Source organism: Papaver somniferum, unplaced genomic scaffold (assembly GCF_003573695.1).
Source record: "Papaver somniferum cultivar HN1 unplaced genomic scaffold, ASM357369v1 unplaced-scaffold_29, whole genome shotgun sequence".
NCBI lineage: Eukaryota > Viridiplantae > Streptophyta > Magnoliopsida > Ranunculales > Papaveraceae > Papaver > Papaver somniferum.
This window is the reverse complement of record NW_020639929.1, coordinates 1,443,766-1,504,713: the sequence shown is the minus strand read 5'-3', so window position 1 is coordinate 1,504,713 and position 60,948 is coordinate 1,443,766. Positions and strand designations below refer to the sequence as shown.

The 60,948-nt window shown below is 38.3% G+C and overlaps 4 protein-coding genes and 2 long non-coding RNA genes across 7 annotated transcripts in view; 2 read left to right on the top strand and 4 right to left on the bottom strand.

The window, feature by feature from the left end:
* Positions 1 to 4,025: 4,025 nt before the first annotated feature.
* Positions 4,026 to 7,103, top strand: LOC113341477. The gene is made up of 3 exons (XR_003355947.1): positions 4,026 to 4,209; positions 6,034 to 6,146; positions 6,721 to 7,103. It is a non-coding gene; the product is annotated as an uncharacterized LOC113341477 (long non-coding RNA).
* A 1-nt stretch (position 7,104) lies between these two features.
* On the bottom strand, positions 7,105 to 8,322 carry LOC113341367 (G-type lectin S-receptor-like serine/threonine-protein kinase At2g19130; the record flags this gene model as incomplete). Its single annotated transcript, XM_026586273.1, has 3 exons — positions 8,076 to 8,322; positions 7,876 to 7,980; positions 7,105 to 7,805 (listed from the first exon to the last, which is right to left on the bottom strand). Coding segments are annotated over exons 1-3 (1,053 nt in total), but the record flags the coding sequence as incomplete, so codon positions are not given.
* LOC113341476 (protein trichome birefringence-like 1) lies at positions 8,085 to 10,247 on the bottom strand. The gene is made up of 3 exons (XM_026586350.1): positions 9,982 to 10,247; positions 9,735 to 9,893; positions 8,085 to 9,646 (listed from the first exon to the last, which is right to left on the bottom strand). Exons 1-3 carry the CDS (start codon positions 10,188 to 10,190, stop codon positions 9,298 to 9,300), a joined length of 717 nt encoding a protein of 238 aa, XP_026442135.1. The 5' UTR covers positions 10,191 to 10,247; the 3' UTR covers positions 8,085 to 9,297.
* Positions 10,248 to 10,302: 55 nt separating this feature from the next.
* LOC113341366 (protein trichome birefringence-like 2) lies at positions 10,303 to 11,246 on the bottom strand. Its single transcript, XM_026586272.1, has 2 exons — positions 10,561 to 11,246; positions 10,303 to 10,489 (listed from the first exon to the last, which is right to left on the bottom strand). The coding sequence occupies exons 1-2, from the start codon at positions 11,244 to 11,246 to the stop codon at positions 10,303 to 10,305; spliced, it is 873 nt and encodes a 290-aa protein (XP_026442057.1).
* A 9,222-nt stretch (positions 11,247 to 20,468) lies between these two features.
* On the top strand, positions 20,469 to 24,305 carry LOC113341482. 2 transcript variants are annotated; one of them, XR_003355950.1, is made up of 7 exons: positions 20,469 to 20,607; positions 21,014 to 21,165; positions 21,649 to 21,712; positions 23,060 to 23,190; positions 23,276 to 23,329; positions 23,578 to 23,812; positions 24,046 to 24,305. It is a non-coding gene; the product is annotated as an uncharacterized LOC113341482 (long non-coding RNA). The 2 variants fall into 2 exon arrangements; XR_003355949.1 differs by having other exon boundaries at positions 23,578 to 23,834.
* Positions 24,306 to 60,466: 36,161 nt separating this feature from the next.
* The window catches only part of LOC113341365, a 6,055-nt gene continuing 5,573 nt past the window's right edge, over positions 60,467 to 60,948 (bottom strand). Inside the window, exons 6-7 of the mRNA XM_026586271.1 lie at positions 60,530 to 60,948; positions 60,467 to 60,470 (exon numbers count right to left, since the gene is read on the bottom strand). The exon at positions 60,530 to 60,948 is cut by the window's right edge and continues 581 nt beyond it. Coding sequence (XP_026442056.1) covers positions 60,467 to 60,470; positions 60,530 to 60,948 — 423 coding nt within the window. The remainder of the gene's footprint in view (positions 60,471 to 60,529) is intronic.

The window sequence follows — 60,948 nt, the reverse complement described above, 5'->3', positions numbered from 1 at the left end:
GCGGGTAATCCTCTTTCTGGGTAAACCTTGGGCCTTAAGTCTTCATCTTCATGGTTAGTCAATTAATTCTTATTATGTTGGGTTTCCTGAATTACCATGTTATGCATAATGATGCAAGTCAGCATAGTCTCATGCATTTCACGAGCACTTACACCACGATAAGGCCCGCAAATGATGGAGAACTTCCTCTTCAGAATTCCAAAAGCCCGTTCCACATCCTTTCTCAGAGCCATTTTTCTACTATTGAAATATGAATATGAACGACCCATTCACCGGAAGGCGGCTGACGGTAACATTGAACTAAAGTTGACCATTTTGGATAACTTGCATCTTCAAGATATAACCATGAGTGTAGAGATTCCCGTTGATAGTGAAATTTACCTGAGATGAAATTTCATACTTTAAATCTTCAAACAAAGACGATTTGTGTAAAACATTTATATAGTTCTGAGATCCCAAGAGACCAAAAAAAGCATGTCATATCCAACAATCATAAGAAGCAGCATCCTCAAGGATAACCATTGGTTTTGCATAATTACCCTTATACTGACCGTCCCAATAGGTAGGGCATCCGATCCATACCCAATGCATGCAGTCAAGACTACCCAGCATTTCAGGAAATCCCCTTTCCTAATTATGCTTTAATATTTCTCTAACATTCGTGTCAGTTAGTTTTCATAACTAGGTTGGAAAAAAATGATTAATCATTGTTTCACAAAACAATAAAAGATACTTTTATGCGGTTGTTTTGGCAATGCGAAGGTACTCATCATTAGAATCTGGAGGTCTTACATATCCTAGAATCCTTAAGGACGAAGTCACCTGACAAAGCTCACCAATAATCTTTAGCAACAAATTTCTGGGCATGCGGAATCGGCCTTGGAAATTTTCATCAGAGAACACACAATCGGGAAGAAAATAATCGTGCATCAGCTTCCCGTGCCATTCATCAAGACCCCGGTACGTATATCTTCTTGTGAACACTTCTCTTGGCTCTGGATTGCCTCGATGAATATAGTTGTAGAAAATTGTTGGTTAGTTCTTCATCTGACTCACCATCAATTTGTTGAAGCGCCTGAAAGAATATTCGTTGTTGTTCTTCAAATCGATCCATATGAATACACACTTCTCCGTCAGAAGAATCCATTGAGTTGAAAATAAAAATTAAACAGGGGATTTAAAGGTAGAAAAGAGTAAGATGATAGAGTTAATGAGAAAATGATGTGTGATTAAATTGAATTGAATGGGGTGAATTTATAGGGAGACGTGGGGGCAAATAGTCGTTACTTCATTATTTGATAATCGACAGTTACAAGACCGACCGGTTTTATGAAGACTGCCAGTGGTGGAAACTCGACCGTTAGAGGTCTAGTCTCAACCGTTCGGTGGGGACTCAATCGCTTAATATTTTTTCAGATAGTGGCGTGGCCAGTTTCCCAGGCCAGCTGGCATGGCAAATGAGGCGTTTAGCCACCCCCCATAGGAACCAGCTTAAGACTTGAGCTTTCATGAACAATTCCAAATGCTGAGATGACATGAAAGATGGAAGATGTAATTCCTCCACCATAAGACTTGCTCTAATTACATTACTCCATAGTGAGTATAATTATTACTCCATAGTGAGTCAAATCATTACTCCACAGGTGAGTTCTCAGGCCCATTCCTATGCACATGTTAAACATTACATTTTTCCATATATGCATCCACTATGGGTATGCTAAAGAGCCAAACATATATGCCTATATGTCAAATATAACATATAGACATACACGACAGACCTTCCAGCGAGCGATAGACTGTCCATTGCTAGATTGTCAAAATATCGCTCGTTGGTTTTTCCAGCAGCGCTGGTCAATATGTTGCTCGCTGACTTGATCATCGCTTATCATTTCCTCATCCAACGACTATAATTTTCCCCGTCTATATATACCCAATTTCAAACTCATTTCAACTTACACAAGAATTTCTAAATATTTCTAGATTTTCTCAATCTCCAATTCTTTTCGGATCTTCTAATTCTTCAAAGAGCATGGCTGATAATATGAACATGCATGACTGAGTTCGTAGAAAACCAACATGCTGCCGAAAATCAAAGAATTGTTAATCGTGCCAACGTGCGAGTTCGAATTAGGATGCGAGTACCGAAATTTACTACTGCGGAAGATAAATGAATTTGCAGGAATTATTTTTCTTGTACTGAGACTTTATTCGCAGATGAATTCTGTCCTCGGACATTTTGGCAAAAGATTTTGGGGAAATTTGAAGAACAAGCAATGAACCTCAACAATCGTGATGCTTCAGGGTTGACTCACTGCTTTATCATAATCAATAAGGAAGTTACTAGGTATGTTTTTTTACTTCAGCAAGAAGGTCCAAACATGAAGAATGGTGAAACCATAATGGAACTTCAACAAAAGTGTCGTGCGGAATATCAGTCGCAACGAAAAAGACTTCAAATTTAGGAGTCGTTTCGAGATTTTAAGATGCTTTCCCAAATATTATCTAATATTTATGTTTTAATTTCTTAATTGTCCACTTAGTCTAAGTCCTAAGTTTTAATATTTGTTTAAATATATCTCTAATTTATGTTTTAGTTAAATGTGTCTCTAATTAAAATATAAGATTGAATTAAGAGTGAAATTAAGCTTAATTTTCATCAATACTCATCAAATTTTCAAATTCAAATTTCGAATTGATCATTAATAGTCATTTTACAAGACATAAAACTAGACAATAATAATTTGAAAAATAAAAATAACACAAAATTGGTTTAAAAGACCAAAATCAACAATTCCTGGGTGAAAAGGACATTTAGATTTTGATACTGTTTAAATGGACAAAAATGTAAAAATAGCCAGGATGTAAACAGTTTCATCCTACCCATTTTTAAATACTTTTTCTTATTTTTAATTTACATCAGGATGCATCCAGTTTCATCCTTGCTATTTTTTAAGTTTAAGTCAGAATGAATCCAGTTTCATCCTCACTATTTTTTTGGTGTTCATTTCACCCATAATAATTTTTACTCGTCCATTTGAACCATGTTTTAAAAATATTTGGACAAATGACCCATTTTCCGTAAAAATAACTAGACTTTAATTTAAAAATAAATATTTGGGACAATGTTCTTCATCTTGTTTATCTTCTTCATTTCATTAAACTTCCAATCAATGCGCTCATGAACGGAGTTTCCTTTGTTTATCTTCTTTTTTGGCCTCAAATTTTGTTTTCCTTAATTTTTCTTGCCTTGAGCTTTTCTTTGCCTTTTCCTTAGTTGCGGTTTTGACTTGGTTAATATCAAAAACTTGAAGACTTCTTTGCTTCTTACATATTTCTTTATAACTATCACATATCTTCTTAACGGCACCTTCAAGCACTATTCCAGAAAAATCAAGTTGCGCTGCCGAATCAAGTTGGGTTAATTGTGCCATTTCGGGAAAATAGAAAAAATAAATTAGGCTGAGAAAGAGAAAAATAGAAAAATTAGATTGAGAAACTGAGAAATTTTTGTGTAAAAGATTTGGAGTAAATTTTGAGTTTGAAAATTACCTATTTATAGCGATAAAAAACTAGACGTCGGCGCTAGAGTCGATACCGAGCGATATTCATGGCAGCGCTGGCTATAAAGTCTTTATCACCGGGAATATAATGAATATCATTCGATAGAAACTCTATCGCTCGGTGATTTTTCCATAGTGGCGCAATTCGTTTGCCATTCCACTTGGTATACCAAACAGGTTTTTTTTTTTTAGCATGTGCATAGGAATAGGCCTGATACTGGGAACCGGAATCAGAATCGTTGTAACTGGTTTCTGGTTCCGGTTCCATTGTCAACCCCTCGACTAATGTCACCCGGAAGTCCCAACTTTTCCTTGTTGTTTGGACAAGTATCCTTCTCTGCAGTGTCTGCACATGATTATTCTATTTCTAGTGGTTCAACCTCAACCTTATCTTTTTCTCTGCCTTAAAAACAAAAGCTGATCCTCATCAGATCAGAAAAGGTAATTTCTCCGTGCAATCCTCAAACTATAACTTTTACTTAGAGATGCAACCGTAGATACTCTGTGTAAAATAGGGTCTGATTTATTTGAAGAAAAAATAAAAACTGCCCCGCTTTTGCAAAGAGTATCTATGATCTGAAATCACTCGAAAATTGTTCCAAAATGAGGCTTTGAAATGATCTCTTGAATCACTAGAAGAAGCAGCCAGGTCAGGTCTTTATATATGTATTCGTTTACTTCTTTATAAATTGATTCAATTTAATTACTTCAAATTGAGAAAACCCACTATCATTCCATGCTTTATTAAGATTTGATCTTTTTCTAACTTTGAGATAATTTTGTTGGAAACTTTTCTTACAATGATAGCGATTAAGGTCTCAAGTATACGTGTTTATATTGGTTCCTATGTGCTCGACAAAGACATTGTCACTAGGATAGGAAATGAAGAATAGGCAATTGATTTAGAGTAACTAATTTCCCATTTTTAATCTGTCAGTGAAATATGAAGTATTCAAAGGTTTGAGCTTTAAGATCTGAGAATGAGAATAAATTGTTGAATGTAGCAGTCCTGTGGATTGGGTTTCTGTAATTTTAAAAGCCTATTTGGGTGTTTATGGTGCTTCTCTAAGTCTGTTTTGCGTTTATTTCAGTTTTCGTAGTTGTTGGCCTACGTTGATTGTGTTGTTCCTTATCTTTTGGAGTCACATAATGTGATCTGTTTTCCCAGGCAGATCATGGTTTTCTTGTGTTTTGTGAAATTTGAAAGAAAGGTCATACACTTTAAATGTTTGATAAAATGTTTGCAAGTTTGTAGGATTCAACCGACTTTTGTTGCATTTGGTAGGGAAGATGTCCAAGTGGAACTAACAAGCCTTGTATGTTTTCACTAGGTGTGTAATCAATAATCATAGATACTCTATGCAAAAGTGGGTCAATTTTTTTTCAAGCGAATGAACTGTCCTTCTTTTGCATAGAGTGTCTATGATTTTAAATGATCCAAATATTGTTCCAAGCTAGTGAGGATTTCCCTTGGTGTCTTTTCTCACATGATTCACAAATTGTCCCGTATGCTGTTCTTTGCAGTCCTTTAACTAGTGGACTTCACAAATTGGGAACTGTTAAGTGAGGTTATGTGAGTCAATTAGGAATTTCTGCTGATGCCATCATTATTTATGGATTTCTTGAGGAGAATCTGTTAAGAAAGCTTCAGAACTGCTTCAAAAAAGGTGCAAAAGAAATTTTTACCGAAAAAGGGCTCTGCTAACTCATGATCTTTCTGTAGGTCAACTCAAACCACGGAATTCTTGTACCTAGATGTTGGAATTAAGCAGTAACTGAATGTTGACAGTGTTTCAAGTATTAGAAGAGTACAAATTCACTATTGTATCTTGATCCTACTTTTGTTATATGGGTGTTAGACTGTTGGTCTTGTCGCTGTTCTTGTAGAACTGATGCATAGAATTGTTTTCGAAGTCTTAATCTGTCAATAGAGGGACACATCTCTCTGGTGGTGAGTAATACAAAATTTGCGAGAGCTTAACTCAATTCCTTTCCTGCTTTCAAATCCTTCTTATGTGCTGTTCATCTGTGCATCATTCCGCACCTAGATAAGTCAATTCTTGCTTTCTGGCGTTATTCTGCTTAATTATGAGCCTCGTGTTTGCTGTAAAGAGATGTCATCTGATGTGCTTGCCTTTTTGTCAGCTGAATAAATTGCTAGTGAGTGGGTTTGAGTCCTGATGGTGCTGGTTCTAGTGAAGCAGTACTATCTTCTTCATCCCCTCAATTTAACTTTCTCCAACTCTCCGCATATCGAGTTTTGCATATTTCTTACATCTACCAGATTTACGATTATGGACTACTCTCAATTTGACAGGTGTTTGTTGGCACACTTGATATTGATTGACCTCGACCTAGGCTCATCTAATTAGACAAAGTTGTGAACCAAATTTGTGTTATATCGACAGGCAATGTTTAGATAACGTTTGTGACTCGTTACGATCCTCTTTTGATGAAACTGTTATTTTTGCAGTCTCTTTCTCTAACTATAAACTGAATCAAAACCAAGGTTTCGGAAGAGTCAGAAGAAAAGAATGCTACGCGAGTCAATATTAATACTCTGTCCCTGATCCCCCTCTTGCACATGTAAGCTCTCTGAAACTATTTATTTGATTATGGCTAATGTTAACAGTTATGAACTCTGTCCCTAATTTTTCGCCTAATAACCTGATGGGAGATAGCATAAGTTTCGTCCGATAGGACATAGGTATTGTTTCTAGCTGTGGATCCTGTGCTAATGTAATTAGGCAAATTGTAAGAAATCTGTGTCTTATATCAACCTAAGTATATCCCATAGAGCCTGTCTCACTAAGTTGGTAGAGCTCGACGCACTTACAGTGGTCATGAATTGAGACTTGAGCTCAATTTTTTTTCTCCTTTTCCGTTAACGTTATTTTACCTTATTTGCCCACTGATTACATGAACAATAATTTCCTTATCTGGTACTTCTCCGATAATAAAATTGAGTGATTAAGTTTTCGTATAGTCTAAACAGAATGATGCATAGATTGCAGAAAGAAGGATAGCTCATCAATACTAAAAAACTCTTGATTAAAGAAGAAACCATTAAGAAACACATAGCCGACTACTTGGTCGTTTGATTTGCAAGAACTAGCTAGGCCATCCATATCGCTCAAGGTTTCCTCTATACTTTATGCAGAGGTCTTGCAGTAACCCCTGATCAGCAGCTTAAGAATCTTCCAATCTCATGGACGATGTGGTGCTCTGGGACTGAGCCAAAAGATGTGATTGATGTAATGTTGATCCCTGCTTGTGAATTTCGGTTTGAGGACTCTATGACCAAAAACACATTATCCTGGTTTTCCACAAGAAAGTGGAGTGACCTGGGAATAGGAGGGCAGTTCACATCTGAAAGCCCTTCAAGTATATGAACTACCTGACTCATAGAAGGCCTATGAGCTTCGTCATCTTGAATGCACCAACAGGCAACCCTACAGGCCCTAGTTAGCTCTAGAATATCAGTATTACCTTCCAACCTGACATCTACCAGGCTAATCATATCATCACCTTCGTTCATTTTTGTCGCAGTCCAAGCAGGAATATAACTAATCTTCTCATCATTACTGAAATGCTCGAAGTTCCTCTTCCCTGAGATAATTTCAAACGACATCTTACCATGGCTGTAGACATCGGCTTTTGGAGTGATGGCCACTCCTGAAATCCATTCTGGCGCAAGGTATCCTCTAGTTCCTCTCATGGTGGTTAGGACTCGACTGACGAGCTTGGCTAGACCAAAATCTGCTATTTTTGGATTGAATTCAGCATCCAAAAGGATGTTTTCAGGCTTGATATCACAATGTATGATGCTGTCTCTGCATTTCTCATGGAGATAAGTCAATCCTCTTGCTGTTCCTAGTGCTATTTGATACCTGGTCTTCCAATCTAAAACCTCGGTATTCTTTTGATTGAAAAGGTGAGAATCCAAAGATCCATTTGGCATGAATTCGTAAACTAGTAATCGTTTAACACCTTCTGAGCAAAACCCACGTAAGCGAACGAGATTTACATGCTGAATCATACCGATAGTGCTCACTTCTGACCAGAACTGCTTCTCACCTTGCCTGAGGCCTTCAAGTTTCCTTACAGCAATGGAAGTTGAGTCAGGTAATACCCCTTTAAAGACGGAACCAAAACCTCCACTACCCAACTTCTGTGAGAAGTTTTTCGTAACAGTCTGTAATTCTCTATATGTAAATGCCACTAAAGTACCATCCCTCGTCTTTGCTGTATTAGATTAATTGTAAATCTTAGCAGCTCAATAAACTAATTTGCAGTAGAGATCTTATATACTTACAATTGAGTTTCTCCTTTGCTCTCAGTACCAGCAGTTTGCATAAGCAGATGATGGCGAAAATGAATATAACCGCAGCTAGTGATACCCCTGTACAGATTGAGAACCCTTCCTCTTAGCTTCATTGAGGTTGTTAAAAACAGAATTTGAGTTTATTGAATACTTTAATAAGAAAGAAAACATAAAACATAAAATGTACTTACACAGGGCTGTTGATTTTCGTGGTCGGGCGGGAGGCGAGAGAGACGATGCATTTGCTGCTGTTATATTGTAAAAAGGGTAAAACTGAACCTTCATATAACAACTTGGTCTAATAGTTGTCATATCTCCTCCCTGATCACTGCCGGGAGGGTACAATCTGAACATTTTGTCTACACCTAAAAGTAAGCATCTTTCACAGTCACTTGTTGATATATCTGGAGTACATTGAACTAACCCATATGTTGACATCGTCCCGTATATTGTTGTATTTGTATAAGACATACTTCTGGATGCAAAATTTATTATAGAAGAAGAATTGCTAACATTAGAAGAAGCATTAGATACAAGGCGAGTCATCAGTTGTTTTACCAAGCGAGGACTGTGTATCTACTAGAAAATTGGAGGTATGCTCTGAAACTTCTGGTTCGGTTTCCATGACAGAGAAGATTGATCTGTTGGAGTATCTTAACATGCATCCATCATCCCATACCAAAAATTCTTTACCATTCGGACAATTTCGTTTGGCTCTTTGAGTTACATAATGAGCACAATACCTGCAATCTGTAAATGGAATACATAATAACGTACCATAAACTCTGTCTAAGCCCTCAGCTACACTCACGTTATAGAATGTTTTATTGGGTTTAATGCTTGATGAAAGAGAAGCTAGAGTTTCATTGAGATTTTTCTCAAATAGGCTGTTGTTTGTGTAATTGCCTCCTTGACAATAGTGAAGTTGGCGGTGCCATTTTGTAACTTGAACAGAATTTGTGAAAACCAAAAGAGAAACGAAGTAGTGAAAATTCACAGGAAGGAATCCCATTAATTAGTTAATTTTTTTTGTAAGTAAATTGGTGATTAGTGCTGAAGACGATGAACCATTTTGTAAGGTAACATCCCTTTGATTCTTTGAAGATTCAACATTCGCAAAAGATAAAAGTCAAGTCAAGCTCACATACCTCTTTTTCTTTTTCTCGTTTGTGGTGGAGTCGGATGGTGAATGTCAGCATTAATAATCGAGATAAGAATTATAAGAAGCCAGCCAGACATTCATGTACCACTACTCTTTTGACAATTTGACCCTTTCGTAAGACTTGCAACAATGGCAAGGATTTCTGCTGGTGATTAACCTTGTTAATATATAAATGTAGATACTACCTTAATGTTTCTTGCTATATTTCTATCTCTTAGATTCAATATAATGGATTACAATTTTCAGGTTTCTTACAATTTACCAAAATTTCCTTTGCCATCTCTCAGAAGAGCAGCATACAACAGCTCATTCCATGTATCAGGTACGCCTGGTAAGCACCAATGACTGCAATCCTGAGGAGCTTTATTTCTCTCTTGAACAGTGTAGTTTTTGTAGATATTACGATATATGGAAGGATGTGCGTCAGCTCGATAATATGAAAGCTTACTGACGTTCAGATACAGAACAGGAGTCTTCATTTTCTGAAGAGTGCTTTCTAGCATTTTCAATTGTATAGGTGCCGGTTTTATGTATGTTTCATTGCTTGGGATTGGCTTTGTTGGTAAGTTGCATCCTCCACCTGTGTTCCATGTCCCTCCTCTGCATATTACACCACAAGAAGGTTAAGATGAAACAACTAGTCCGGTTTAAGGAAAGCATACTAGCGAAGCAATTCTGCATTACTTACATGAAATGGGTGGGTGAAAATCCTCTGAAAACAACTTGGGTTTTGTTAGAATCAATGTGCTTGTCAACCCATCTCCTCCAAGTAGTAAGGGCTTTTCTGTATGCTTTATCTATGTCCAGCTTTGGATACAAGTTATCGCCTTCTCGAAAAAAGTTAATTCTGCAAATCAAAACTAGTGTTTTTGAGGCATATGTTCATCATCAACCAGGAATGCAAGTTCATATAAAAAGATTTCCATGGTACATACCCATTATTGGTTTTCCCAGGAACCCACCAGTGCCATGAGTCAAAAACAAGAACATCAGCATCACGGTATGCGGATGCTGCTTGCTCATCAATCAAGTCCAATCTTAGAGTCTCCTGTTTTGATTTAGATACCGCGCCATAGCGAACTAGAAATGCAGACCACACAAATGCTATTGTACAACTGTAGTCCTGGATTGAAAATAAAATCATATACGTTCCATCAATTTCAGTTCTCACACAAGTTGATCATACATAGCAACGACTAAAGTGCTTATTTTGGTGGGTGTGCAGATTCAAAACAAGCAAAGAAAGTTAAACCAAATTATACAAAGCTTGCCTTGTATATTGTAGTGAAATCTCCAGATGGCCTAACAACTCTGCTCTTGTCCGGAATTGCGCTCCAGAGTATGCACACCATAGACATGTACATATTCCTATTCAAAGAATCTCCTGCAAAAACCAATTTCTTTCCTCTCATTCTCTCTAGGAAATCGGTTGCATTGAGGAAGCTGCAAAGGTAAAGTATAGATTCACTAATGAAAATCATGCACCCTTGATGCTTAAGGTTCAGATACATTACCTGGGTATAATATTGTTCTTGCAACCTGCATTTCTTGGGTGAGACTGCCACTGCCATTGCCAATTAATGTACTCATCGTCAAGTCTTTCATTACCATGACAATCAAAAGCTTGTCCTTCAAGGTAAGGACAAGAACCCGGAGCATAATACTGTTTCCGATCTTTCACCATTACCCATTCCCCCTCAAAAATATCACAATCACTAGAAAAATTAGTTGAGTTCGGAGGAACAGACTCCTCCACGGTATCTACCAATTTTCCCGCAACATCAATATTTGAGTTTTCAGAAACATTTCCTGCACTGGAGTTCCCTGCCGGAGCAGTTGTAGTTGAAACGAAATTCTCCCCGGTATCAGCACTTGAATTTTCAGTACTGTTTCTCGTAGGAGACGTTTCGGTTTGATTATTCAAGGTAGAGGGATCTTTTGCCGGAGTATTAGAAGTTGTACTACTCGGGAAGTGATGCCAATGGGGAGATCCAAATTTGAGATAGTATCTATCGAGATTGTCTTTAAGCAAAGGATTACTTGGTGAAGGAAAAATAGATGGGAACATGAAGCTACTAACTGTAAGAACAAGTACGGCAGTTCCAAGAAAAAAACCGAAGCCAAGAAGTACTGATGCAGCTTTCTTTTTCCCACCATGGTGCGGCCATGTAGATAACATGTCCCAAATACTAAGCTTCATTATGACAGATTTTGCTTAATGATCTTGCATTCTAACTTCACATTTTAGAGAAGATTGACTAAACCATTGGAATTAACTAGTGTTTTGACACATAAAAATGCGTACATTTTTTAGTAGAGTGGCTTTGAATAAGCTCTCTGACAGACTCGACCAAAAATAATAAAAAGAAAAAGCCAGAGAAGCTACCGAAACAGACAGCTCAAACAAACCAAAAAAATAACATGCAATTTTAAGAAGCTCTTGATTTGATTCTCTTCTTCTACATACCCAATGCATCTCCAGTACATTGATTACATGAAGAAAAAAAAGGATTTTAATTATATCAAGATGCAATCTAAATTATCTTATTAATTAGTTAATATCGACTGACAGATTCTCTGTTAACAACATATTTAATTAATCTCTCCAGCTAGTCAAATAATGGAGTTTTTAGACTTATATGAAGCTAACCTAGTAAGTTAGCTAGAGGTAACTATCAGAAGAAATTTCGATTAAGGAAAACGAAAATTATCCAACAAATTTGTAAAACTGCTATTTGAAGTAAATTTTTCCCTTTTTCAACGACAAACCATGCCACATAAGGCCACTTTTTTTTTTCAACGACAAGCCATGGCACATAAGGCCACTTTGTTATGTGATCTAGTCATGATCTAATTCTAATCTACTATTCTGTCCCAAAATTTTCCTCAAAATGGAAATGTATCGTAACCCAACATTTGTCTTCCCCCTCATGAAGGCAAGCAAGCCAAATGAAAACCTTACCCGTAGGATCCGTTGACATGGTTATAATGACATAATCTTGATATTTGGCGCCATTTTTTTTACCAAGCCCAACAGACAATGAATTTGAAGCTAATTATTTGATGACATGTTCTTCTTATAAGTCTCTACACTCCCACCAAAAACGAGAGCATTCCGAGATATATAAGACCATCATCTAGCATTTTGAATATCAACCGTTGAAGATTAACGATTGAAATTAAAATTTGTAGATAGTGAAGTTTCGTATTTCAGAATACTCTCATTTTTGGTAGGAATGTAGAGATTTATAAGAAGAACATGTCACCAAAATCTTAGCTTCAAATTCATTGCCGGTTGGGCTTAGTAGAAAAAATGACGCTAAAATATCAAGACTATGTCATTATAATCATGTCAACGGATCCTACCCCTTGTTTTAGTTCACCAAATGGAAGTTGGTTAACCAAACGAAACAAGAACTAAAATGTTTAATAGAATAGGGACCATTTGGTTAACTAAACCGAATAGGGACTGAAATGCTTAATGGAATAGAGATTGAAACACTTAAACAAAAGGATGTCTGTAATACTAGTAAATAATATTATTAGGGTTTAAATAAATATATGTTAGAATTATTTATTTATGAAAATTCCATTTAACCAAAAGTTTTGTAAGAACCTCTAGGATTGATTCTTATTTTAATATAAATTAAAATAAATATTTTGAAACTTCCTAATTGGGGTCTGTAATATCAATTAAATTTAATACATTTGTAATATCAATTTCACCTACTCTTTTACTTCTTCATCTTCAAATCTAAGGATCAATACCTCTTTCCTTGTTTATATTTCAAATGAAAAAAATCCACTGATCAGATTATTTTTTATTCTCGATTAATTCTTTCAAACTCTATCTAGTACTTTATTTGTTGTTTGAATGGCATATTTGGTACGATTGTAGAAATGCAGTTATATGGTCGTCATGGTATCTCTTCACCTACGATGACGACTTTTCATATATATTTTCAGTCGTTAAGATTACATGATGAATAACGTGGCAAATTTTCAAGGAGTTTTCATTGGAAGGGTCGCCGTATCCCTAAATCTTGAACGCGCGATTGGGGGATATGGAAACTAAATGGGGGATATAGCTACATGACAAAATAGGGATCCTAATATCAAATCTGGATCACTCCTGATGTAATTACTTTTTTAATTCCTAATCTAGTCTTCACTAATCACGTTTAGTGGTTAATCATAATTAATAAAATCTTAAGTATTTGGGGGATAGATTAGTGTGTATTTTTATTTGAATTTGTGTGAGGGAGGTGAGAGTAGAAGGAGGAAAAAATAATTTTGTGTGGAAATTTTTGTGTGAAAATGGAAGATGATTGTGAGGAGAGAATTGCAGCTGCTGAATCTTTAGCTCAACTACAACAACAATCATATCTTCAATCTTCGCTTAATGATAACAACTCACAATTGGAGTTATATGATGAACCAACACCCTTGGATCATGATTTTCGTGAGCATGAAGTGCTTTAAGAACCAACCCAAGAAAGTAAACATGTTTAACATACAAGCAACCCCAACACACATGTAACGCTTCAAAGAGGTCGAAAATTTGATTTTTTTTTTTTTTGAAACCGTCATCTTTTTCTCTGAAAAAATCTTGGTGCCGGCATACACGTAGTATGAATACCACGCCGGAACACCCATACCCGGCATGGTATTCATACTATTTACATGTCGGCACCAAATATCCCCCATTTTGAATCAACTGCCGGCATGGTCTTCAACCAAAAAATACATGCCGTCACGTAGTAAACTTTTTACCTACCACCGAATATTCCCTGGAATAATAAACCGGCATGGTTCTCTCCTAACTTTCCATGCCGGTACCACAAGAAAAATATCCAGGAGTTAAAGATTTTTGAACTTAAGTACCGGCGTGGTATAAAAGTTATCGAGAATGCCGGCATAAAATCTTGACATGGTTTGAAAATTAAGTACCATGACGGAAACGTCTACCGGCTTGGGACCTTACTTATTCAAGAACGCCGGTACCACTATAAAAAAACATCCAGAAATTAGTCACTTTGGTAGTAGTTTTCCATCTTGATGTTAAATTTATCGACCATGCCGGTGCCATGTTCTGGCTTCAATCCTTGTGGATCGTGCATGCCGGTATTATCTTTTCCGACATTAATATTCATTAAAATACAATGCCGGTAGTTTTTAAAATTAGGTCCTATTTTTCAAGTTTTTTTACGAAATGCCGGAACATTATTCTTGAAGGCCGGCACTTGTTTCCGGCTTTGTTTATTTTGGCGGAAGTGTCGTCGAGCATGCCGGAACTAGTATAGTAATTTAATTTTTTTGTGAACTAATTCATTTTTCTTTTCATTCATTCCTTAGATTATTCCCTACATTGATCCAACAAATTACAAATCGCTTGGTCCGGATACGTCCAAATACTATAAAATACCTCTGGTATGTTACCAAACAATACTTTTCACCTAGTCTTTAAAAATTTATGTGAGTATTGCTTGTAATGAACCTTATAATCTTCCATTGTTGTCCTCATGTAGGGAATAAAATCTCCAGAGGAAGCGATTGCTTGGGCAAAAGAGACGACACTTAAAAACATGTGTGTGTTGGTGAGGAATACCCAACGTTCAGATTATTGTTTTGAGTTGGTTTGCGATAGAAGTGGGAAATACAATAAGAAGGATAGCCATAAGAGAAAGGGTTATGTATATCCAAAGAAGACTAATACAATATACAAGACTCGTACGAGGAAGGATGATTGCCCCTTTAAGCTTGTATTCTATTTAAGAGACAAAGAAACCAATGAAAAGGAATGGGATTGTACGGTGTAGTTTGGACGTCATAACCACCGGGATCCGAAAGATTTTGTTGGTCACTCCCTAGTTGCGAAGCTAAAACCTCATGAATTCGATGATGTAAAGAGAATGACCAAAGCATATATGAAACCACGAATGATTCTCAGAGGCTTCAAGGAAAAGGATAAGATGAACGTTTCTTCTCTAAATACAATCTATAGCGCGCAATCAACCATTATAAGGGTGGAATGGGAAGGGAGGACCGTTATGCAAGAATTTGAGAAGATAGCTTGGGATCACAACTACACGCGTATCATTAAAAGAGGACCGGAAAAAAAGCTACTTCAAATATTCATTGCACATCCTTTGCTTTCACAATTGGCTCATACATGTTGTGGTGTTCTTATGATGGATTGCACCTACAAGACAAACAAATACAACATGTCGTTGTTCAACATCGTGGGGAAAACATCGGACAAGGTATCATTCACATTGTCTTGGTGTTTAATGGAAAATGAGAGGGATTACAATTATCATTCGGCATTACGACAATTGAAATTATTGTTCCCGGAAAATCAATTTCCGAGGGTCATCATAACCGATCAAGATGACACACTAATCAATGTTATATCCGACGTATTTCCGGATGCACAAAATTTTCTATGTACGTATCATATACGTCAAAATGTGACAAAACATTGTCATGCTTTGTTTGATCCCTCTAAGGCGGATATTAAGAAGAGAACGGTTGCTCAACTAGAGGAAGATGTTCGCAATAAGAAACTATTACCCGAAGAAGAAGAAGATGAAAGAGGAAAGATTAAAGATCGAGTGGACAAAGAACACGATGAAAATAATAAAAAGTGGTTGGAATTTCTAAATGATTGGGAGAAAGTTTATTGGTCTCTTACCGAGGATATATATGAAAATAGATTGAACATGTTTACTGCAAAATATAACGAAGTGTATCCAAGTACCGTTTCATATTGTCGGGATAAATTGTTGGATAAGTTCAAGGAAAAATTTGTGCGTGCATGGAAAATTCGGTATAGACACCACGGGAATGAAAAAACTAGTATAGCGGAGTACGCTCATGGGAGATTTAAAGATCTCCTCCAGTCCGACCAAGGAAACGTGGTTATGGTCACCGAGGCATTTGAACAATACTTTAAGTCTGATATCGATAGGATCAAGAAGGCTTTTGAGAAAAGCTCGATGGAAAGGATGACATCACATTTTCGATATGGTAACTTGCTCCAAGGAATATAATTCAACGTCTCGCAATGGGAAATAAAACATATGATTAAAAAAATGGATACGCATGAACCTCCTCCAAGGGATCCAAGTATTGTAAGTGGTTCATATGCACCCTATTACCATTAGAGTCAGGGAATATTGCGATGCCTAAGAGGAACAACAGATAAGCAGCGATAGTGTGCTGAATTTGTTCGGTACCTCGGGGTCATCAACGGGATTAAACTTCAAGAAGGGGTTGTCCTTGAACAATGTTAGGAAATGTTCATAAGCCCACACCTATACAAATGTGAAATGATACGTATAAAAATCAGTAAATTTTGTTTCTAAGTTCATGATAAGGGTACATGTGAACAATATAAATAAGAACATAAGTTTAAAAACAAAATTACCTGCAGTAGAGTGAAATTCCCGAAAAATTGGTTTGTAACCGTCTTAGAGGCCCCTCTCATCTCCGTCATCAAATGTGCCATTACCACGGTGCCCCAAGAATAGCTAAATACATCTTCCAACGGATCCACCTGTTGCCACTAGTGTCAGAGAATACCCTAGTGCCCAAGATGAATAACAGGTACGCAACAGCTGTATAACGAATCTGTGCGGGGTCCCATCCATCCTTTAAACTTCTTTCCTTTGAGTTTTGAAACTTCTCCTACAACAGGGTCAACTTGATGGTCTTTGTCCTACTAATCTTAGATACATAGAAGCTTTCCACAGAAGTTTTGTAGTCCCAACCAAGAAACTTTTTAGTAAGCTTGTACAACTTTGTGCATTCTAGCTCAAACGAATGATTATCTCATTCTACAATTGATTTTCCGGTAGCACTCAATCCTAGAATGTTCTGTGCATCATCAGGGATCAAGGTCATATCGCCAAACGGGAAGTGCATGGTATCTGATTCACCATGATACCTTTCGCCGAAGCAATTGAATGTTACAATATATGGCTTCACATAATTTTCAACCAAAGGATATAGACCAGAATCCTTAACTATTTCTTGAACCTCTTCATGCTCCTTAGACAAATCCCAATGAGCTGCGGCTTGGTTTCGGCAAACACGCACAACCTTCGCATGATCCTATAATTAGGAGATAATACGATTAAGAGATTTTGTATAAATACAAAACAATACATATGCACGAGATATAAATTCTTACATAGGTTTGATATATAGTACAAGCCCACGAGTCCTTATAGCCAAATAGATACCCCGTATCAAGAGAAGCTGCGCCCCAAATTTTACCACGATCAAGGTTGGGTATCATGTCATCAACATGAGGAAGGTGCGAACCTTTAACTTTTACTTTTCCTTTGCCTTTCCCTTGCCTTGTGTGGTTTTTTTACTTGGACCACCTTCTTCCACTACTCCTTGGCTTTGGTTTGCTAATTGAGTTGGATCAATCTCATTATCTTCCTCCTCACTTTCCTCTTCATCTTGCTCACATTTCTCATCTTCCTCCTCAACTCCTCCATTAGATTCACGGATTACGAGTTTACTACGGTCCTGACCACTCTCCCAAACTTCACCTCTTGTATCAGCCCCTAATCGGATTTTCCGACCTTGGTCTTTCCCCCGAGGAGGCAGAGACTGAGGAGTATCAAGACCATCCTTCCTTCTTTTCTTAGTGAAAGCATCTTTAGCTTTTCCTTTGTTAGCCTCCTTTGCTTTAGCTACCTTTTCTTTAGATATATTTCAAAAGAAGCACGAAATAAATATAAGACAACTAGCTTTCATTATAATACCGGCATAGATACACCACCTTACGACATAAAATCATCATTACCGGCATCCTGAAAAAAATATCGAACATGCCGGGAGCTAATACCGGCATTGTAAATTCAAACGATTACTACCGGCATTGACAAATAAATTTTTAGAATTCCGGTACACCATAAGAAATTCCTGGATAAGAAAACACCAGTGCCGGCAGCTACGTAAAATAAAAACAAATACCAGAACACAGTACCGGCATTGAAAAAAATTTGTCGAGGACGCCGGTAGTAGTTCTAAAGTTTTTGGATACCAAAACTCAAGTACCGACATGGAATCCAACCTAAAATGTACGCCGGTACAAATAACAAAATCCTAGGGTTTTCTGTTCATTAAAAGCTTACTACCGGCGTACTCGTAAAAGTTAAAATCAATGTCGGTACTAGGTTCAGAAGTGGTGTTCATCCTAAATACAGTGCTGAAACTAAGTTCTGGTGCGGTCTTCAACGTAAATTAGATGCCGGAACTGACTACCTGTGTGGTCTTCATCCTAGATTGAATGCCGGTACTGATTTCCGGTGTGGTATTCATATGAAATTGAGTGCCGGAACTACTGAAGCTCAACTATTTCAGTTAGGGTTTCGCGATTTTGACCTAAACCCATAGCTACAAATCGATTGAAACACTAATTAAACAGTTTAGAATGACTTACGTTCTCACAGAAGCCATATTTCTGAGTAGTTGATCGTCCGATAACTCTTCTTCTTCGTGTTCTTGCTCTTGAGCAATCAAAGCAAGCCTTTTCTTTAATTTCTGTTGAGCAATCGATTTTGATTTCGATTGGGAATCTGATTTCTTTCTTGGAGGCATTCTTATAGGTTGGTTTTAATCGACGAAGAAATTTTGAATTAACGTTTAACCGACGATGAAGAACGATGAAGAAGATGAAGAATTTTTTTTTCCGAAACCTAACCCTAACTGAGAATGCCGGAACTGATAGAGAAATGGGGGATATTTGATTTAGTTTTTGATTTTAAGTTTTAGTTGAAAGGGTATAACAGTCTTTTCATAATGTTTTTTAATTAATCTAAGGGTGTTTTAGTATTTTTCGGCCCAAAAAATACCCCTTAGCAGACACCTTTGGTTGGAGAAGTAATTCATATCCCCCAATTAGTTTCCATATCCCCCAAATGGGCGTTCTAAATCTTAACGATTAATGATGTATTGTGAATGGTCATCATGTTTTGAAAAGCTAAATCATGATGATTAATAACTCCCAGAAAATAAGTTTTCATGCGTCCAATTTTTTTGTTGGTCGTCATAGTTTTGTGAAAATAACATGACGACTAATAGACAGTCGTCCGTGTTTTGCATTTTCTAGCATGACGACTGTAAATGCGGAAAACCAATGTTTGGTCAGCATGTATTATTTCAGTTGAGCATGCTGACTAATTTTGGTTTGCATGCTTTATTTCAAAGGAGCATGCCGACTTTTCATGGAATCAGCTATGAAAGTACTTAAACGTCATGCTTTTTTTCAGCTTAACAATACGATTTTTCATATACTTTTTTTTTAATATTGCGGTCATTTGACGAATTAAACCAATATTTTGAAAAGTATTTGACTAGAATAATTCGTTTTTTGTTATTTTTGACGATAAAAAGAAAATTTGATTAAAAGATAGGCTTCACAAAGTGTGAAAGCTATCAAAAGAAAATACAAAACATGGCTAATAATAGCTCATGCCAATACATCATTCCAGTTACAAATTATGGTTCCCAAGAAGATGCCATCAAAGATTTTTGTGTGTCTAACCCAATTAAATAGAGTACACTTCACTGCAATCACAAGCAGATTCCAGTTTCTTCTCCTAGTACCATATAAATGATTGTTTCTTTCACCTCAGATTGTCCACCAAATGGCAAAAGGAAGCAAACCCCACAGTTTGTGCTTCATCTTCTTACCTTTCTTATTTGGCCATTCCCATAAAGTTTCCTTCACAGAATCTGCAAAACCCCAATCAACTCCAAAGCTACTGATGAAGTAGTTCCACAATTTATAAGTCTCCTTACAATGCAGAAAGAGATGCATGTTAGTTTGCTTTTCAGTGTTGCAGAAGAAGCAGTTACTATGATCTGATTTCTCAGCTTTCTGCAGATAGTCAAGCGTAGGAGCACCATTATAGCATACAGTCCACACTAAGAAAGATTTTTTTTATGGAATTTTTTAGAGTTCCATAACTGCTCATGAGGAAAAACAAGACAGCCATCAACATCCAGAGATTTGTAGCAACTTGCAGACACTACACCAAATTCCCCGATTCGTAACAGGAATTCGTAACGGCTTACTGCGCTTTACGAGTTTTCCGTTACAAATTGCCGTTACGAAAATTTTGTTACAGGAAACAGCCGTTACGAATGTTCCAAAAATTATAACAGATATTAGCCGTTCGAATCTTTTTTAGGCGTGCCAGTCACACGCTTGGTCACACTTTGGGCGTAACACTTGGAGTTAGTGTGTTTGCCAGTCACATGCGTGCTATTATGTTTCCACCCAAGATGAGTTATACTAGGGATATTTCCTCCCATGAGTGTGCCATTCACACGCGTGATTCTGAGAGTATAACCCTAGTGAAATCGAGATCGAGCTTCATTTCCTATTTCTTTCTATTATCTGTCCTGCCTGTCTTCTCTTCTCTTCCTCCCAGCAAGTGAAAGCCTAGTGAAATTTCTTAAATCTGTTCAATCATCGAACCTTAGGAAGTGTTTTTCAATCTTCAATCATCGGACCCTAATGAATCGATGAAACCCTAGTAAGTGTTTTTGTAATCTGTTTTTCGATTTTTAATTAGGGTTTCATTTGTTTTCAATTTTCAGGTCAGAGTGGTGGATCTTTCATTTTTCTGCAAAATTTCTTCAGGAGAAAGCTATGGTTTCAAAAATCAAATCAATACTTAGATTAGCTCAAGATTTAGAATCGGCCATATGTAATGAGTTTGATTTAGGGTTCATCCTTGACTCGGTGAAGAAAACCATTATGGGTTTTTTTCTTTAGGTGTTTTCGTGTTAAAGATGAAAATCAAAATCATCATAGGAGAGGAAAATTTTTTAATTCTCCGTGTTCATCCAATACACATATCCAATTAGGGTTTATATTTGATTTGATTGATTTTTTCTGGGTTTTAATTTTCCGTTCATGTGCTTATTTTTCTTTTGTAGAGTTTCTCTGAAGGTATTTGAAGGAAGTAGAAGATTGGTGATAATAATGAGGCCAGTATTTTGTGGGAGTTTTGATTATGAGACACGTCAATCTGATCTTAAACGCCTCTTCTCTAAGTATGGGACTGTTTTTAGAGTTGACATGAAATCTGGTAGCCTTAAAACATCTCTCTTGAATCAACTTAGCTCTTTTGTTTTAATATTGATTGTTTTTTAGCTCTTAATCTTCTGTTGATTTACTTTAGGGCCCTTAACTTGTTAAATCTGATGTATGAAGTACGGATTTTTTATGGGTTTCTCTTTCAGTGTTTTCTTATTTGAGTAAAGATGTGTTCTAGTCTCATTGGGGTTTTCTTTTTGGGGTTTATCTTATATTGTTAATTTTGTTGCATTAAAATTACGAGTTCTGTGATTTTGCATAATAGTAATGGGTTTATGGGATTTGCTTATTTTGATAGTAAATAGCAATGGGTTTATGTTAACATTAATAAAAGTTGTTTTTTGTTATTTTTATTTGATGTGCTTATCAAGTTATCAGGTTATTGTTGCTTTGATTTTTAAGGAGCACTACTTGCTTTGCGAAATACAGGTCCTAACTATCTTGTGTAATAACAATATGTGTTTGCTTTGTGAAGGGACTGTACCGAATGCAGTAATTGGAAGAGATTTGGTGGTTAATGAGCTTATCAAAAGTTCCAGGTATGTATCCTTACTTTGCCATAGTTTACTGCTTAAGATCTATGAATGTGAAGATGATCAGTTCAGTAGAACTTAAATTTAGTAAGGTATAGTTCGCTGAAGGAGTTCTTTGAAAGAGGTCCGGACTAAGTACTTCATCATTCTCTGGTACCGAGTACTGGGTTCACTTAAATAACATATCCCAGGTCTATGATTCTAGAATCTAGATTACCCAGTAACACATTTTTACTTGTTCGTTCCGAGTCCCTGCAAACACTTCTTTACCTGTTCTAAATAGATTCAACACAAGGGAACAGGAAAACCCAGATTGTGATACAATGTCTCAGTAAAACTGTGAAAACGAAGCACTTGATTCTCACTAGAAGGGAGACTAGAAAAGTGTTATAGCTCAATACTCAATTTATATTATATTCCATATTGCCTGGTCTTTAGCTTGGAAAATTTCCATACAACGTTAATTTCCTCGATATATTATATGTACTAATGGATGATGATGCGACTAAAGACATTAGTAGCGGGTTCATCATGTAGTATACTTTAATGACTTTATATCACTTTAAGCATTATTATTACGTTGGTAACTAGCTAGCCAGTGTTTTGATTCTAAAATGGATCGAGATGTTTAGATGCTTATAAAGCAACTTTGTAAGGCATGTCTTAAAGAAAACAAGACGTGAGCTAGATTAGATTTGATAGGAGCAGTACCCATTAGATAAGAATGATGAATGATTAATCCAATAAACATATATTGTACACATTATTAATCCAATATTCATGTATCCTTTAGATTTGGTGTCTACATGTCTATTGTATCAGAACTTTAGGGGGCAGAATTTCTGCAAAATATACAGTCAATTAAGATCAAAGCTCTTGATAAATTAGTCCCTGCACAAGCAATAGATACCACTTATCACATAGCCTACTGGAATTCATAGTTCTGAAAACATCAAATCTCCTGTAAACTTACAAGGTTCTAGTATGGGGAAGCTCACCTTAAGATATTGAGCTAATTACCAATCAAAGCAAAGAGCAGAGTTCTCTTTTACCGGGTAGTACTAAGGAAAATCTGTTTCTGGAACGTGAATCCATATGGTACGAGAGTGCTGTTTGTGAAATCTCAAGTATTAGACTCATGTCTCGTTGAATTGAGTGGGTATGTGTAAGGAAAAGTTCTTGATAGAATTTGGTGATGTATCATATATAATCAGGAGAAGTTTAAACTGCAAGAGCAAGGAAGCAAACAGGCTCTTAGCTTTTTGTAGTTTTGGATTTTGGCCAGTTTATTTCTATACTTGATTTTTCTTTTTTCATATGTCAATTGACCATGTAGTGCCAACTGATTAACAGGAATTTGGTGTAGTGCATTCTTTAGGATATTTACTCGCATTCTTTAAGATTACTGTGTACGCGCATTCTTTGGGATTACGGTGTACTCGCATTTGCCAATTTGTTATGCGCTTTTGAGTTTGGCAACCATGGTATTTCTTTTACTTTTTTCCTTAACCTGACATGTGCAAGTCTTTCAGTTGTATATTGAATAATGACAGTAGTGCTTGTTTACAGATGAAAGAGGGGTTGATGGCTGAAAATTGACAGAAATATCAGAAAGTAAAGAAGGTAGAATTTCTGCTTCACCCATATTCATAAACTGAAAATCTTATATTGCTGGGTGTCTGCGATCCTCCTCAGAAATCTGTAATATGACCAAAGATAACATCAGTCAAATAATGTATATGATCATCCTGTGGTCGAATGTCTTATAGTATATTCATGCTCTGGTGTCCTGCTCTACTATTTGAGTTTATCTCATCAGGGTCAGAATCTAAACTCTTTCAAACTGTTGACTGGTTGTTCTTTACATCTAGGCCCCTGCAAAGTTTTCTGAGCCGCAAATACAGTCATATCTTAAGACTGTTGCTTATCGTCGAGAGATAGATGAGGCGCAGAAAGCTTCTGCTGGAAGGGGAGTTGGTGGCGTGCAGACTTCGCGGATCTAATGAGAAAGTGTTATTTACAGGGAAAGGTATATCTTTGTTCCATCTGGAGCTGGTGCAGTTGCCTCTTGACCAGGAGAATGGGATACTGAAATGAAATGTTATGGTTAGTTATTATATCTTCATAGGTGGGTTGAGTTATTATGTTTGAGTGCATTCCTAACATACTGACCGCACATGCCGAGATTGGACTTGGATTTCTCTTTGATTCTTTTATTACTCTCGTCAGTTGTCATTTTTTTTTGTTCTGTTTTCACGTGTTTCTTTTTGCCTAATCTTTCGTTAGTCGCCCTTCTACACAATTAAACATATTTAGAAATTCAAGTTTTGTTGTTGCAGGATTGCCTACATCGAGTTTTCTGATGCCCAAGCTTTCAACAAAGCAAGCCTGCAAAGGATATAATGAACTAGTTGCGGTTATTTGAATGATGCTATATTTCATCAGAAAGGGTGGAGAACAAAGGAGCTTCAAGATTTGTAAGTTCCATGTATTCAAGTTTTGTAGGCAATTAGTAAGTTTGCATGTGTTCCCTTAGAAATTTTGGAACCTTCCATGTATTCCTTTAGAAATTTGAAACTTAACAAAAAAATATAAGTTTGGTATTTGGAGAAATTTCAGTTCTTTTGTTATATGAATCTGAGATGATTTGAATGAATGTGATATGAATAGATTGAAAAAATTATTGTTGAGTGTGGTTATGAATGTATTGAAAGGTGTATGCAAGATATATAATTTAGAATTCCGACTTATTATGAACTGCCGGTCAGCCTTGACCTGGTCAATATTGACCAATTTTGATCATGTGAATGTTGACTAGCAGTAATTTTTTGCTGTTACGAAAACATTCGTAACGGATGTAAGCTGTTTCAAGCTTCCACGTAGTATCGACTATGGCATGTTACTAATTTTCCACGTAGTAAAGGGTCTGGCTTATTACGACCTCGTTGTTACACGTGTCAATTCGTAACAGCTTGATGCTGTTCTATGGCTGTTACAACCAAAATTCGTCACGGCTCCATTGCCATTACAAATATATGTAACACCTTCTTTTATATCAGGCAAAAGCCGTTACAACCCGTTTTAGTAACACTTTCTTTCTGTTACTAATCCCAGAATTTGGTGTAGTGAGAGAGGTACCTCCAATCCATTTTTCTTTCCATAATAGCTCTCTACTACAATTTTTAACTGCAAAAGAGCAGTTTTGAGCAATATGATCTCTAGCCTTAAGAATACCCGACCATAAGCTGTGTTTGGTAAACATAGTAGGGGTGCTTGGAAAAAAAGAAGAGGGATTACCACCAAATTTTTGATGGATAAAATGTCTCCATAAAGCTCTTCTTTCCGATCCATACCTCCAATTCCATTTACAGTGTAGAGCTTTGTTAACAAGTTTGAGCTTCTTGACACTAATACTGTTAGAGAACTGCTCGGTCGAACTCGCATGCGTTGCTATCTCAAGCATGTTTGTCAATGTTAGTGATCAAAACTATAAGTCTTGATTTCTAGTCTACTATAGCTAAGTCTCGGACTAGGATAGAAAGTGTAGTTGAGCTCAAGAACTCCATGGCGATCATCATATAAGAAGAAGAACTACTCAAGGAACTGGTGGAACTTCATCGACTAAAAGGTATGTGGAGACTTGAACTTATCTATCGCTCAAAAGTCTATCTACTCTATCTCCTATCTTGATACAAAAGTCGTTTTACTATATAGAGTTTGATTATACACACTTGCTATTTCCAGCCGAGTTTATCTCGCTTATCTGTTTCTCGAAATATGTGTTGGTAAGCTTTCGCTTTGGACAAGTTCATCTTTAGCTAGTGACGAAAATAATATTACGTTTCAATTACTTGAAAATGGCCTTGACGAAATATAGTTTGTGAACAACAACTATATAACGTCCTCTAAGAATGTTTCAATGGTTGAAATGCGAGTTTAGATTATATAACCATTGTTGGATATAAGAATTGTGTGGTAACACATATATTTATAAGTTCTTATTCCTTGAACCAAAGTATGCGTACCCAGTCCGCGAACTTTCGGAGGTTCTCGTCCCGAGAAAATATGATGGAGTTTGTAAACAGTTTACAAACTTATTCCGGGTACTTAAGTCTACGTACCTAGTCCGCGTACTTAGGTTGGTTATTTTCTAAAAACGATTATTCGTGAACTTATACTTATATAAACTAAGGAATTCAAGTTTGCAAAACGTTGCTATAAAGTTCATGAATCGATTCGAGTGAATCAAATCGTTTTTTCTTCGACTGTATCTTGTGTACTTCTATAAGATATAAGCAATTGAATAACTCTCTAACTAGTTCATTTGAGTCATTTGAACTAGTTATGGTAAAGAAGAATATGGTTGATATGAAAATGCTCATATGGATAACCCTTTGGTTAACTACTGTTGAACCAACGAATGTACATGTTTAGGTACGGTTACACAAACCTAAAATCATGCATTTCATTTGTGTGTAACAAGCTAAGTTTTCGATCTAACGGTTGAAAGATATTAGCTTGAATCTAATCAGGTTTTCATCTAACGGTGGATATTGAATGCTTTGTTACTAAGCTAACATTGATTGCAAATCCTGATTTGAAAGACTATATAAGGGAGAACTCTAGCAACTGGGAAACCTAATCCCCACACCTACTGTTTGATACTAGTTGTATAAGCTAGAGTCGATTCTCCTTTAACCTTAGGTTTCTTCTCGAGACCCTGTAGGTTAACGACTTGAAGATTTCATTGGGATTGTGAAGATAGACCGTTACTAATTTCTCGTAGTTGTGTGATTTGATCTTGCTGTTTCCATCGTATTGAGTACAATCGTAACGATTGGCTTGAGATTGCTATATCCGATAGGAAAGATATAAAAGTAATCACAAACATCTTCGTCTCATCGTTTGTGATTCCACAATATCTTCTTTCGCCGCGTCGATTAAGATTATTGTGAGGTGATTGATAATACTGAGATGTTCTTCGGGATTATAAGTCTAGTTTATCAATTGGTTCCTGTTCACCTTGATTTATTAAAAGATGGAACAAAACTCGTAGGTATTTCTGTGGGAGACAGATATATCTATTACCTTAGACTTTTCTGTGTGATACATATTTTTTTATTAAAGTCTTTGACTTTGGGCCGTAGCAACTCTTATTTTTGGGTGAGATCATCTACGGGAATCAAATGCGTAGTATCCTGCTGGGATCAGAGACGTAGGAGCGCAACTGTACCTTGGATCAGTGTGAGATTGATTGGGGTTCAACTACAGTCCATATCGAAGTTAGTTTGTAGTAGGCTAGTGTATGTAGTGGCTTAATATAATGTGTGTTCAATTTGGACTAGGTCTCAAGGTTTTTCTGCATTTACTGTTTCCTCGTTAACAAAACTTCTGGTGTCTGTGTTATTTCTTTTCCGCATTATATTTTGTTATATAATTGAAATATCACAGGTTGTGCGTTTGAATCAATCAATTAGAATATCCACCTTTGGTTGTTGATTTGCATTGATTGATACTTGAACATTGGTCTTTGGTACCGTTCAAGTGATTTCTCTTGTATTCAATTAGACTCGCAAGATTCTATTTGCTAGAGTAAGAATTGAATCGAGAAACAGAGATATGACTCCTTGATTCTCTTGAAAGTATATTGGAGTTAGTCCATACAGATTGCTAATCGAAATATTGGGTGTGGTTGTTGTACCCCCTCCTTTTCAAATACCCCCTCCATTCTTAGGTAGATATTAGCTTTTATCCAAGAAACCCAAATGAAATCCCTCATAATATTCTCAATTTTTTTCATAACTGAAATAAGCATTTGATACATAGATAAATAATAAACTGGAATACTTGCTAAGACATTGTTCCCCATTAACAATCTTTGACCTTTAGATAAGTATCTAGCCTTCCAAGCAGAGAGCTTTTGATGGATCTTCTGTATAATAACATCCCACATAACTTTGTACTTTGACTTACTACCCAAATGGAAACCCAGGTAATTCAATGGCAGTTGAGATAAATTACAACCAAAAGTGGAAGCACATAATTCTCCAATATTATCAATGGCAATACCCACTATACTACTTTTTTTGTAATTTACTTTTAAACCAGAGATAAGCTCAAAATCAGAGAGGATGTTTTTAAAATTATTTACCTGAATAACAGAATGATCCAACAAAACAACAAGGTCATCAGCAAATTGAAGATGTTGAATGGTTGTCTCGTTAGGTGTAACTTTGAATCCATAAATTAAGTCAAGAGTAGTAGCCTTCTTTATCATTAGAGATAGAATCTTCACCACCATGATAAACAGAAAATGTGATATTGGATCACTCGTTAATAAATTCTCAAAAATAAAAAAAGTTCCAATCTTTTTTAAACAAGTTTCAAAAGTTGAATCTAAAAAAAAAATAATCAAAATGTGTACTTAACAAATTTAATTTAACATTATTAACTTAAATAATTCAATATATTAGTGCTAATTTATCCTAGAGAAAATTAGGCATTACTAAAGATTTACGAATAAGGGTCTTTGGATTTACTTTCAAATGACCTTATTTTGTCTTATTCACTATACCCCAATTATTTTGGGTATAACTCAATCCGGTGAGTTTTCAAATCACATAACGACTTACTTTGAGTTTTCCAGCTCTCTTAAACTTATGTTTTGCAATGTGGTGTCGGTTCCTCTGCCAATGAGAATTTCTGATTTTTTTCTGAAATCTCATTGGTGTAAAGCCTAGCTATTTAAAAACTAGGAAATTGAAATGTATTAGTGGTATGACACCAACTCTCGGATATACCATTATTGAGAGTCGTGTCGTTAAGCTCTGGGTAAATTATTTGAAGACATTGGCCAAACCCACAATTTCCGCCAATTGGTCTAGCATGGGGATTCTTGAAAATATTGACATACAAATCACTAAGATGACTTTTACTACCTCGACGTTTTCTTATTATATCCTTATATATTACTTTAGGGAATTTAAAATTATGATCAATATTACCTGATGATGAAACCAGATGAGCAGAATGCATAACGTACTCAAAGTGTTCCGACTTTATCATTCCTGCATAACATACTCAAGGTGTTCCGAGTTTCTCATTCCTACAACATATATGTATATATATCATCACATTTCAACACATTGGCATCACAAAAATCATCATATGAGACTCGTATTGTACTTTGCAACAACGATTTTTGTTCCAATTTCTCTGTGTACTATACATGAATTTTGGTTCAATGAACATTCAACACCAATAGATCATCAGTTCATGACCATTTCATTCAACATTGGTCACCAATACATCACAAAACAAGTAATAATTATGAAGTTTTTTACTACATATATGCTTTAATGTTTTTATTGAGTTATATACAATATAACTAGTCAACTCAATATCAAGAATTTAGTGATTATTAAAAACAACTCAGTTACCGACTTGGCATCCCGCTGTTTCCCGAAGGCAGTCATTGTTCAAGCTGTAATAAGAAGATGGACATATTTGGAGACCATGCCTTACATTGTGCTAGCGACGTTGGACTCAAATTCCGGCACGATCTTGTACGTGACATTTTTATGGATATATGTATCAAATCCGGTGTCGCATCACGTAAAAAAGCAGCCTTAGGTTTTTTTTCAGATGAGAATGATGCTTTGAGGCCTGCTGACTTATTAGTACACAACTGGGAAAACGGGAAAGATACATGCTTCGATGTCACAGGCGTTTCTCCCTTCACTGGGGAAATTCGTTCTTTCACCCCGGGCCAAGCTCTCTCTAAGTCGATTCTCCGTAAACGCAACAAATACTTAGAGAAGTGTGAGTCTCACGGATATGGATTTCATATTCTCGCTTTCACTACATTAGGTGAACTAAGTGAGGACACGGTGGCTTTTGTAAAGAGGTTAAAGAACTGTCTATCTCAGAATGATGCAAATTGTGGCACTGGCGGTTTTCTTTTTCATCGTTTAGGTATTGTTATTCAAAAGGGTGTTGGTTCTCAGCTTGTAGCTAGGTTACCAACACTTTTCATGTAATATTACTCTTTTCCCTATTTTCAATAAAAGCCCTCAGAGGTACGTTTCCATAATAATAATGATAATAATTAAAAAGTTGGATGACTTACCTTTGGTGATTTTTGTTAGAGCATTGCTCGGGTGAACCCACAAGTTTAATTTGCTATCTCAAGCTTGTTGTCAATGTTAGGTGATCAAAATTATATCTTGGTTTCTAGTCTAGTAAGTATAAGTTTCAGATTTATCAGAATTGTAGTTGAGTATCAGAGATCACCCTTGAAGACTGAAGATCGACGAAAATATTTAGAGAACTTTTGTATCAGGTTTGTGAAGACTAAACCATTATATTTTACTCACTGTACCATCATTCAATCTATCGAGACTATGTCGTATGCCTTATAGTAGATTCGGGAAGATGATGTTTCGAGTCAAGCTCTTGTCTTATGAAAAATCTCGAAATATGATTTAGGGATTAGATGTTCAAAGGCCCTTAACAATATTAGTTCTACGAATTAATTTCTGGATCAATTGAAAATTTCCCATGAAAATGATATATCACTTGAGAATGATTCAAACACTATAAGAGAGAAATATGAACTTACTGAAATTTCTACCTAGGGAAGGTTGGCGAACTCATCTTATGTTATAGCATAGCTCGGTTGAACCCTCCAAGCGTTGGTATGTCAAGTTTGGTTGTCATATTTTAGTGAATCAAAACTCATGTTAAGAGCCGCTTGATTATGTACTAGAGTCAACTTCGTATAGGTTAGCTTGAAAGTATTAGGATAATGAGACATTACAAGTATTGTGAAGACTTGAAGATGTGAAGAAGCAAGGAGTTATAACGACAACAATCATCCTTCCACTTGAGGTTAGTGATATTTGACTTGAACTGTTTCATTCCCTAACGTATCTTTCAAGTTGTGCATATTGAAAACAAAACTTCGAAGCATATTTGAACTCTAGATAGACATAGTTTTAAGTAATACAATACGAGGTTTATTGCTTAACCATTAAACTTTGTAGATAAGATATTTCCATAATCATTTGAATGCTATTGTGATTATGTATGGGTATGATGCGAGGATTTCATCATATGGAACAATGTTTTACATGCGTTCAAAGGAAGTAAGTTCATGAACTTGTTTGTGAATCGAAAAGGAAATCGCCAGGCGTTATTGGTTTTGTTATTCATTGCATATCTTATGAGAAACCAATATGTGTGATTGAGTATAATCATTCACGACTTGTTTGTGTTCTTGGTAGAACTATTCACAAAGGCCCGACTTATGTATTGATATGACTTTTATTAGTGAAACCGATCTTAAGTAATCACCTGAGATGGTATGATCGGGTTTGTGATTTTATGTCTGACCAAATATGGGAAAGGGGAACCAATCCTAGTAAGAGGTGCAGTACATCAAAAAGGGGAACCGATCCTTGTATGAGGTGCAACAAGGTTTAAAGCATAAAGGGGAATCGATCCTATGAACATGTGCAACACGTTTTTAGGAAAAGGGGAACCGATCCTATGGACATGTGCAACACATATAAGTTAGATACCATATATATGTGGGGGTAAGATCCTAGTACTTAGTCAACCGAATTTTGGAAAGCTAGTGTGACTATGCACAATACTCACATGGAAGGTAGAACCGAAACTTGTTTTGGTAGAACCGTTAAACCCATGATTGTGGTTGAATGTTATTTGATCAATCGCATAGTTTTTGAAAGTCATATGAACCAATTCTAAATTTGTTTAGAAGTGTAGAAAATCGGTTTCAAGGTTGTAAGTGTGAAAGAGAACTTACAAAGTAAGGATGTTGACATACTTTGAACACGTGATGTGAATGTTTATTTCTTTAATTGTTCAAAGTTATTCCTTAATAGCTAAGGGAAGAGAATCCCAGGACCGAAACATAAATAAGTTAAGAATATTTTAATTAAGGTAATTAACTTTATTTTTAGGAAAATAAGAATTAGTAATGTGCATTTACTAATTAGAGATTTTCGGAGAGATTTCGATCATTATTTTTGGACAGAGCATTTCCAGGAATTATGGAAACCGAATTTGTGCTTTAATGAATATCTTGAGAATATTTTCGGTTTTGGAAATTCCTTGGTGTCCAAACTTCCTTATCCATAAATACTTGAAGTTTGCCTTTCTAGCAAACTAATCCTTCGTAACAATAAGCTTCCTCTTTATTGTGTTGTTACTGGTATAGCCTCCTATTCGGAGAGGAGAGTAACCTAATTAGGTGAAATATCTTACGGCCGCTCAGTTTAAAGTCTTATTTGGGATTGAGAAGTCTAGCGTGTACCGTTGGTGGGAAACTAGATAATTGCGATTTATCTTTTGTTTTCATTGATTTGATTGACTAACGGTGGTTGAACTTTGATTGCACCTAGTTTGTTTATGCTTGAGAATCTTCTCTTCTGATATAAGATTCACTCAAACTAGTTCAGATTTTCGATGGGGATCTTTAGACTGTTGTTAGTTCTAAAGACGATCTTGTGATAATCCATTGTTAACAGACTCCGTTCTGTGCGTGCTTGGTCACAAGAGATTCAAGTGATTGTATGCAGGTTATTATTGAAGATATAAGAATATTTGAAGACGGAGAAGATATTGAAGATGTATGATTTGTGGGTTCATAATCTTTGGTGTGCACAATACTTGTTTCGGTAAAAGAGGATTCAATCAATAATCGCTTTATCCTTGTGATAGATGGGATTGATTAATTGAGTAGATCGGCATCAACACAATTATTTGGATTAATAGTGTTGTTGGATTAATCTTAAACGATTACTTCGGTAATTGAACATAAGATAGATCTAAGGACCTGACGAAGGAGTTTATGTTAAGATAAACAGAAGAGCCTTTGTTCGACTCTTATCACTTGGTTGAAGAGAGTTGATACCAAACAGATTTGTTGTTCCTTTACTGTTTGGAATACGAACCAAAGGAATTGATCCAAGTAAGTGACTTATTTATAAGTTGGAGGCGTGGGAATACAGACGAAACTAGGTTAACTATAGGTTTAGTTGTTTGGTCTCAACTATACGAAGTTGGTGTAATTTATTGTAGAGGCTTAATCCTGAGAGTATTCAATTCTGGACTAGGTCCCGGGGTTTTTCTGCATTTGCGGTTTCCTCGTTAACAAAATCTTGTTGTGTCATATACTTTTATTTTCCGCATTGTAATCGTTTTATTATAATTAAAGTAAATTACACAAACGTTAATTCCTATTTACTTGATAAGAAATCCTATTATATTTGGTTAAGTCCGAACCCTTTTATCAAGAAAACATACTTCGTTGTTGTATTATCTCGATCTTGTATCCATATAAGATCACACGAAATGTGAAACGATTAGTTGCATTGTATCGACTCAGTCCATAAAAAATCACTTTCGGAGAAAGGACTTATAGGTAGGAAAATTTTTAGCTTGAGGTATATTTGGGTACCCTCGCCTTTTTAGAATGATTTTTTGTGTGATGCATAAACTATAATTTGTACGACTTTGCAATATTTCTTAAATGAATTTATGTGTCATGCATAAACTCTATACTAATTTAAATGAAAGTGTCATCAACAATTCATTTCGCCAATTTTTTTATTTTACTTCTACTTCTCGTTTTTCTTTTTCCTTTTATAAGCATTCTCGTTGTTGGGATTGATGCATTTTTTTTTAACAAAACTGAATTTATTGATTATGATAAACTATTGATACATCCAACCTGTAGAGTTTCTCTGAACTCCGAGGGACATACTGACCATCTCACTCTGGATAGATTATTAATTCTTACATGTTTAGCCATTTTATCTGCCACTACATTACAAACTCTATTAACATATACACACGACCATTGAGAGTTTTTTCCCATCAAAGTTAAACACCTACTAATTATACATTCATCTTGCAAATGAGGAGCTAGTTGTGGTTATTGTAAGAGCTTCACTACATGCAAGTTGTCGTTCTCAAAGATTAACTTCTTATAACGAAGTTGATTCGCCCACTGCATAGCATGTAAGAAGCCCCACGCTTCAGCTTGCTTTATATTTCTGGCATGTTGAAGGAGTCCCATGGATGCCACAAATCTTTCTACATTATCTTGTATTAGAATTGCAATTCCAGCTATAGTATTATCAGGCAACATCGAAACATCAATATTAAATTTAAAGTAACTATGTGGCGGTGATAATCTTCCAACAACTTATCTTGGTCTTCCACTGGGAGACAAATACAAGGGAATAACTAAATGGGATGGAGTTATTCATAAAATCATTGCAAGACTACCAGGTTGGAAAAAAACCTTGATAAAAAGAGCTGGTAAAGTAACTCTTATTAAGAGTGTTCTATCTAGCCTCCCAACTTATTACATGTCTTTATTTGAGATGCCAGTCTCTGTGGCTAAAAGGATTGAGAAAATTATGAGAGATTTTTTATGGGATGATAGCAGTGGTAAGAAGAAGCATCATCTGGTAAAATGGGATATGTTGTACAGAAAGAAGAAAAAAGAGGTCTAGGAATTAAAATTTTGAGAAAAATGAATCAAGCTTTGTTAACCAAATGGCATTGGAGATATGCAAAATAAGAAGATGCTATATGGAAGGAAGTTGTGAAGGAGAAGTATGGAACTGATGGTGTAGAATGGCTTTCAAAATTTCCTAATTTTTCTTTTTGGAAGGTATGTTTGGAAGGGTATTATGAAATGCATAGATATTTTCAAAAGTAACATCAGATTTAGGCTGAACAGAGGCAATAAAATTAGATTCTGGCAAGATATTGGCTTCTCTCTACTTGTTTGCAGTCTACGTTTCCTAACTTATATGCTATCTCAAGGAAAAAAACTAGTTTTGTTGCAGATTGCTTCATTAAAGATGCTGATGGTTTGAGATGGGATTTGCGCCTTCCAAGAAGATTAAACTCAAATGTTAGAACTGAAATGAACTGGTTGGAAGCTGAACTTGCTAATGTCACAATCAACACTCAAGAAGAAGATATTTTGGAATGGTCCCTCACTGGCAAGAAACTTTTTTCTGTTAAATCTACTTATGATAAATTGATAAATGAAGATGCTATGATTGCAAATCAAAACATTTTAAAACTTTTATGGCAGCTGAAAGTTCCTCCATTAATTGGTTTTTTTTCTTTTGGACTATAACTCATTCAAGACTTCATATTAGGTATATGCTTAGAAGGAAGGGGATGGATGTTCCAGAAGATTTCCCATTCTGTAACAACAATGAATCAGTGGATCATCTCTTCATTCACTGTAATTTTGCCAAACAGGTCTGGAATTATTTTACTGAGAAACTCAATTGGTTTTTCACCGTGCCTTCGGATATTATTTCTTTGATGTTTGCTTGGTCTCTGCCACAAGTAAACAACATTCAAATTCAGATATGGAGTATCATTCCAGCTGTGATTCTATGGAGTATCTGGAAGGATACAAACTCTAGGATTTTTCATAAGAAGGCTCATCCGAAGGGGACTATTATCAGCAAAGCTCAATATCTCATGTTCACTTGGTGTTTGGTTTTTAAGGAGTTTTTATCTTCCACTGAAGTGATTCAAAACTGGCATAGAGCTTATTTCAGCTCTACATAGTGCAGACAGTTTGCTTCTGTTCTGTGTATGGATTCTTTTCTTCTTTTCCTTAAGTTAGGATAGTTTACTCTATCTTTTCTTTTGGTTTCTTTGTACTCTTTCCGGGTGATACAAGCCTTTGTACCCTCGCTTTTTTAATCAATATATCTTTTTCTTTACCGGTCAAAAAAAAAAAAAAAAACTAAGTGGCGATGGCTGCCAATGAGGAATAACATTGGTACGGGGCTGCAAAACAGAATTAGGAAATAGAGCTGGACATAAGATGTTGCCAACAACAATAATGCTTAATATGCCTAATGAGTTGTTGTGGGTTTGGAGTGTGATGCTGAAAAATATGTTCACATTTATGCTTCCAAATAACCCACATTATCTATGTAACCTAATGTATTGTGTCATGATGTTGAAATGTGATACAACTTGTTTTGTCTGCCTAGGTGATAATCCAGTATTGAAGACTATTGAAGCTAGTAGCCTTATTACCCAGATCAAGAGCACCTGCATTCCATATAGAGCGAGCAAACCATCATTACAGGAGCAGGTGAGTTGGTGTCTCTGGATCTTGGTAACACATTGGAAAAACTTGATCTTGTTAAGACCTGAGGTTGAAAATATTTGTTCGAACCGGGAGAATGTTATGGAGAATATTCCATAGGAAATGTATAAGTTTATATGAAATCTTTAATTTCCATAACTTCAGCCATATTGTAGGCAAAATCGATGGTTGCTGAGTGTGACTTGTCTGGCGAGTTATAGCCAAGGAGTTATAAGCATACTTTGTAGTGAATTGTCCCGTGGATGTTAGCGGCCATACGAGCTTGTCCTTTATTGTCAGATTCAGAGGAATATTAAGTATTTGATGCACCTGTTCTTGTGCAAACAGTTTTTGAAGAAGATCTATTTTCCAAGAGTTATTTTCCTCATCAATGATATCCGCAACAGATTGATAGTCACTAAGATTTGACTCATTTGGGTGCAAAAGAGCTTCATCAGAGTTGGGGATCCACCGATGTCTCCAAATATTTATGTCTTTGCCATCTCCCACTTGCCATATTGAGAGGCGTTTTAAACTGCTGCAACCCATGATATATGTTTTAACACACACACGAAGCAAATGGCTTGAGAGAACTATTGAGCATGTCTTCATAAGGAGTGTAGTATTATAAACGGCTAAATTTTTAAATCCCATTCCTCCATTGCGCTTCGGTATATATAATTTTGTCCAACTTTTGTAATGCTTTTGGCGCGCAAAATTATGACTCCACCAGTAATTAAGTTGAACTTTATCCAATACATCAATGTTATGTTGAGGAAGTGTTAACCAATGCATGGGGTAGAGAGGCATAGTACCTAGCACATACTCTGAAGTTGCGTACTTCGCGCTGCTGTAGAGAACATTTTTCCTTGCCATATTTGCAACTTAGCTTGCATTTTTTCAATCAAATAAGAACATTCATGTACCCTGGAGCGAGAGATAAAGAGAGGAAGGCCCAAATATTTCTCCCCTAAACCTATGGTTTTCATATGAAGTATATGAGCATATTGATTGCGCACTAGGAGAGGAAGATGTTTGTTAAAGAACACTGCAGATTTCTGTAAATTTACTACTTTCCCAGAAGCTTTGCTAAATTGATCCATTAATGATTGAAGGTACCTGAGATCTTTGAGGAATAGAATAATGTCATCCGCAAAACAAAGATGGGTGATACTAGGACATGATCTCGCTGCTTTCATACCATGAATGCTCCCTTATTGTTTCGCATTGTTTAAAATACGAGTGTTGATGGTGGTTTTTAGCTTAGGTTTAAAATCGTAACACCTTGGTCTGACGTGACGTCACTCTGTAAGGAAACAGATCTTTAAACACCAATACCTCCACTAGCACATTTATTGAACCATTCAATATGTCTGCGTGAAATTTACCCAGACTCACGGATGCGACAACCGTCCCAAATACACTATCAATTTCGGCATCTTGCCAGTACAAGACTCAATGGTACCTTTTTTTTATATACATACTACGTTCCGCGGCAGAACCCTTAGTATTGGCTGGCATCATCTTCGCTCATGCCAGCCACGCTAGCGTGCCAAAGGTATGCACCGGCCATGCCATCCATGCCACTGTGCCAAAGGCATGCCAACCATGCCAGCCACGCCACCGTGCCAAAGGTATGCACCGTCCATGCCAGCCACGCCACTGTGCCAAAGGCATGCCAACCATGCCAGCCACGCCACTGTGCCAAAGGTATGCACCGGCCATGCCAGCCACGCCACTATGCCAAAGGTATGCGCCAGCCATGCCAACCACGCCACCATGCCAAAGGCATGCCAACCATGCCAGCTACGCCACTGTGCCAAAGGAATGCACCGGCCATGCCAGCCACGCCAATGTGCCAAAGGTATGCGCCAGCCATGCCAGCCACGCCACCGTGCCAAAGGCATGCCAACCATGCCACTGTGCCAAAGGTATGCACCGGCCATGCCAGCCACGCCACCGTGCCAAAGATATGCACCAGCCATGCCAGCCACGCCACCGTTCCGAAGGCATGCCAACCATGCCAGCCCCGTCACCGTGCCGAAGGCATGCCAACCATGCTAGCCACAGCACTGCGCCAAAGGCATGCCAGCGGCTCCGTCCAAGCCGCACCATGCCAGCGGCTCCGTCCAAGCCGCACCACGCCATCGGCTCCAAGCCGTACCATGCCCGTGGCTCCGTCCAAGCCGCACCACGCCAGATTCTCCAAGCCGCGCCACGCCGGCGACTCCGTCCAAGCCACACACTGCCAGCGGCTCCAAGCCGAGCCAACAACTCTACACGATGCTTGTGGCTCCATTTCATTCCAACCCATGCCAAATTCCACGGTTTATGCCAAAACCCTAATTTGGTCGCGCCTAAATTACGAGAGCCATGTCGGCTGATAGACACATTTTTGTGTCCGATTTGTCTCGATTCTATATATTGATACGATTCATTTTGTATTTATTATGGTGTTTTATTTATTTGTAGGTATTTTTGGCCAATAAACATTTTTGGAAAAAATTGGCTCGAAAAGTTGTCGGAAAGCACCCGGAGGACACTTGCTATTCGGACCCCCGGTTTGGATAAGGGGAACCCCCAGGACACCCCTTAAGGCAGCTGCTAAAGGCACCCCTACTCTGATAGGGGCGCCCCTTTCTTCATCATTTAAAAACCAGAAATGGAGGGAAAATAATTCTTTTCGCGTGAAGATTATCTGAGTAGTTGGACGCCGAGTTTTATGGGAAAGGAAGGGGGACTTCGATATGCCAACTTGAAGGGAGTATCAATACGTGTTTATACACGTCAGAGTAGAGCTTCAGGCCGATAAAAATGGAAGATATCTTCTCGGAGAAGGTGCCATCCCTGTTTCAGATAAACACGACTTAGATCGTGTTTTTGGAGCAAATTTGTTGGAGTTGGACGTGGAATATGATGGATATAATCCTGTTAGTCCAAAACAGGGAATATATGGCGGCTAGATTCAAAAAAAAAAAGAGTTTCCGTCGAATTTAGACAAAACAGAGTCTTGGAGAGATACACAGACTGTGTTGGTTTTATTTGAGGAAGTTATGTGTAAAAACAGGCAGGATATCTTCCTTGATATTTCACTATATCCTTAGAAGGGTTTGGAAGAATTCAGACTCTCTGATTGACGCGTAAAGAAGAAAGAAAATAGGAAATATCCGTAACTTTCACGGAAAGGAAAATTGGAGATTAAATCGGTATGTTTGTGTCTACTGGGTATATATAAGTTGGTTCGAGTTCCAGAAAAGGTGGAGAGAGAGTTGGAGGGTCAATTGGGAGGCCACAAAAGTGAAGGAAAACAGTGCAGAGAATTATTGCTGCTGCTGCAGTTAATAAGAACACGAAGAACATTGGACGAACAGAAAAAGTCGCAATTCTACTGCAGCATAAAACTATCGCTCTTCTACAGTCTTAGAACGTTGTAACAGTGGCGTCTGTAACACCCTTACAGCGTTGCAAATCTATGTGTTAAGCAATTTCTTCAATAAAACACCTTTTTGAGCTATGGATTATTATTTTGTGCATGTTTTTGATATGAGAAGCTAAACACCAACACTGGGACGACGGAGGAAGCTATATTTCATGCATGTGGTAATTATATTTAATTCTTTTATGACTACTTGCACTATTATCATCGTTTTATGATTTTTCTTAATTGATTGTGATGTCGTATGATGATGTATGCTTGGTCTAAGTGCTTTTGATGTGTCATGCTAGTGATTTACAGTCAATCTTTTAAAAATCTACCTTGGCAAAGAATTAGAGTCAATATTGTTTGATCTATAATTGTTTGATCTATAATTGTTTGGAATAAATATATGAATCGCATGAATGAGTTTATGGTGGAATCCCGAGTCTCAATACCTCTCGTTATTGTGACAAACTTTTGCGTATATATTTTCTCTATTTTTAAATCTGAAATCAGTCTCAACAAGTCCGAGAAACGAACACTTTACTTACCACTACAAAATTACATCAATTTTTGGCGCCGCCGACGCGGATTTGTATTTAGATTTGTTTTAGGTTTATTTTTATTTTTATTATTTTTTGTTCTTTTTTACGCATTTTGGTATTTTTCGATTCTTTTCAGATTTAGAGTGAAGTTACAAGGAAAGAAAAGTACTATAAAAGGAAAGCATCGCTAAAGAAGGAAAGAAAAGAGGATTCTGAAAGGAGTGAAGAAGAAGATTTTGTATATAGTTATTTTGTTTATTTTTCGAAACTGTAAATAGGATTTTATTTTTGTAATTTTTCTTTTCCTTTTTAAACATTTTTATTTTTGACTTTATTTTTGGACTGGAGATTATTATTATTTTGAAACCCTAAGGAAGGGTTAAAAATTAAATATAAACTGTTTGCAGGGAAGGACGACAGTTACGATACTGTCTCGGCCCCTCGGGTTCGTACACTGACATTGGAGTCGGTGGCCTGAGTCGACTTCAACGGTTCATCACCCGTATGGTATGGGAGGTAATACTTTATCCACCCACGAATCCCCTGTCAGTGGGTTTTATTTTGTGTAACAACTCACACCCCTGCAGTAGAATGTCGAACTGGTATTACAATAGCCAATACAACGAATATCCGACTGAGTATCAAAATGGATGTTACTACTTTGACCGTAGTGTGAATAGTAGTTGGGAACATCAGCCTTTTGAAGATTATGGTCCATACCATGGTGATCCCAATTACTATCCATATACGCACCGGTCATATGAGCAAAATTCTTATATTTCTCCTTTAGAAGAGTCTCTCAGGAAATTAGAAGAGTCGACACGTAGGATAGCTGAGATGAATAACTTAGTTTATGGCGAAAGAAAACTTTCTTTAGAGGAATCCCTCAAGCTGATAGCTAAGACGAACGAAATAATTTCTCGAAATAATCTTAATTTTCAATATAGTGTCTCCAAGAATACCCTTGAAAATGAGGATAGTTATTTGCGTAAACAGGATGACGATGATAAAATTGGTTACATACTTGTTTAGATGAGGTTCAACCGTTTTCATGTTATTATAATGATTATGATGAGGATAGTGTTGATGAAGAATTTGAAATAAATAAGCATAGTGATCAGGAATTTGCTACTCCAACTGAGCTTAATAATAATATTATTTCTAGTCAAAATCCAAATAATTTTAATAATTATTCACCTATTCAAAAGGACGAGTATTTGACTAGAAATACCCCCGTTTTAGACGATGTAGTATTTCCTGTTTACGAAGTCGATAATGGTTTAGAGGAACGAGTTTATTCTGAGAATACTGTTTTAGAGTTCCAAGACTTAGAAACATTAGTCTTAGACGAAGAAGATGAACTCGTATAACTTTTAAATATGAGTGAGGATGCATCACATGAGTATAATCTACACGAAGAAATTGACCATTTTCAGGATTCTGATGATCTAGAAATTAGGGAAATTGTAGCTAGTCTATCTAGAGAGACCCAAAACTCTAAGTTTGGGGGTGATTATCATTCTCCTTGTGCCTTACCTTTAGCTCTTATAGAGATCCCTCACTTGGGACTTGACATATATGCCTCAACCATTTTACAAGATTATCTTCATACACGTTTTCCTAAACTTAGTGATGTCCACAAGAAATTTCAGTTATTAGAAACCCATCCTCTGGTTGATGTGGTTTACCCAGGCTATGATACCCAGATTGTTTTCCCACCAAATATTTTTCTTCCAAATGTGGGAATGTTTGATTTTCAAATGTGTCGAATATTAAGTTTTGAGACTAAACCTAATTACTTTAGGAGATTATAGTCGACATACTTGTTTAAGGAAGATCACCACTCTCATTGTGGTCAGATGTGTAAGTCAAATCTGATTGACTTAGAGGATCCTCAATTATTCAGGTTATTATTATGTGCTTCTAAGTTTTTATTTGAGTTTTTCCAGACTCTAGAACCTGAACATTTGAATCTAACCTATGAGGAAATGCAACCCAAGAAAATATTTTACTTGGACCCAATTATAGATCCTGAACCTGAACCACACCTAGATGTAGCTGTCTTAAACAGGAAACTAGACAAGGGTGTGCTTTATTTGTTCATTTTCTTGGCATGTTGCAGATTCCTTTAACTTGTGATAGCTCTATTTGGTTTTGATGACCCACAAATATTTCGGCTATTACTTTATGATTTTATAAGGTGACTAATCCTTTCTTAGTCTGGCTGAAGACATTAAACTTAGCACTTCTTGGGAGGTAACCCATTCTCATGCAACACGGTAATATCTTTCCTTATCTCTTTTGCTTCAAATGGTAACAGTTTCTCCTTGTTCATGCTTTTAATTTGATCTTTAGAACATTGAGGACAATGGTAGATTTAAGTTTGGGGGTATAGGAGAAACTTTTTAGTTGCACAATTAAACTCCAGAGCCTAGAAATTTATGCTTATTAAGGATGGCACTAACCAATCTAAGTGGATGGAAGCATTTTGGTTGTAGGATTTGAGGAACCAATCTGACTAGATGGCAACATCTAAAGAGTCTATTCATAAAAGCACAGAGCTCAGGTGTTAGAAATAACATGATGGTTTCACCATATCTCGTTGAGTCCTTTTCACTTCTGTTTTTATTTTGTTTTGTTTTTAAACTATGTTTCTCTAAGTGATTAGGTTGGGCTCACGATTCAAGTTGTTACCAATGCTAGGGTGAATTAGAGTGATTGAGATAAAAAAAAAAAAAAAGACCAGACCATCAGACCAACTGGAATAAATTCAATAAATTCGACCACCGGAATCCTTGTATATGCCAGTTGTGTTGACCTAGAGTTAGGATTATCAATCACTGGTTCCCTTGTATATGACAGTGTGTTGATATTAGTCAGACTAGTATCTCAGTCCATTAGGATAGGTTCATTTTGACGGAGGCCTTCAGACAGATATGAGAAACACCGTTCACCTAGTAAACATCAAAACCATCTATGTTTTTCTATATCCATCTTCTTGATCTATCCATCTGATTAGTTTCGACTCCGGATATTGATGTCTATAGTGCAACTATCTGAGTAGAGCTCTGTCACTTCATATGAATTTTAGTATGCTTGAGTACAAACTCGTGTACAATAATTGGAATTTCGCATCAGAGTACTTACTCCTGTAGTCAATAAGTATGCCAACCAAGGAGATTCTTTAGTGCCTTCCAAGGTTCTGTGTAGATAGCTAGGGTCTGGAGTAAAAAGGTTTTGTGGGTATACCTCTGGTAAGCCCTCCGGAGACAACACTCCGCCACTAGGGACACCTAGGGGTTTAAAGGCTGATTGCATACGCTAAATGCAATCGACGATGCCTGCAACAGTGAGTTAGGATTTTATTTCTATTTTATTTTTGCTCGAGGACTAGCAAATAATAGGTTTGGGGGTATTTGATAGACACATTTTTGTGTCCGATTTGTCTCGATTCTATATATTGTTAGGGTTCATTTTTGTACTTATTATGGTGTTTTATTTATTTGTAGGTATTTTTGGCCAATAAACATTTTAGGAAAAAATTGGCTCGAAAAGTTATCGGAAAGCACCCGGAGGAAACTTGCTATTCGGACCCCCGGTTTGGTTAAGGGTCACCCCCAGGACACCCCTTAAGGTAGCTTCTAAAGGCACCCCTACTCTGGATAGGGGGCACCCCTTTCTTCATCATTTAAAAACCAGAAATGGCGGGAAAATAATTCTTTTCGCGTGAAGATTATCTGAGTAGTTGGACGCCGAGTTTTATGGGATAGGAAGGGGGACTTCGATATGCCAACTTGAAGGGAGGATCAATACGTGTTTATACACGTCAGAGTAGAGCTTCAGGCCGATAAAAATGGAAGATATCTTCTCGGAGAAGGTGCCGACCCTGTTTCAGATAAACACGACTTAGATCGTGTTTTTGGAGCAAATTTGTTGGAGTTGGATGTGGAATATGATGGATATAATCCTCTTAGTCCAAAACAGGGAATGTATGTCGGCCAGATTAAAAAAAAAAGAGTTTCCGTCGAGTTTAGACAAAACAGAGTCTTGGAGAGATACACGGACTGTGTTGGTTTTATTTGAGGAAGTTATGTGTAAAAACAAGCAGAATATCTTCCTTGAAATTTCACTATATCCTTAGAAGGGTTTGGAAGAATTCAGACTCTCTGATTGACGCGTAAAGAAGAAAGAAAATAGGAAATATCCGTAACTTGCACGGAAAGGAAAATTGGAGATTAAATCGGTATTTTTGTGTCTGCTGGGTATATATAAGTTGGTTCGAGTTCCAGAAAAGGTGGAGAGAGAGTTGGGGGCTCAATTGGGAGGCCACAGAAGTGAAGGAAAGCAGTGCAGAGAATTATTGTTGCTGCTGCTGCAGTTAATAAGAACACGAAGAACATTGGACGAACAGAAACAGTCGCAATTCTGCTGCAGCATAAAACTATCGTTCTTCTACAGTCTTAGAACGTTGTAACAGTGGCGTCTGTAACACCCTTACAGCGTTGCAAATCTATGTGTTAAGCAATTTCTTCAATAAAACACCTTTTTGAGATATGGATTATTATTTTGTGCATGTTTTTGATATGAGAAGCTAAACCCCAACATTGGGACGACGGAAGAAGCTATATTTCATGCATGTGGTAATTATATTTAATTCTTTTATGACTACTTGCACTATTATCATCGTTTTATGATTTTTCTTAATTGATTGTGATGATGTATGCTTGGAATAAATATTGCTTGAGCTATAATTGTTTGGAATAAATATATGAATCGCATGAATGAGTTTATGGTGGAATCCCGAGTCTCAATACCTCTCGTTATTGTGACAAAATTTTGTGTATATATTTTCTCTATTTTTAAATTTGAAATCAGTCTCAACAAGTCCGAGAAACGAATACTTTACTTACCACTACAAAATTACATCACCGGCCATGGCGCTGGCCGCCAAACGAAAGGTAGACACGATCAACGGCTACCCTTCCTCCTGAGATGCATATCTCAGCCATACAAGTTCGCCACAAAACCTGTGGAAACCTCTTGGCTACGATGCCAATTCTATGGTCACGGTGCCAAACCCAAATTTGACCACACCAAAGCCATGACGTCCATGCCACCATACCGCTGGCTGACAAACGGAAGGTAGCTACGATCAATGGTTACCTCTCCTCCCGAGATACATATCTCATCCGCACAAGCTTGCCACCAAACCAAACGAAAGGTAGCCATGATCAACGACTACCCTTCCTCCTGAGATGCAGATCTCAGCCGTACAAGTTCGCCATAGTGCCACCAAACCCTAATTTGGATATGCTGCCAATTCTTGGCCATGACACACTCTTGGTTACGATGCCAATTCTTTGGTCACGGCACCAAACCCTAATTGGCCACGCCAAGAGCATGCGCAAGCCATGCAGCGGCCACTCCGCTGGCTGCCAACAGAGGGTAGCCATGATCAACGGCTACCCTTCCTCTTGAGATGCAAATCTCGGACGTTGAAGGTCTCCACCGAATCGGCAAACCCTTTCAATCTTAACTTGCCATACGCTACAACATGCTACACGATTTCCATGAAAACACTCATTAGGGTATTGGTCTGGCGGTTTACAGCGTGCAATACGCCCGTTACAAGAAAGTGTCATAAAGGTGAGGCAGTTATTAATGGCAAGAAATAAGTGGTGAAACGTATCCTCATTATGGAAACATCAATCAGGCGTTACCCGTTACCACTTTCTTCCACCACTCAACCGCTTAAACTTTTATGAATCCAGGATACGTATTATTTCGAATTGTATAAATAGGTTTCACCTATTTCCACCAAACAACACGTTTTGTTCATGAGAATACAACACTCAGAAATCACCTGTTATATTTCCACATTGCTAGCGTTTCACCTTCTAATACGAGTCGTAATACAACCACTCTTCCAGAATCAATTATTCTGGCTTCAACACTCTCTTCGCTTCCCTCCCTAAGACCAACCCTTCTCCTTCACTTTGTGACCGAAGCAAGTATGGAACGGACATTTCTTGGTCTAGGACGGATTTGTACAGATTGATCTCTCAAATCAAAGTACTCCCGCGCAGTACATTGTTTAGGGTTTAGTCTCGTTTCCCACCCATACACACGAAATTACCGAAATAAGCCGAAACCGTTTCCACCCTCAAACAATTGGAGACCACAGTGGGAGATTAATCTCTCGGTTACAATATAAATTTCCAATTTCCGATTTCACTTTTCAACTCCAACTCAGGAAGATGGTCGGTTTCAGAACTGAATCCTTGATCCCAAATTCCGCTCAAGCTCTGGAAAATAGCGATGTCTCCTCTCCCAATACGGCATCCACTGGCGCAGCCGATGAGGAAACCCCAAGGTTGGCAGAGATGGCATGGGTTCAAGAGATCCACACCGGAAACATGGACCTGATGAAGGAGGCGACAACATACTTGACTTCCTTATTAGCTTGACGTCGGATTCAGGTAACTCACACGTCCCGGAAACTCCACGGTTGGGGACTGATGTCCCGGATGGTCACTCCCAGGTCAACAACTTCACCACCAATCAGAAATCGGTAGAGCATGAGGCAGCCGCGTTGGTGGAAAATTTATATGAAACTCTGTATCTCTCAAAGAATCAACGAGCGGAGACGTTTACCGCCATTAATTGAATAACATTAAACGCATCTCTGGTTCCCTCACGTTTAGAAACTTCAAGAATACCAGAAATGTCCATCAACAATATCACATTTACCGACGATGACATGATGGTGGAAGAAGGACATAACCGGGCCCTACACGTCACATCTCGTATCAAGAATAAGGAATTTAAAAGGGGTCTCATCGATACGGGAGCGTCCTCGAATATCATCGCCCTCAGAATGCTCAGGACGGCCAAGGTACAACCAAGCAAAGTCGTGCGAAAATGCACTATGTTGACAGATTTCGAAGCCAACCAAACCAGCACGTACGGATACATCAACCTAAATTTTTCCGTAGGACCATTCCAGTCAAAGGTGAAGTTAGAAGTAATCGAGAAGGAACCATATTACCACATGATACTGGGAAGGCCGTGGCTCCATGAAAACAGAATCATTCCTTCAACATATCATCAGTGCCTGAAAACCATGTTGAACGGAGAAGTCATCCGCAACTCCTCGTTGTTATCTCCTTATGCGCCAATCTGTGGCATGGAGATGTTCGAACTGAAGAAAAGTTTGCGGGGCCCGACAGGCAAGGCTCGCTGCACTCCCACTATCGTAGTGGGCGTCCATTGGAGAAAGCGATAGACTTGAATCGCTTCGCAGAGAAACCCGGTCTCACACCGTCCCTTATAGGGGAAAACACGCCAGCTTCCCCCCGTCGAACCAAAGCGTGGCTCACTCTCATACCAAGAGGGAGTGGGATTTTATCGTAAGCCATGACGAAAAGAGGAAAGCTGTATTTCGGCGCCGTTGTTAGAAATTAACAGGGGAGACTACCACCCAGTCTCTCCGCTCAGAAGAATGCAATCACAACAGCGAACCGCAAGAGGAAGTACCAGATGCATCACGACAATTACAGGAAGGAACCAACTCCACCACGGATGAACTTGAAGTTGTTAACATCGGAAGTGAGGAATCTCCGCGACCTATCTCAATCAGCTCGACTCTATGCACCGACGAACACGCAAAGCTTGTGAGCCTTCTCAGAGAATATCAAGATGTATTCGCGTGGACATACGAGGAAATACCTGGCTTGGACGAGAAGCTGGTCACTCATCATTTGCACATAATACCCGGGGCAAAGCCGGTCAAACAACCTCTGAGACAATTCAGACAAGATGTGGAGGAACAGATTAAGATAGAGATTCAAAAACTTCTGGCTGTTGGTTTCATCAAACCCATTCACCATCCCACTTGGCTATCTAACGTGGTTCCAGTGAAAAAGAAAAGAGGCCAAATCAGATGCTTTGTTCATTTTAGGGATCTGAACAAATGCTGCCCTAAGGACGCTTTTCCCCTTCCTAACATCGACATGCTGGTAGACGCCACCAGTGGACACGGTATTTTCTCCTTTATGGACGGGTACAACGGCTACAACCAAATAAAAATGTACGAGCACGATGCAAGTAAGACGGCTTTTCAAACTCCTCTTGGAAACTTTTACTATACTGTAATTCCCTTCGGCTTGAAAAATGCTGACGCCACATACCAACGCGCCATGACCACTATTTTTCATGACATGATGCACAAGCAAGTTGAAGATAATATAGATGACATAGTGGTAAAATCAAAGACCCTGGCGGCCCATACAAAGGTTCTGCGACAGGTGTTTGAAAGTTGTCGCGAATATAAGCTGAAGATGAACCCGCTAAAGTGTTCTTTTGGTGTTTCTTTGGGCAAATTTTAGGTTTCCAGGTGACCGCCGAAGGAATCAAATCCGATCCAGGCAAAACCCAAGCCAGCCTCACGATGCCACCCCCGCGAACTGTGAAGGAACTCCAGAGCTTCATGGGAAAGGTAAACCACATTCGGCGTTTTATACCGAGTTTAGCTCAACTTGTTTCTTCATTCACCCCCTGCTAAAGAAGAGAGCAAGCTTCATTTGGACCGCACTACAACAGGAGGCATTCCGGAAGATTCAACAAATACTGTCATCCCCAGCCGTCATGAATTCCCCCATGCAAGGAAGACCTTTGTGCCTCTATAATGCCTTTAGTGACACCCCTGTCGGAGCTCTTCTCGCCCAAGAAGATGACGAAGGAGTTGAGCACCCCATATACTACTTCAGTCGGACTTTGAGAGATGCCGAACTCAGATATTCCAAAGCAAAAAAGGCATGCCTAGCCTTGATTCACTCCATACAGAAATTCAGGCATTATCTGCTATCAAACAAGGTGGTGTTTATATCTAAATATGATCCCGTGAAGTTCCTGCTCTCAAAACCGGCCCTGATAGGAAGACCAGCCAAGTGGCTCCTCCAAATGTCGGAGTTTGATATAACATGTCCTTCACCAAGAGCTATAAAAGGACAAGCGGTTGCGGATTTGCTAGCATCTTTCCCAGGAGAGAGTAATATAGCACTACACGAAGACCTCCCTGGAGATTTTCCGAAAATCTCTTTTGTCAAAGAAGAGGCGTGGATACTATTCTTTGACGGCTCCGCCACCCCTAACAATAATACCGGGGGAGTAGGCGTGGTCATAATATCCCCAACTGCTGAAGTCTTCTCACACTCCTTCAAGCTATATTTTCATTGCACCAACAATTCAGCAGAATACGAAGCTTTTCTCCTAGGATTGTCATTTGATAAGCAAGCTGGAGCCACGCGTCTGGAAATAATAGGAGATTCTAAACTACTGGTCAACCAGATGAATTGAGTGTACGCACTGAAGGAAGTGACATTGGACCCGTATAAAGCCGAGGCACAAAGGCTACTAAATTACTTCGCCGACGCGACCATAACACATGTTGGCCGTGGCAGCAACAAACATGTTGATTTCCTAGCCACATTAGCATCAAAGCTATATTTCGTAGGTTTCGAAGAAACCCTGACAGTGAAGAGGATAACTGCGGCTTCAACATGGCTTTCGCAACCCGAGGAGACCGAGGCCAACGAATGGAGAACACCGATTATCCAAGAACTTAACAGCTCACTTTCTCAGGGAAAGGTTAGTCTCAAAAATTTGCAGAATTTCTTCATGCTTCGAGGTGTGCTGTATCATCGGAACCCAGACGCTTCCTTGTCAAGATGCCTTGGCGAAAAGGAGGCGCACCAACAGCTTAGTCGCATTTACGACGAGATTTTTTGCGGGCTAACACTAGTGGAAACGCTTTACCGCCGTTTGCAACGCCTTTGCTACTATTGTCCAGAAATGGAGGCTCAATCTTGGTTACTCCAAGGATATTGTTCTAATTTCCAAGCGCCACCGTATCAGTTGGGAGTCTTCAATATTGGCCACGCCGGGGACTGTCAAGCGTCGTACATCAGCTACCTACGCGACGGCGTGCTCTCTACTAGCAAGAAGAACGCAACCAAGATAAAGCAAAGTTCCAAGAGATTCATATTCCACGAGGGAATATTATATCGTAAAATATTTGGAGGAAGTTTGTTACGGTGTTTAAATGAGTCAGAAATCCCAATCATGCTAAAAGAAATGCACGAAGGCGAACACCAAGGAAAACGAAAGTTATTTCTCCAGATACAAGAGAGATACTACTGGCCAACCATGGAGGATGACGTGGCTGCCTTTGTTCAGAAATTCAAAAAATGCCAAATCCATGGGAACCTTATACATGCACCTCTGATTCCTCTACACTCGATAAGCAGTCTGTGGCCCTTTTATAGCTGGGGAATCGACATCATTGGAAAGATCAACCCGCCGTTGTCAAAACATCACGAGTACATGATAACTGCAACCGAGTATTTCACCAAATGGGTCGAAGCCATCTCTTTACAAGGAATTATTGGAGCCACAATCGCGGCGTTCATTAAGGAGTACATCATTTGCCGATTTGGAGTGACTAAACATATCATCACCGACAACGGTACTCCTTTCGTCAACAAGCAAGTACGAGAATCACTTGAAGAATATGGAATTAAACAAGTTTTCTCCACCGTGTACTATCCCCAAAGAAAAGGACAAGCCGAAAGCACTAACAAGACTTTGATCCGAATCCTCAGTCGGATAGTGCACGATAATCCTCGGACATGGCACGAACAATTGCCAATGTCACTTTCGGTGCACCGGACATCACCAAGAAGTTCCATTGGCACCTCTCCTTACTCTCTCGTCTACAGCGCAGACGTCATCCTCCCAGCAGAAATCAAAATCCTATCAGCTAGGATTGCCAAAGAAAGCGGAGTTAAATGGAATGAAGCTGAAGCATTGAACGCCAGGGTAGCAGAGTTAGACACTGCGGATTCCAGAAGATCCAGAATGGAAGAACACGCGCAAGCGTACAGAAATAGAGTTTCCAGAGCATATAACAAAGCCGTGAAACCTCGAGTTTTTCAAGTAGGAGATTTGGTACTGAAGACTGACAAACACATCCAGCAAGACGTGTCCGCACCAAAATTCTCCCCAAAATGGGAAGGGCCTTATATAGTCAGGAAAGCATACAACAGTGGGTACTACAAGGTCATTAAAGAAGACGGAGGAAAACTGGAAGCAGACATCAATGGAAAGTGGCTAAAGGCATACTACGCCTGAACGTCGCCTCACACCTCGCCGCATCATAGCACGGCTAGCCAGGCATCTTTCCGCTTTCTTTCACACCTCAGTTATCAAGTTTCTTTTTAATTAAATCAAATTAATAAAATTCTCTTATTCCTTCAAAAACGATACAAAAAAATAATAATACATGCTCGAGACTAAGAAAGAAAAACCGAGCATCTCCAAACTATATAACTCAGAAAAGCCCATCAGACAGATTATAATTCCTCGAAAGCATCATCTTCAACCGGTTTTGATATGTTTTAGTCATTCTCTTCAAGTTCTGGATTGACTCTTCCACCTTTTGTGACTCTATGGCCAGAGCCTTCTCCTCTTCCAAAATAACCTTTGTAGAAGGGACAACATTAGCGAGGATAGTGGCTCTGTCAACCTTCACAATGTCAAGACGATGCCGCAACCAACTCACGTTGAACTTTCAGGGATTCACAGGTAGACACCCTGTTCTCCCACTTTTGAATAGTTGGTTCCATGATGGCACGGATGGATATACTTTCCATTTCAGCGACCATGGGAAAGAAAAAATTCACTATGGAAACCAAGGCAGACGGGCAATGTTGCACCACGCTCCTGGTAGCAATGTGGCCATATCTTTTTCATATCTTCACGTACAGAGTAACAAACTCCTTACGCACAAGAAATCCACCAACGTTCCGGTAACTAGAAGATGAACACTTCATGCGGATTTCAAATGACAAACCTGCGAGGGGATACTCGTGGCAAGAGACGCCAAATCGACATTTTCCAGATCTGCAACGTTTGGCGGGATCGGATCCGATGGAAAGAGGGAAATCAAGTCATCCTCATCAACAATGGTCACACATGTTCCAACTGGATATTTCTGCACAGAAGGGAATCTTTTTTATCACTCGCCAGCAATAACAAAAATATGTATCGTCTAATGAAAAGCGTATCGGTATGATCTTTTTGACCCGGATGATCCGGATGGGGGAGTTGTCGCGAGAGACAGTAAGCCCGCGCTTGAATGGAGAATCTAGCTGGCTCGATAATGATTCACTTCTGCTCGACATGATGAAGAATAAATAGACTCAACAAGAAGAAACCTTTGCCCTGAAATGTGAGAGATGATACAGTTTCACCGGCATATATACTACGGAAACCCTAGAGAAGAACGGATGCTGAGCGGGCATGATGAGCTTACATGGCAGACGAAAAAGAGGCCTTAATGAAATCTCTCGTCAAAACCTTAATGAGGATATATGAGAAAAAACGGTCAAATCTTAGAAGGAGGAATGCGTTCCCTGGCTCGAAGCCCTGGCGTGGACACGCACATGGAACACACTTTTGTCTTCTACGGAGACATTAAACATGCATGGAAAGATGCAACCGGGCCAACAACGACAAGCTTCACGGTTTCAACAGCCAGCACCCGCGCCAAGTCTATGCTAGCGTCTCCATTCCAAGCCGGCCAATGCTAGCGGCTCCATCCCAAGATGACCGATGCTGGAGGTTCCATTCCAAGCCGCACCATGCCAGCGGCCCCATTTCACGCCAATCAACGCTAGCGGCTCCAAGCCGAGCCAACGACTCCGCATTCCCTAGCCTAGCCAAGATGGCGCACGACCAAGCTAAGCTGACGTCCAACTATCTACATCCCAGCCAGCAACCACCTCTGCCACTCCGCGTCCTAGCTAGCAGCACCACGAGCCGAATTTACGCGAAGCCACCAACGCAAGAGTAATGGATTCTCTTTACCTCCCGAAAAAGGTTAGTTGGATCTTCCTGACCATCTATTCATGACTTTCCATTTGGATTTTTCCCTTTTCTGTCACCATCTCATGCTTACCTCGCAACAAGGCCCCTGTTCCGAGCATTACTAGACTGACCTTGATTCTGGCCCTTGGACCAAGAAAGGTTTGGATGGTTCTCCATCCAGGGTTATAGGTTTCTGAATATGGGTCAAACTTCTGTCGGTTATCAAACCTAGTGTTGTTATAAAGAGCATTGGATTTCTCTTCAACAACATGGCCTTCCCAAAAAGGCTCATTTCTTCCACTACTACCACTAGAATGACCTAATTCTAAGGCTTCTAACCTTTTGGCTATAACTGCTATTTTGGCATCTGACTCATGAGATCCTTCTAACCTATTAACATTTCCTCTACTTAGAAGAATTGTTTTCTGGGTTCCATACTATTTTCCCATTGTTGGGTCTTACAGGCGATTACATTCAAAAATGTCATCGCTTCATCAACAATTTTATTCTCAAAACCACCTGTGCATAAGGACTCAACCATGGTTATTGTTGAATAATCTAAAACCTCGTAGAGGATCTGAACTAACCTAACCTTCTCCAAACCATGATGAGGACATTGAGATATCAAGTCATTGAACCTTTCGAAGTACCTATATAAAGATTATCCCTCTTGTTGGGAAAAAGTACATATTTGTGTCCTAATAGACGTTGTTTTATGCCTTGGGAAAAAATTATGTATAAAGGCAGAAGTAAGTTGGTCATCAGTTTCAATTGACTCAGAGTCCAAACTATACAACCAAGATTTGGCTTTATCTTTTAAGGAAAAGGGGAATAACCTAAGTTTCAACGCATCATCACTTAGGTTTTTAATTTTCAGAGTACTAAAAACTTCCTCAAATTCCCTAACATGAAAATAGGGGTTCTCATTCTCCTTCCCTAACATCATTGGGAGCATCTGTAAAGTCCCAGGTTTTAGTTCATAATTTGCCTCGGTTTCAGCTAACTTGATACAAGACGGACGAGAGGTCCTAGTTGGGTTTAGCAAAGCTTTCAAAGTTGCCATTTCTGGCACTACCAAAGGACTAGGAGTACTAGGGGTACTTTACTCATGAAGAGACGGATTCTCAAAACTGAAGTTTTCAAAATCGGGGCTCTCAAAAGAAGAGTCTTAGAGCTCCCCGCCTTCACAAGAAGAACTACTAGGTTTGTCACTAATCAAACGACCTAGAGTGTTTCTTTTCCAGGCCCGTTTAAAAACTTCGGGTATATACTAGAAAAACAAAATCAAAAAGAAAAGTCCTAAAAAGGAAGGGATGTTCTATGCAAACACAAACCTACTGATTTCTAGCAAAAAAAAAAGCATGATGGCTCCACTTAGATTGTTTCTAGACCAGCTTCTAATCCTTCGAACGGGAATTCGTTACAATTTAAACAAATCCCTCTGGAATCAATCCGAGTCAAAGTAAGTTGAATAGAGGCGAGGGAAGCTCGGTGGAGCTTTGATACCCAAGGCCTCACCGTATTACAAAGCGGCGCAGTCACGCATTCAACTTACAGAAACCGTCAATAACTTCGAAGTATGCTTAAAAGAGTAACCAATATTTTTCGAATAACTTTCCTGTTAAGCTTGTTACCCTATCGGTCTCGTTCTATTCAAAATTTTAGGCTTAGGTTCGCGTTTGGTGTCGTTTTCCTAAGGCGGGCAAGAAGAGAACGGCGATGAAATCCGAACCCTTATCTTGTATGATCAGTCCTTGCCCTTTACTAGGAAATTAAAGCAGCCGTTTTCAAGTTCTAAACATATATGCATACGAAGGAAGACAGTAACTCGCTCACAGGGGATTCACGAATGTTTCGACAAACTTACCTCCCGTACCAGACGGGGGATGAACCTTTGTAGTCGACTCGGTCCACGACTCCTATGTCATGTACGAACCCGAGGGGAGAGGTGATATCGTAATCACCGTCCTTCTCTGCAAACAGTTTATATTTATCCTTTCGTAGGGTTTAAAAATAATGTCCCAAAATTTAAAGTCCAAAGTCCAAAAATATAAAGTGCAAAAGAAAAAGAAAGTCTAAAAAAAATAAAAATCTACAAAAATAAAAATGTCTCTCTTTTTTTTATAAAAAAAATATCTTCTTCTTTCGTTCCTTTCGCCTTGCCTTTTACTCCAGTCTGTAAGTATTCAGCAAAAGCTTTGGCAAAATTTTCTTTCGCTCCAAATTCCAAAATCTGAAAGAAAAAGACAAAAACCCAAAAACGTAAAGAGGAACAAATAAAATAAAAACCTAAAAAAAAATAATCTAAAAACTCTAGCCTAAAGACAAGTCTGCGTCGGCGGCGCCAAAAATTGATGTGTTTTCAAGTTGTTGTAGTAAAAAAAATATAGAGTTCGTTCTAGACTTGTGAAGGTTGTGCTTTTAGATTTAAATTTTAAAACTAAAGAAAATAAAGCAAATTAAAACTGATTATATTAGAGAGATCGGGGTTCAGGATTTCACCATTCACCAAAATTCATGTAATTTAATGTTAATTTTTATCATGCAATTCTAGACAATATAACTCCAATCAAAAGAAATTGTGATTCTAATCATTGCCTAAATTAGATTTTCAAAACATCAATTGTTAATCGCAAGAATGAAGTATCAAAAGCCCTAAACTAAGCATACTTCATCAAGAGAAAACACAACTAATTAATAAAAATCATTACTCAATTTTCATTCGGTGCAAATAATCATAAAAGAATTGCATAAATAAATTCAAATAAATTTTACCACATAACTTTTGGAAGAATGGCTTCCTCCATCGCCCCGGAAGATTGGGTTTAGCTCATCATTGTGAAAACGTGCCCAAAAGTTGATTTCATTGCTCAAAGTGTTTACAAATGATGAATTGGAGAAAAACTATTAAAAATCGGGTGTATGCAACGTTTTTAATTGTTGCAAAATATTGTTACATAAAACGATAAAATCCAACTGTCGATGTTCAGCTTCTACGACCCCGCCCATGTGTCGTTATCACTGTTGATAAACGACTGTCTTCGTGAGTCTGTTCTTCGTGTTCTTCAGTTCTGCAGCAGCAGAAATGGTGTTCTCTGCAACTCGATTTTTTCGGCTCTATGATGCTCTGTAACTCTCCAGACTCTTTCTCTGCTACCTCAAGACCCTTTTTATACTCCACAGCGACAGAAATCTTCGCTCATTACTCCGGAAAATCTTTCCATAGCTCGGCAGTAAATAAAAAATAATCTCGGACAATTTTCTTTCCTTTCTCGCCTCTTCATGCGTCTGCAGCTGTATGATTCGTGAAAAATATCCTTGCTTAGATGGTGCACGCTTCTTCAGCATGTCAAATCAATCCTGGCACGGAGTAATCCTGTGAACATCTCTTTCCATGCACACGCTTCTCTGTTTCCTTCTCGCCGAGAATCCAGCCAATTTTAATCGATCAAATCACTCATGATAGTTTTGTTGGGACATATCACAACTACCCAACAAATTTCAGCCCTTTAATCTACCCAGAACTCCTTCAAACTTCGATCGAAAATCACTCAGTTATGTTCTTCATTTTCCCGCCAAAACCAGCAATTGAATGATGAGGATGGTGTTCCCCTAACCAAAACGGGTGTGCAAACAGCAGGAGCCCAACTAAGATGCCCCTTATAAATTGAGGTACCCCTTATTCAAAAGTGAGACTCCGAATAACATGTGTCCTCCGGGTGTTATAGACAACTTTTCGAGCTGATTTTTTCATAAATATTTATTTGCAAAAAATACCTACACACACACAAAACACCATAATAAGTACGAAAACGAGTACTAACAATACGAAATATTGAGCACAAATTAGACACATAAATGCGTCTATCACATGCCAACCATACCAGCCACGCCACTGTGCCAAAGGTATGCACCGGCCATGCCAGCCCCGCCATTGTGCCAAAGGCATGCAAGCCATGCCAGCCACACAACCATGCCAAAGGTATGCACCATCCATGCCATCCACGCCACTATACCAAAGGCATGCAAACCATGCCATCCACACCACTTTTCCAAAGGCATGCCAGCGGCTCCGTCCAAGCCGCACCATTCCAGCAGCTCCGTCCAAGTCGCACCACGCCAGCGGCTCCAAGACACACCTTGCCAGCAGCTCCGTCCAACCAGCACCACGCCAACGGCTCCGTCCAATTCGCACAATACCAGCGGCTCCAAGCCGAGCCAACAACTCTGCACGATGCTTGCGGCTCCATTTCATGCCAAGTCATGCCAAATTCCACGGTTTATGCCAACATGACACTGGGAAGAAGAAATGCCAAAAAGTTTGAGCCAGATAGATTTTCATGTGTCATGCTTGCGTGTGCTTTATTTTTTTAACAATGGTTTTGTCTCGATGTGTTTAGTCCTTTTGAGATTTCATTTCCGAGTATCATGAAAAGGGACTACTTGTTTTTTTTTTTTTTTTGAAAAGAGACTACTTGGTTGTAACGCAAGGAATTGTGCTTAAAAGATGAGAATGCTACGCTCTTTATTATGACGGTGCGTGGGTAAACCCTAATTTGGCCACGCCTAAAGTATGCGAGCCATGCCGGCCATGCCACCATGTCGCTGGCTGCGAAACGAAAGGTATCCACGATCAACGGATACCCTTCCTCCTGAGATGCAGATCTCAGCCGTACAAGTTCGTCACCAAACATGTGGAAATCTCTGGCTACGATGCCAATTCTTTGGTCAAGATGCCAAACCCTAATTTGGCCACACCAAAGCCATGCCAGCCATGCCACCATGACGCTGGCTGCCAAACGGATGGTATCCACGATCAACGGCTATCCCTCCTCCTGAGATGCAGATCTCAACCGCACAAGCTTTCCACCAAACCAAACGACTTATGGAAACTTCTTGGATAAGAGGTCAATTCTTTGGTCACGGTGCCAAACCCTAATTTAGCCACGCCAAAGTCATGCCGGCCGTGCCACCATGCCGCTTGCTTCCAAACGGAAGGTAGTCACGATCAACGACTACCCTTCCTCCTGAGATGCATATCTCAGCCGTACAAGTTCGGCACCGTGCCACCAAACCCTAATTTGACTACGCTGCCAATATTTGGCCGCGACACACTCTTGGCTACGATGCCAATTCTTTGGTCACGGCACCAAACCCTAATTGGCCACGCCAAGAGCATGCGCAAGCCATGCCGCGGCCACTCCGCTGGCTGCCAACATAGAGTATCCATGATCAACGGATACCCTTCCTCTTGAGATGCAAATCTAGGACGTTGAAGGTCGCCACCGAATCGGCTAACCTCTCAATCTTAACTTGTCATACGCTAGCAACATGCTACACGTTTTCCATGAAAACACTCGAGACATCAAAACATGTCACAAACTGGGGGATGCTCATCAGGGTATTGGTCTGGAGGTTTACAGCATGAGTCGTGCAATACGCCCGTTACAAGAAAGTGTCATAAAGGTGAGGCGGTTAGTAATGGCAAGAAATAAGTGGTGAAACTTATCTTCATTATGGAAACATCAATTCTAGGTGTTACCCGTTAACACTTTCTTCCACCACTCAACCGCTTCCACTTCTTATGAAGCCAGGATATGTTTTATTATGACTTGTATAAACAGGTTTCATCTATTTCCACCAAACAACACGTTTTGGTCAGACAGAATACAACACTCAGAAATCACCTGTTAGATTTCCACATTGCTAGAGTTTCACCTTGTGATACGAGTCGTAATACAACCACTCTTCCAGAATCAACTATTCTGGCTTCAATACTCTCTTCGCTTCCCTCCCTAAGACCAACCCTTCTCCTTCATTTTGTGACCGAAGCAAGTATGGAACGGCCATTTCTTGGTTTAGGCCGGATTTGTACAGATTGATCTCTCGAATCAAATTACTCCCGTGCAGTACATTGTTTAGGGTTTAGACTCGTTTCTCACCCACACACACGAAATTACCGAAATCAGCAGAAACCGTTTTCACCCTCAAACAACGAGAAAAAGCTTCCATACACAAAATGAATAAGTATGGCGATAGTGAATCACCTTGCCGAAGACCTCTAGTTGGTGTGAAAGCCTCTCCTGGAGTTCCAATTAATAGAATTGGGATGGTAGCCGTATGGATACACTGATCAATGACTTGAATCTAATTAGTATGAAAACCAAACTTATGAGACATTGAGGGAAACTAATGGTTGTGATCCCGAAAAATAGTCAAAAGTCTTAATATTTCTTTAAGTGCCTCCTCGTCACTTTGTTTTGTATTTAGAAAAGAAAAAAAGAATTAAATAAGGGTGAGTGTAGACCCACCGACAAAACTACCGAGAAAACATCCTGAGAGGGGATCATGCGGTTTCGGGAGAGCCTTTCTACATTGGGATTAGAAAGGATTAAAGTGGGTCCAGCTTTTTATCTCAGTCCGGATATTTTATCAGGATAAAATCTCGGTAATTTTAGCATTTACGATTAAATGATTTTTTGAAACAAATAAATTGTATTATGGTGTGAAGTGTACCCAATGTAGTCGATCTCGGATTCCGGTTTGTCTCGGTCCCGAGCGAGACACTGGTACAATGTTGTCTCGGGGAGATTCCGTTTCCAAATCTCGGTTCCAACTTTTATATATATAATTTCTACATATGTTATGATATAATGAAATACCATCAATCCAACAAAAAATGAACAAAAAAAAACACAAAAATGGAAACACTTCAGATTTAACTAATTAATCCAGAACATATCTAAAATGTTACTTAAAAGAGAAACTAGTACAACTTCAGTTCATTGTCTAAAATGTTACTTAAAAAAGAACATTACAGTGCTAATCAACATAATTTGAATAATCATAGATATCATCATGTTGAGTAACTCCATCATTCTCAGCAACGAGTAGCCCTTTTTCAGTGTCCAACATCAATTCATCGGTATCATATCCATCATACTCCGAGTCGGTTGGAAAAGTAGACTTGCTTCGAGAACTACAAGCACCTCCACTACCAACTGTCTCACGTTCTTCACCCACTGTCTCTTGCAAATCATTGAAACTTACATTATCACCTAGCACATCCAATTCATTCAAATTTCGTAAATCCAACCATTCATCATTGTCATCACGCTCCTCCAGGAAAATAGGATCATTTGCTTTATCATCATCGTTATATTGTTGGATTTCTATGTAACGACGCTGCAATTTCTTATTATATTGGATAAAGACACTATCATTCAACTTCTGTTGTTTTATGCGCTTTCGTTTTTTCGAGTGCAACTGAAATACAAAAGATAGTTGTCATGAGAACATAGGGGTCTGCAAGCATGTTATGTTTCCTAGTTCAATCATATCTCCAGTTGTTATGCATATTCAGAATATTACAAATCATTGCAAAAGATTAGAATACTTACATTTTGAAATGTGCTCCAGTTTCGCTCTCATGGGGAAGCAGAACAAGTAAGACTCAATACTCTGATTGCAAATTTTTGCAGGTTAGGCACATCGATTCCTCCAAATGTAATCCACCAATCATCTGTTATAAATACAAAGAAAATAGTTATAAAAGATATGTAACATAAATGTAATATAACTTTAAACTCACAGAACAAATAAGCTTACGAGGTTGATCCTTGGTTCTTCTTCTTTTGCAAGATGGACTTCCCAAGATTCCAACAGCATCAGCATACTTTCTCAATTCACTTGTTGCTTGATCAAGCTCATCTTCATTGGGTATAAGCCTTTCCATAGCTGTATGAAGTCCCCTTTTGATTTCTATGTACTTTTCATTACTATCCATTTCATAAGTTTCAATATTGTAGAATATGGATGGATTCAAATAATATGCAGCACAATGTAGAGCATGATTGAAGTTTTTCTTCCATCTTTTCTCAAAGCAAGCATTAATTACAGCCCAAGTATCATAATCTTCGCTGAAATTCTTCTCTAATTGATCCCTTGCTATTCTCATTGCATCATAAAAACAAGGCATCGTAGGTTTGCGCTCGATATCCACTAGCCTTACAACCTTAACTAAAGGCTTCAACACACTACAAGAGTAATCAACATCTTCCCAAAATGTACTACTTGTAACAATTTTAAGTGCATTAATTCCAACATTTTCTTTTGCAAATCTACTTTTTGCCCACCTATCATTCACAAACATCATTTGTAAAGGATTTTTATACTTTTGAAGACTTTC

Excerpts from the sequence above, each read along its gene's own strand:
- LOC113341476 (XM_026586350.1), bottom strand. The coding sequence starts at position 10,190 with ATGATTTTATTTTCAATCCAGGACTACAGTTGTACAATAGCATTTGTG. Across the intron at positions 9,894-9,981 it reads CCTGGGAAAACCAATAATGG|AATTAACTTTTTTCGAGAAG; the intron begins GTATGTACCATG and ends TTTGATTTGCAG. Across the intron at positions 9,647-9,734 it reads TTTTCACCCACCCATTTCAT|AGGAGGGACATGGAACACAG; the intron begins GTAAGTAATGCA and ends TGTAATATGCAG.
- LOC113341366 (XM_026586272.1), bottom strand. The coding sequence starts at position 11,246 with ATGAAGCTTAGTATTTGGGACATGTTATCTACATGGCCGCACCATGGT. Across the intron at positions 10,490-10,560 it reads AAGAACAATATTATACCCAG|CTTCCTCAATGCAACCGATT; the intron begins GTAATGTATCTG and ends TTACCTTTGCAG.